Source organism: Sciurus vulgaris (assembly GCF_902686455.1).
Source record: "Sciurus vulgaris genome assembly, contig: HiC_scaffold_178_arrow_ctg1, whole genome shotgun sequence".
In the NCBI taxonomy this organism is placed as follows: domain Eukaryota; kingdom Metazoa; phylum Chordata; class Mammalia; order Rodentia; family Sciuridae; genus Sciurus; species Sciurus vulgaris.
The window spans coordinates 1,800,729-1,872,817 of NW_027632875.1; positions in this window are offsets into that span (position 1 = coordinate 1,800,729).

Sequence of the window (72,089 nt, forward strand, 5' to 3'; positions counted from 1 at the left end):
AAGTTGCCCAGGCTGGTCTCAAACTTGTGATCCTCCTGCCTCAGTCTCCTGAGGAATTCTAGGCATGTGTCACTGAGCCTAACTTTCTTCCAATTTTGTGGAAGATATTTTTTAAGCCTCTGGTGCTATGATTACTACGTTTCAGTACTTGCATAGAAAATAAGCTGGAAATTTTGTGAAATGTTGCTTCCAAACAGCATTACTAAAAATTCAGATAGAGTAGGCCTTGTACTATGCATTTATAAAAATTGCAGGTAAGCGTTGCAGGTTATATTTAAGGCCACACTTTGATAAAGATTGTCTCAGATTGTTTGGTGGGTTTATATTGCTGTTTCATTGTACAAACGTTGATGCATGCCTAATCAATGTAGTTTATAAAGAAATCTGCCATCTAGTTGCCTTTTCTCCAATATGTTTCCTCTGCCTCATACCTGTCCCCCCAAAAAGAAACTGTTTAATAATTTTACAAATGAAGACATGCTCACAAGGGAGGAACAGGAAAATTTTATCATAGAAAAGTTCCTATAATTTTCCTCTGAGGCTGTATCACTTTGCTTTTGAAAAAGGTTAAACTTTCTTTTCTGTTAGATAGAAGATTGGGCTGACCCTGGACATATATGCATCTTTACTATTCCTGTGTTTTTATCTCACGTACACTTTCTTCCACTCTACATTGATGGTGCCCTGTCTGCCAAGGTTTTCCCACCATTACACATCCCTTGGCCTGTCCTAAGTTGCATGGATCTGCACACCTCTCCTGATTACCTGTTCCCATCAAATGACTTTTTTCAGCAGCAGATAATCCAAAGGGCAAATCAATTTATCATAAGTCATAAATGGGAATTCACCAATGGTGGTGAACCCAAGCATTCATCCCAGAGTTTTGGCTTTATCAACTATAAGCTCAGGCTTCGTGTCAACTCAGTTGTAGGCTCTGCTGGCTCCAGGGTCAAGTTTCTCTTCCATGTGGGAAAAGAATCTGGTTTCTTTGAGTTCCAGGTTACTTGGTTGACTAACATTTAGAGAACATTTTGAAAAACATTTGCCTTTAAATTCTAGAACTACCTTGCGCTTGGGAAACTATAGTATAAGAAGTCCAGGGTAAACAGACCAGCCGAGAAAACTGATGAGAATATTTTTTTCCAGTACTGGGGATTGAACCCAGGACCTTGGGATTGCTAAGTAAGTTCCTTATCTCTCAGATTCTCCTGCCTCTGCCTCCTGAGTAGCTAGGATGGCAGATGAGTTTCACCATGCACAACTTGAAATACATTTTTTTTTTATAATTCAAACTCACATTTTTATTTAACAGACTCTGAAATATCACACTATAGCTCTGATTGAAACAGTACAGGAATCATAATGGTGTGTTACAAAATTACATTCAGCAGCAACATCATGTTCTCAAAGTTATTTCATAAAATTAAAGACTAGGACTTGAATAAATAAGAGAAAAATCTATCTAGAAAATAAACAACAACCCACACTGAAGCCATCTGTCATGACTATTAGAGAATTGTGTTTTCTGGTTTTTGAAGACATCAATACTTTATTAACAATCAAGAAGAGCTGCAAAATTCTGCCTTATAAATTCAGTGGGGAGCTATAAATATGCCTAGAAAATGCTCCCTTAGAAAGGGAAGGTCAAAGGAAGGTGCTGTTGATACCATGTGCCTGAACTGGCTTTAAAGACTCCATCCCCACCACCTCAAGTACTGGGAATAGAATCCAGGGACTTGTGCATGCCAGGGAAGTGCTCTACTACTGAGCTATATCCCCAGCCCTTTTTTATTTTGAGACATGATCTCGCTAAATTACCCAGGTGGGCTTTGAACTTAGGATCCTTCTGCCTTAGGCTCCCCAGTGGCTGGGATCACAGGTGTGCACCACCATGCCTGGCTAGAACTTTCATTTCAGAGGAGGGGTGAAATTCACTATTTTTTTTGCTAAAAAAATCACTAGAACGAGGGTTATGGTGGAGGAGAAATTGTATTAAATTCTATCGCTGCAGGTTCTAAAGGAAAAAGCTCAAAATCCTATCTGTTCAGGAAGATGACAGAAAGACCAAAGTCTTATTTACAGTTAACCCTTATAATTTCAGGGTCATTATCACAGTGGTCAATGACACAACCTCTCCCTAGCAAAAATTGTGTTTTGAGCCTTAATTTGAGCCAGTCTTTATGTTACCTACATTGACATTCCAGAACAGCAAATACCTTCCCTATCTACTGAACAGCAAAGTAATGTTACCATTAAGTAGGGACTTGTAGCAAGTTTATAATCATAGGAATTTTCTATTAAAGTGGGAGGAGGGGCTGGAGAGATAGCTCAGTTGGTAAAGTGCTTGCCTTGCAAGTGCAAGGTCCTGGGTTTGATCCCCAGCACCACAAAAAAAAAAAAAAAAAAAAAAAAAAAAAAGGGAGGAGGGTGGGGGAATCCCTCTGACTTCCATAATTATAGATCAATGACACCCCCAGTACTGGGGATTGAATCTAGGTCCTCACACATGCTAGGCAAGTGCTTTTCCACTAAGTTAATATCCAGCCCTTTTATTTTGAGACTTGCTAAGGGTCTAAGTTACATAGACTGGCCTCCCAACTTGTGATACTTCTGTCTCAGACTCCCCAGTAGCTGGGATTATAGGTGTATGCCACTACCTTTGGCCCAGTGACTCAAATTTTAACTTGAAAAAGAGATTCACAGATTGGTTGGTGCTTGTCTATAGAATTCAACATTAAACTCACTTTCCAGCTACTGATTTGGTATCTGCTCTGTAGATGAGACTGGATTTCTCAAATGTAATCCAAAACCATTGCTTGAGGCAAGCTTTCCTATGTCAGATGGTTTCCATCAACACATGTAATCATCAGCACTCTATCAAGGTCACAAGAGAGCATGACTGGGCTGTAATATGGCAAATATCAAAATGAGAATCACGGTTAGTGCACAGTTAGTCTTCTTGGTTGTCCTTGGCTCAGTGTTCCTGTGCTACCCCCACTGGGGCCTTTAGGTCTGCTGTACTCTTGTCCAGGGTAGGTTTCTTTGAGAAATCCCGTGCTCCAAAAATGGTGCTTCCTATCCGGACATTTGTAGATCCTACTTCAATTGCATGCTGGAAGTCCATGGACATGCCCATGTTCAGCTCAACTTGGTCGGTGGGGATGCTCAGCTTTCTACACAGCTCCTCTCGCAGGGACAGTAACACCTGGAAGTTGGGATTTGGTCCTTGATTAAGATCATGCCCAAAGCTTCCTATGGTCATCAGTCCCACAAATTCCAGGATGGGACACTTGGCATTTATGTGTTCCACCATGGCTATTGTCTCTGAGGGTGGAAGGCCATGTTTACCTTCACAAAAAGAAGCAGAAGACAAATAAACTGAAATGCCTTAAACAACCAGAAAAGGAAGGCTCCATTTTCTTTCCTTCCTTCTACCAGAGGAAGTAACTCTCAGATGAGGACCTTATGGAATATGTTATTGAGTCCTAAGGAGCAACTTTAGGTTTGGTGTTCTGTTGCTCCCCCTGGCCAGGTTCTGAATTTCTCAAGGAAAGAGCTATAAATTGGAGTCTCTTTATTCCATCTCAGGATTTTAAGTTATCTGCAATACATTTTTATTAGTTATACTTACCGTGTTGTACAACAAGTCCCCAGATCGTATGCATCATACAAATGCAGGTTTGTACCCTTGATACACATCTCTTCATTTGCCCTTCTCCTCCCCACCCTACCTCCTGGCACCCCTGGCAGCTACTGGAAATTACCCTTCTACTCTGTTTTTATATATTCAATAGATTTTAGATTTCACATTTAAGTGAGTTCATACAGTATTTGTCTTTCTGTGTCTGGCTTATTTCCCTTAGCACAATGTCCTCTGGATTTATCCATGTTTTGGCAAATGGCAGACTTTCCTACTTTTTTTTAAAGGCTGAATATTATTTCTCTCTGTATACACTCACCATATTTTCATATTTTATTTATCCATTCATCCATCCCCAGGCAGTTAGATTACTTCCATGACTTGGCTATTGTAAATAGTGCTGCAATGAATTTGGGATTGCAGATGTCTCTTTGAGATAGGGATTTATTTTATTTGCTTTGGATATATACCCAGAAGTGGGATGGCTGGATCATATAATAATTCTATTTTTGTTTTCTTGAGGAATCTTCAATGTCTAGTCCAATTTTGTGTTGCTATAACACAGATTGTGTAATTTATTTTTTTTAATTTATTTCTCACTATTTGCAGGCTGCGAAATATAAGATCAAAGGGTCAGCATGTGCCAAGGGACTTCTTGGTGCATCATCCCATCATGAAGGACAAAGAAAGGGTAAGGGGATGAATTCGCAACCTCAAGTCCTTTAAAAATCAGCATGAACCCATGCATGAGGGTAGAACCCTTGTGATCTAAATACCTCCCATTGGCCCTACTCCTTGAACTTACATTGGATGCTAAATTTCCAACACACTTTTTTTTTTTTTTTTTTTTTGGTACCAGGGATTGAATTCAGGGGCGCTTGAGCTCTGAACCACATCCCCAGTCCTATTTTATATATTTTTTAGAGACAGGATCTCAGAGTTGCTTAGTGCCTCACTTTTCTGAAGCTGGCTCCTTCTGTTTCACCCTCCTGAGCCACTGGGATTGCAGGCATGTGCCACCAAGCCAGGTTCCAACACACACTTTTTTGGGGAACATGTTTAAACTGTAGATGAATTTGAGATTCTGCTAAGTCATGCTTTACTGTGATTAAATCCTGCTCCTTTGCACATATTTCTTGCATCTCCCTTTGATAAATTCTTTGAGGTCATTTTGGTTCCACATTGGGCTCCTCTGACACCATGGGCTAGCAAAACAAATAAGTGCACTTGATCTTCCGTGAAATAGAAATTATGTAATTTTGTACACAGAGAATAATGTGGTTAAAATTAAAACAGACTTATTGGATGTATTTATCTGTACAAACTTTTTTATTAGACACAAACCGTTTTGAATTTGATAGGTGATTGTGTTATATAATGTCAAAGAAAATAACCATTTTGTTTGTAATTTCATGGATTATGAACAACACATCTTATTTTTTTTACCCTTGCCCAAAACAGGTACATTTCTAAATAGCTTCTTAATGCTAATTTTTTCACTCCTTTAGTAGCTACTATTATGTTGACTTACTTAAATATACTGAAAAGATAGGCAAGGTGGAAAATGGATTATACCCTTCCCAGTCTCTCCAAATGGCCCAAGAAATGTTAAAAAGAGTGGAATTTGATATCATAACTTCCTAACAATATCTGCAGTTGAAAACTGTAGTTTTATGAGGGAGTGAAACAGGTATGAGCTGATTGACTATAAAGTTCCTATATCATAGGAACCATTGAGTAGGCAACCTGCAAAGACTCGATCCTTTCAGAATCATGAGAACCTGGAAGTTCAAAATGCAAAATGTACAGGAGGTTGCCAAACTTACCATTCAAAAAATGCCCACTAGAGGGAGTAGAGCATCAAAAATGTTTCCTTCATTTGTTACTTTGCTTCTTGGTAAGATAGCAGGAAAGCAACATTCAAGTACAAATACCTAAATCTTATACTTTTTCTAATATTTTTCTCATTAAAATCTTGAATATTCTGATAAACAAAGAAAAATTGTGCTAAGAAAAATTAAAAATATCACCATATTTTTATGGTGATATTTAATAATTAATAATGTATAATTAATGTATTAATATTTGTATTTTTGTATGAGAAATGTTCAGAATTTAAATTCATTGTGTAGTAATAGAATACAGATTAATTATTTGAACCTAGTAGTGTAAAATGTCTTGGGATGTGAATATTTTGTTAGGCTTGTTGTTTTATTTCCTGGGGCTATAATGAATACATTTACCTCTTTTTCTTTCACTTTATATTACAGTTTTCCCAGACATGTAAGATAAGCTATTTCATTGGGCAAATGTTTTGGTTATTTACTTTTTATTCATGGCCTGCCTATATCCACAAAGGTTTTTACATGTCTATGTCTTACGTTGTTCGTGTCTCTGAAAGATGTATACTTTTGTCAACAAAATGTGTTGATTGCCAATAATCAGATTCCAAAACCAAAAGTGCTATTTGAGTCCCTCTATATTGGAAAGTGAAAGGGAATCATTCGTCTTGCTTACACAGGTGGAAAACTCTTATGTAAAAGACTGGGGGAAAAAATTCCTCACTAGATTACCAGAATTATTGTGACTTTAGATCAGTTTGATTAAATATAAGGTTAACTATTGGATATTGATATTTTCATTAATTAAATGTCAGACTCTGACTGGTTATGTAAAACTGTAATGGGCATAAACTGGATTATCCTGTAATAATTAAAAGCACCAAACTAGGTGTAGACAAAAATAACATGAATGTATTGTTGGAAAACTTTGTCGTGTGATTTAAAGTAATAAGCAGAATAAACCAAAACCTTTATAAGTCAGTCTTAGTTAATTATTTACAAACTAAAGTGCGGGGGTCCGGCCCTAGCAGGAGTTCATGGGTTCCACACTGGTAAACGGGATGCGGGAGACAGCGTCGGCCATGGATGGAGAATGAAAGACAGACTCTAGTTCTGGTGCAATCAATCTCACTTTATTCTGGGGAAAGCTGGATTTATATACACTTTTTCTTCAGGCTATGATGACAGGCTTATGATTAATAAAATCCAAGAAGTTTCCAAAGCATAGGCAGAAATTGTTTTTACCGAAAGACTATGAGAAAACAGTAACCGTACAGATTATTCATACTAAATCACAATTATTTTAAGAATATCTAACTATGTCAATGAGCTAATACAATGTTTATTTCCTTAATATCTAAACTCTATATGACCTAAGACAATTTTTATTATTTTTGCGGTAAAGCGATAGACAAATAATGTCATGTGACCATCTCTACTAGGTCCATCTGGTTAATATCTAAATTGCTGAATTAAGGGTTACAGGAGGGCAGCAGTCACAGTGGTTCTCGTGGCCAAGTTTTTTTTACTGAATAAATTACCTCATCTTATGTAGCTCTCTTTCCCAGAACAGGGCATTGTGTACCAATGTTTATTTTAAGGGTGATATATTCTTTGTAGGAAGGAAGGAATGTTGTGAAACCTTATACTTTTACCTTACCACCACACATAAATAAAACCATCATCTGAATTAAACCACAATGTAAGAGACAGGGGGAGATCTATATCTACCTTCTCTAAGGGCTTGCCTTTAGGGGGGTACCAGGGCTTGCCATTGATAAAATAAGCTAGTCCATATCTAGTAGCTACTGTGGGAGGTGCTTTGTGCTTAGAACTTGGGGAAACATTGTTATCTATAAGTTTCTGTGCCCCAGCAGGTTCTGGCTGTGCCAGTAAATGCAGTGTTTGATTTTTAACATAATAAAAACATTCTCCTGTAGTGAGGTTAACATTACAGGGTTTCAACATGTTTTTTGTCTCCGTGATGTTTTCCTGGAAATTTGTAGAATTATTCCCATCACCTCTAGCAAGATCCTCAGACTGAAGTGAGTAATATATTATTAGGAAAACTCCACAGAATAACATCCAAGCTAGGGAGGCATACATCTGGCTACAATCCTTTTAGGATGAGTCTCTGCAATCATCCTTGAGTGAACTCTGTCAAGCACTGCAAGGAGAGCCAGGTGCCCCCACACTAAAGCACTTTACATTAAAATGTACATAAAACACTATACATTATGCACAAATTTATAGAAATTCAAGAATACCAGCTACATCAGCACAGTCCCAGAGAAAAAAGTGGTTGGGATTGAGGACTACACATAAAAGACAGCAGAAATTAAAGAATAAGCATTTAGATGCAGCTCTCATGTATTTTGGGATACTGACATGTCTTTTTATAGATTTATGTCATTTATAGATTTATGTCATTTCCTAAAAATAATTTCTAAATTGTCTTGTTTTTGGAAATTGTTTCTAAATTTCAAATTTACATTTGTTAACGTGCAGAAAAAAACAAATTAAAGTTCCTCAAGTGTGTTGTTTGGAATTAGTATCTTTTTACACTTCTGTGACAATGAATGATATGTGTTTTAGAGACAACTACAGTTGGGAGTTTCTTATATTCAGGGTCCATCAGAACATGTTCAAATGGTGGTTTCTGGAAAGATGAGAGGTGTATGACAGTGTTTAGGCTTTCCTTTGACATGACCTCAAGGACACAAGAACAGCCCAGATAACTAAGTGTTTGAACCCTCCTTTCAGGTGAGTTCCAGGAACTGGGAGATGAGCCTGGGAGTGGGTAGAAATGAACTGGGCGAGGCCCAGAGCCAAGTGCGCTAAAGACTGCATCTGGAGTGAATGATTACAAACCAACAGGTAAATCTCACAGAGAACTTACTATGTCCAGGCATGGTTATGAGTACTTTTCACATGAAAAATCAATTCAATCTTCAAAATGAAGCTATGAGATTATAAGTGATTATAAGTGATTATAAGATTGTAAGTGAGGAAAACGAGCCACAGAGAAGTAATTTGCTAAAGATTATCATATTAGTAAATGTAGGAACTGGCATTGAAATACAGAAGGGCTTGCAGAAGAGTCTATGTTCTTAACCAGTAGGGCCTCCGTGAGGGGAATTGATGGTGGAGGATAGGGATGAATATAACCTGTTCAATATGTTGGGTTCCAGGACACTTGCAGAAGCACTGCAGGGTTGACTTTAATGCCCTGCGGGGAATGCCTGGAAGAATGTGAAGGGTAGGCCAGGGAGAATGAGTTGGGAGAAATCCCTGGAGGTGCCCTTTTCTGGAGTTCTGAGGGTCCTTTCCTCCTTTTATATAACCTGGAGGTTTCAGTCCACTTCACTGCCATAGCCATAGAGAGGATTCCAGAGCAAAAAGCTTGGCAGGAAAAGGCAGCATTCTTGAAACGTGATACTCTTTGTTTTGGTGAAGTTGGCAGCCCTTTCTGAATCTCTTTTCTGGATGAATAAAAACCCCAAACATCATGAGCCGGATGTTCAAATGTTTTTAAACTTGTAATTTTGTAAATTGTCTGTTCCTGGCCCCTTCCCCACACTTTCCCCTGGCTGACTGACATGATGTTCTTCAACTCTGTTGACTTTTGAATGAAGAAACTTTTTTTTTTCTCAGCAAGGTGATGGCAAAAGGATATTCATGGTGTTGAAGAATTTCAGTTTTCTCACAGACACATAGGATGTGCAGTATATTTGAAATCCTACTCTCCAGGATCTCTCTCTTCTGCTGAGATAATAAAATTGATCAGATGTTTTACGGTTAAATAAACTGCTGTAATAATCTGGCAGCTGCCTGCTGGTTGTGGTTTTTGAAAGCACTTACTCACTCTGGAGTCAACTTTGAACTCAACATTTTAATTGAAAAAGCTAATTGTGGGTTATTGCTCCTGATTTAACATTTGATTTTGTAGATTAGGAAGTACAAGGACTTGTGGAGGAGAGGGGAGAAGAAGAGAAAATATGCAGAAGTGTTGCTGAGCTCATATTCCTGTTTATGTGCGAGTGTTTTCACACACGGCGACATTGTACGCTCACTGTAGAAAATGCACTTGGAACAACAAACCTGTAGGCATCACTCAGAGGCTGGCCTGCAAACTCCTTATTTTTGGCTTATTTGCTTTCTCCGCATTCCACCCCATCTGTGTGTGTGTGTGTGTGTGTGTGTGTGTGAGAGAGAGAGAGAGAGAGAGAGAGAGAGAGAGAGAGAGAGAGAGAGAGAGAGAGAGATGTGATATGGATATTAGTTTCTTTAATTCAAGTCTGAAATTTCAGGTAAGAATTTTAAGGAATAATGAAAGACTACATTATATGTCTGTTTGGGGGTTTAATCCCTTAAATGTTGGAGATGCTAATGGTAGAGAGTCACTTTTATTAAAGCATATCTCACAGTTTTACTAAAATTCAGCAAGACATAGGGGTTGTTTATATGGTTATCCAAAAGAATAAATGAATTAATGATTCCTTTGGAATCATTAAAATTCTTAATAATGATTAAAAAACAATCCAAATTTTCCAAATTACACCCAAATTTTCCATCCAGAACAATTGGTAACATCCTTAAAATGGTCAGAAAATAATTGTTAGAATTGATTTGAGAAATGTAGGAATTTGTTTTTCTGCAGATTTGTCCCCATCTAAGAGCTAAGTTACTTTCAGGTTTACATGAGATACATGTTCTGTATGTTTAAAACATGCATAAGGGTTTGTATGTAGCTTCTCCAGATTTTATGCTCAAAGCTCAACTGGCAACCTATAGTGGGAATTTCCTGTGATTCAGATAAAATGTTGGTAATCTAAAGTAGAGATGAAATGAAAGGCATGAATATATGAATTCATTAATTTTACAAGACGTTTTAACATACTAGTTAACATCATTTGAAGCTTTATTTTTGGATTTTTTATGGAATGCAGATTTGGCTGATCACAGTTCTATTGATATTTTCATTGACCTCGTAAATATAATTTAATCTCTAAGCATCAGCTTTCTAATCTGTGAAAATAAGATAAATATCCTTCCCACACACCTTGTGCTCAAAACTCCTCTATTGAAACAATAAACAGGGTTGTAATATATGACTTTGAGTATTGCTTCAGAATCCAATGTTCTCTTTATCAACAACAAAGAGCAGCTGACATTTTTTTGGCATCTCAGTATCAAATTTGAAGATATTATAGTTAATGAAGAAAAGAAACATCTGTGTTGATATTATGAGAATTATTCTGAAATATGGGTATCAGTGAAAATGTCAGTTTCCTGCTACATGATTTCTAAAAGCCATTTTTGTGATCCCAAAATTCATACAAGTCCTCAAGTAAAAATGACTCATAAGCAAGGACAGGAAGAGATCTTATAGATGTGAAGACTTCGGTTAAAAATATTTAGTTCTTTTAAAATATTTCAACACAAAATGTATTTGTTTATACTTTTTTACTCATGGGTCTCTTTTTTTGGAAAACATATTGGTTTAGAAAATTAAAAAAAAAAAAAAGACCTCTGTGGTAAGATTAAAGAAACTCACTTGACTCCCATGGGAACAAAAAGGGATAAAGAAAAAAATCAGAATTTTAAAATAATATTAGTAGCAGATTGTAGAGACAATGGGCTAGCACTTCCCTGATAACAAATCTTCAGACTTGAAGAAAATAAGAATATTTGGTTACATAATGTTTTTTAAACTATGAAATAAGTGAGGTAAATAGGATTTTCTCCTTTCAATGTCTTAAAATATAGGAAAGATATATTTCAAATGGCAACTCTAGAGTCTGGATTTCAAAACCCAAAATACATTTCTAGCATACTAGCATAGTGGACACTTCAGAATACTGGCTCAAAAAACAGGATGGAATCTTATCTCAGGATACCTCTTACTTTTGACTTTGGGCAAAGTACAAAATTCTGATAAATCTCAATTTTCTAATTCATAAATATCAGGGGTAACAACAATACTTATCTTATTGAACTATAGTGAAGATTAAGTGTATTACTATTAACCAAGGTTAAGATAAAGATTGCCTATTGTATACTGCTATGATTCCATTATAAAACATTTGTGTTTTTATAAGTAATACTAACTTGAGAATCCTCAAAATTATTACAAAGAAATTATATAAATCAAAACAAAATCATATTTGACTTGAAAAATAAAACTTCCATTCTCAGGAAAGTTAAGAACAATAATTATATTAATGCACAACTTATGTTCAGTTTTATGGATAGACTTTTCTTCAGTTATCTAAGCTTCTAGGAAAACAAAGGGAAAATTGAGAAGAAACAAGTTTTAGGAATTCTTGTACCCCGTCATGATCGAATTCTTAGAATAGGAATACATAGGCAAGAATAACTTTTTGTCTTGGGGTAACTTCTCTTATTTCTATGTGAAATATTTTGATTTTAGACTGATTTTAGTGGAAAATTTGTACCCTTTCAAGAATGGTGAAAGGATCAGAATTATACTAATTTTATAATTACTAAAGGCAATAAGGGGTTTGTGGCGGTTAAAGCCCACAAACTAGTACTCTACACTAGTACTTTTTTTTCTTTCCTTTCTTTTTTTTTTTTTTTTTTTTTTTTTTTTTTTTTTTTTTTGGTGTACAGGCATCTCATCACCGGTTCTCTAATGCTACCTGAATTCCTTAGAACTAAGAAAGTCTGGCTTGTGCACACGCGTGTGTGCGTGCGTGCGTGTGTGTGTGTGTGTGTGTGTGTGTGTGTGTGTCTGTCCCTTGAAAAACCTCAAAGAATGGCTTGCAGGTCAAAAGCTACTACCTGAGGCAGGATCAGGTTCACTGAGAGTGCTAGCCAAAGCAGAGGCAGGACTCTTGCTGTCTCCAGTTATGGGTCCATCTGCTCTCAGCTCTGGTGGAGGTTTGGTTATGAAGACTGCGTTTTGCTTTGCAGACGTCCACTTGAGTCTTATTGAGATAATTTGCTGCACAGAAACTCTGGCTACTGCTCAGGTGAAACAGCTTTCTTTCCATAAGGTTTCACTTTACTGGAGGTGAGATCCAAGAATTGCTTTTTAATGGGAGAAGAAGGATTTCTCCAAGGCTACTTGCTAGGATTTCTTTGTTCAATCTACTTTCTTTCATTTTGAGTCAATTGAGGTACATCAGGTAGGATTCTTGTTTCACCCAGCATGCTTCTTGTCAGCCGTCTTGCCTTTCGCAGCCTGACTACACAGGGACATTTACAACCTTCGTTGGAGCCTGCCAGACCTAGGTGTTGTGCGCCATACCTCCAGGGATCATTACCATATGGTATTTTAGGAGAGAAAACAGTTCATTTCAATGCAATTCAAATGAGCAGATTTCTTTTCTTTATTACACCATTGCATTTGGCAGCAATCCACCAGAGGCAGAATCTAACTCTCAAAGGTATGCTCTGCCCACTCTGTCCATTTAACAGGACATTTGGCTCAAGAATCTAGTCGGTTGATCACACATGTGCAACAGATGTGTGAGCATGCATAGCAAAAATAAAAAAAATTAAAAATCCCAGCAGTGTACTGTAGGGAATGTAGCAGAACTACTGGAAAACAGGACACAAAAGAAGTCTTGTACTAAAACTGATTTTTGTCCTTGGAAGGCAATGTTTCTTATTAATCTTTTCTTCCTTTCGTAGGAGGGAAAGTTATGGCCTTCCATTATTATTTATTATGTTGCACTGGTGCTGAATCTTTGTTCATTTTTCATAGATCTCATTTTATAAAGATTTAATTCTAAATATTTGGACGAGATCTTCTTGGGCCCCTGGTTCTCAGGAAGTGGGTGTTGGCATAGTTCCATTGGAAAAAGCCACCCATTTACAAGAGAGGACATCAGAAATATACATCCTTTCATCCCTGCCCCATAGGCTTACATGGAAAGAGAGCACCAGCTGTTTTTCTCGTGGTGAATAAGGGTTACTTGGGGAAATCTCTTCCTGTTTTTATATGGACAACTAAATTGTTGCATAGCCAGTTAATTTTGGTTAGGTCAACAGCACAAGGTTAATTATTGGAACGTTCCTCTTTTGTCTGTGTAAGATTAATAGGAACCAAAAGGAGAAAATGAAATATGCTGACTTATTCTAGAAGTGCTATTTATTTGGGAAGTTTTTAAATTTGGTTTTATTATATTTGAAAAGATTTTACACTTACTCATCTTTGTCTTCTAGGAAATAGTGAAAGAACATTTTGAAAAATGAAGTGATGTGAACTTAATCAGATTCAGAAAGGATTTTATGTTAACAGTTTGAAAAAATATATCAAATTTATTTTATAATGGAAGCATTGTAAAAGCTGGAACATTGACTAACCATAACTTTGAATTTATGTTTTTCTGTTCTCTGATATACTTCAATTTGGCTAGAATATTTTTATACTTTTTAAAAAACTATATTATGATGCTACATTCTCTTTCTAATCTTGGATTTAACTAACACATCAAAAGGCACATAGATAGATGTCCATCAATGTACTGTAATATATTTTTTACCAGCTGCATGTTGTTATATAACCTCGGAAGAAAGCAACCATATTGCTGTTGATATAGTCCATTTCTGTCCTTTGGATTTGATCTGCATTACATATGGAAGTAGAAACCCACCCTGTATTGTTGTAAGGATGGTTTTTCATTCATATCCTTGTTGCTCTTAATAAATGTCCCAAAGAAAAATATTCTGAAGCAGCCACTCATAAAGAAGCAGAAAATGGCAAAACCACAGCACAGAAGGAAACCTATGTGAAAACAATGGTGGTGTCTTCCTGGATACAAAAAACAAATAGAGCTTTTGAAAGATCTTGCCCATACATGCCTCCCAAATAAAATATTGTTTTATGACGTCAGGAAAAAACTAATTCTAAAGGTTATTGTAGGTTATTTTTGTTCACTTCTGGTGTGCATACAGCATGATGTCATCCTGAACTCTTCTCTATTTATACTGCAGTCTTAGAGGGCTTTTGTCTAAGGCTCAATCTTAGCTACTAGAGACATCTAAAATACTCTTATTCAATACTCATAAAAATCTTGACTGAAAAAAATTAGAGTAGATGGAAAAAAGTCCTAGCCAAGTCCAGGCAAGAAATCATTCAGGCAGATCCATCTTCTGAAATCATACCTACACTGTAGACATCTTCTCGGGACACATTTGCAGGAGAACTTCTCAAATGACTGGAAAGCAGCCATGTGTCCAAATGGCTTTACTGGAAAATTATTGCCCTTTGAGTGAAGATAGATGGGATGCCTGCCAGAGACATCTCATCTGAGCAAGGGGAGCAAGAGATTCCTTGTGCAGTCCAATTTCTTTCTCCTTCTAAGTGAGCTGTGCATCCCAGTTATCTTTGGATTTACTTATGTGGTATCTCACAGCAATTCTCTTCATCATTGTACAAGAGCCAATTTTTTCTTCATGGAATTTTTTTGGGGGACCTTGGAAAACCCCTCATTTTCAAGTTAGTCCTAAGTGAAATAGAAAATGACAAATAATCCTTGGATCAATCAGACTAGAAGGCCAGTGAGGTGTAAACAATTACACAGTGAAAGTTGAGGTATTGCATGAACAGAAGAACAGCATAGCATTTGGCTATTAGAAAGAGCATGTAGTTTTACTGAAAGGTGAAAAATGCATGTTTATGGTGGGAAAATAATGTATTAAAAGTCACATTCAGATACCAAGCTGACATCATTTGCATCATCTTTAAATGTTGTCATTAAAAAATGTTTTATGAGCATCTCAGTGTGTCAGCCATATTGGTATTAAAGAACAGATAGAGTAAGTTATAGAACAGAGTGGAAGGCATCAGTGCTATGGAGAAAAATAAAGCGTAGAAGAAAATTATGGAGAGCTGGAGTGGTCAAGTTGTAATTTTTGATTCGATGATTTGGGGATACCTCACTAAGAAAGTGACATTTGAGCAATGCATGAAGTTGTGGGAAGAGTGAACCATATTGCTGTCTTCACTGAGCATTGTGGGCAGAAAAGTAAGTAAACAAAAAGAGTCCTGAGCCAAGAGGCCGTGCGGTTTATAGAAGGAATGGCATGTTGGCCAGTGACAGTAGTGTGTTTATGGGCAAATTAATATCATATACACATGTATGCTAGTATATGTCCATACAAGCAGGCTCTCCACAGTACCTGAAAGATTTGGAGCAAATACTACAATTTCTGAAAATCTGCTCTTTGCATGAGAATGGAGAGTTTCAACAAATCCAGTGAACTGAAAGATAATTTTTAAAATTTTTTCTTCTTAGGAATACCTGACAGTAGAGTGTATTTTGACATTATTATACATACAGGGAGTATAATTTATTCTAATCAGTATATCATTCTTGTGGTTGTGCATGATGTAGAGTTTCACTGTGAAAGATAATTTTGAAGTTACTACCCAAGTCAGCAACTGTCAGGTTATAGAACACACTGATGTGGTACTGGTTATTTGATCATCACAGGGATTACATTGTGTGAATGCTTTACAGGATATTAAGCACTCAAAGCCAATAAACAAACTTTATCATGAGATTGGCAATGATTCCTTACTGATTCTTTCTCTTTGGGAAACAGCCTGTAAGATTATTTCCTCATTTCTCTTTGCATAACTTTAAAATTGATGTGAAACACAAGATTCATTCAGCTCTTATAAAGTAAAACTGTAGAGAGTAAGGGGAAAGACAGGATATAGGAATATGTTTCAAGTTAATAAATGAGATAAAGGAAAATCAAAACTGGGATATTGGTCATCCCCTTACTACAGTTCTCTACTACACAGAATGCTTGTTCCTTGTCTCATTTTAGGAAGATGTGATTTGGGGTTCCCATGTTTCTGAGTTGCTATGTTTTTGTAGTCATCTCTTGAAAAGAAAGGAAAGACAATTAAAATTAGCTTTTGGAAAACAAGATTAGAACTCTCCATTTTTCCTCTTTTAATGGAAGAAGTAGAAGGATACATTTCAACCCCTCGGTGAGGTTATACAGTCTCCTTGACAGTATCTGGCATCTGGAGAGTTGTGTGGCAAACTGCCCAATGAACTGAGTCTGCATGAGATACATCAGAAGGGGACAGGTTTGCAATTTGTCAATCCTGCTTCTACAGGAGGAGAGGAAAAAGAGTGCTTTGTCTTCCAAGATTTTCTTCAGTCTTAAAATCTGAAAGGAAAGACAAACTAAGTACACTTCGTGCAAGGTTAGTAGGGACAGTGTGCGATTGATTCTCCAGCAAAGTCAGATCTTCTCTGGCTCCTCCTACCTCATTGCAAGGGTCACTGAATGAGCCTCAGACAACACTGCTGTGGTTCTTTGGGTGTTTTCAAATTAAGGGGAAGTGCTACTTACAGGCTGAACAGCCATCTGCTCAGTGTTGAGATTCTCTAAATTTCAGTTGGGCTCTGACTACAAATTAGCTTCAGTGATTCTAGGAACTGTTGGTTGCCTCTTTGTTCCTTCTGCATTACTGACACTGACAACACTGCTTGCTTAAAGTGATGAACATAAAATATTTTACAAACTACTTTAAAAGTTTTCTCTAATTCAAATCTGAGATGTATTTAGATTCTTTTCATGCAAAGGAAGATAGGTATCATTATATATCATGAAATGAGAGCATATCTTGAAAGAGGAGTAAAAAATAACATGAAGTAAAGGATGAAAAGCAAGTCTGTGGTATCCACCACTTACTTGAATGATAAGTTTGTACAAGGCATTTTATTTTGGTGTCATGTTGTTTAATTATCTCTTCCTTTACTTAGATGAAGGTGCTTCATACAAACAGGAAAAATATGACTTAGCATGGTCATATTTTGAAACACATTTTGAAACATATAATGAAACACAGTAGTTCATTGACCTCCTTGTTTTTCTATCTACATTTCTATTTCAAAGAGGCAACCACTTACAATTTTAAATTTTTTATTCTATTTTTCCCTACTCCAAATAATAGTATGATAATTTTTAAAATATGAAATATTAACTATGGAGTTTCCAGTCCAACAGGTGGTGCTATATATTATTCATACTGCCATGGACATTTTGTCCCCACTACTATTCTGAAAATCAGATAATTTACAGCATTATTTTTTCTTTCTTTCTTTCTTTCTTTCTTTCTTTCTTTCTTTCTTTCTTTCTTTCTTTCTTTCTTTTTGGTTATACTAATAATTTAAAAAGAAAACTCAATTAGATGCTTCTTTCTAATTTTATCAGATATGATTTCTCATCATTCTGAATTATAAAACATGAGACTCTTCAGGCCAGTTTCTCCCCTTCCTGTATTCCCTCCTTCCTTCTGTGTTTATTCATACCTTCACTTTTACATTTAAAAGATTGGTAAGATTTGCATTCTGTGCTAGAAACATAATTTTGTCCACGGACTTGATTGATAGTATAATCCTCAAAGTTTAAATAATTTCATGACAGGATTTTTGTAAGTAATAATTACACAAAGTCAAAAATTGTGCTGGTAGTATTCATGCAAGGTTAACTAGGAAGAAGGGTTTGACTCATTTAATTCTAAAAGGGTCAATTATTACAACCTCTGTGGCACTTGGAAAAAATAATTCTGCAACAGTGTCAAAAGGATTATCTTTTCTTCATTTTAACAGTAACTTTACATTTCATTTTTACTAGGCTATTATTTTTCTGTTTTATATATTTTCCAAGATTATGCTAATATCTTCTTTATTAAGATATATTTATGCCATATTATTGTTTCATCTACTCATTCATTTTTCTTTCCACTTACATGTTTATGTCTTTATTTTAGATGGACTTCTAGGAAAACAGAATTGGATTCATTATAATTCTTAGTTAATGACACCTGTTGTCATTGGGCCATACATTAATATATTTACTTATTGATATTATAATGAACCTTCACAACAATAACTAAAATTTATCACACTAATTTATTTTGAATTTTATAAATAGGTTATCATGCAGTATATTGTCTTTTGAGATTAGCAGTTTTTCTCAACATTCTGTCTCTATGTTGGCACATGTGATTAACTTATTTTTACTACAGTATGTTTCTCTCTTGCATAAATATACTATAATTTGTCATTTTGGTTATGTACATTTAATACTTATTAGTTCATGATAGAGAGTAATGAAAATAATATTATTATGCATGTTTTGTGGTTCATACATGTAAAAGTTAACTTGCATATGCTCATATGGTAGAGCTATTAAGTTATACAGTACATGATTACCCAATTTCAAAAGATAATGTATAAATACAGCCTAGCAGAACCAAAAGCTAGTTCGACTAATAATGCACAAAAGAGAAATTCTCCATTGCTTTGGTATTTGATCACTTCTTAATTTCTCTCATAGAATGGGTTTAAAAATGAGATAATAGTTTGACTTGCTCATGCTTTATTTATTTATTTTTTTGCTAGTGTTTTGACAATAGGGGTTTTGTTGAAATTATATAGAAAATTGTCACTATTAACTTTGTCTCAAGAAAACAAACTGATGAGTTTGTAAACATGGGTGTAGTCATGTAATCACCACTGTATCAAGGTATAGATAAGTCCAACTCTCCAAAAATTCTCTTCTCCAAAGTTGCTTTGTTATTGATTCTTGCCTCTATCCAGTCCCTGGGAAAACACTTATCTTCTATCACTGCAGTTTTATCTTCTAAAATATCAGGTGAATGGAATCATCATATAAGTAGACTTCTATATGCTTTTTTCACTTAGTTTGATGCTTTTGGAATTCAAACACATTCTTGCATACTTTAGCAGTTTGCTTTGTCTGGTTGCTGAGGAGCATTCCAGTGTATAAGTAAAACATAATTTATTATATATTGGGGGATCATTCGACACTTGGGTTAACTAAAATTGCTAAGGACATTTGTGTACAAATCTTTTTGGGGACATACATTTTTATTTCTTTTGAGTATGTTACAAGAAATGGAATTTCTGAGTAATTTGCTCATGCTTAACTTTAGCAGATAGTACCATGCTATTTTCCAAAGTGGTTGGACCATTTCACATTTTCACCAGAAATGTATGAGAGTCACAGCTGCTTCTTATCCTCACTAATCCTTTGTACGTTTAACCATTCTAGGGGGTATATATAGTGGTATTTTATTGCATGTGTTTGTGTGTGTGTGTGTGTGTGAAATATTTAAGTATTTTTCTTATTTTTAATCATGTTGCTAATTGTCTTTATATGTTTTGCATACATTTTACTAAATATACATTTTGCAAACATTTTCTCCAAATCTATGGCTTGACTTTTAATTTTGTTGGCAATGTATTTACTCAGCAAATAGGATTTCTTGCATAGATAGCTCTAGTACTTGTAAACAATGATAGCTTTACTTATTTCTTTTCAATGTGCCTACATTTTTCTAAGGATATGCATGTATATTTGCCTCATTGTACTGACTGGAATTTTCAGGACAATGTTAAATGAAATTTGTTTGAGAAGATAGCCCTGTCCTTTTTCTCAGTTGTAGTGGGTAGGCTTTAGTTTTTCATTATTAAGCATGATTTCACCTGTTGTTTTGATATAGCTGCTTTTTAAAAAAATCAGGGCAATGAAGTTCCCTTCTATTCTCAGCTAGCTGTTAGTCTTCTATTATGAACTGGTATTACATTTGTCAAATACTTTGCATCATTAATTGGTGATAAAAATCAATTGAGATAATCTCGTATTTTTTCCCTTCACTTTTATATTATATAAAGTTATACATGATCTTTATAAATAAATTTTTGGAGGTTCTCCCCTATGCCCCACATACTCTGAAGTCTTATTTCTCTAGCTATATGGTAGGCTATTCCCAGTTTTGTGTGAACTCTAGGAATTATTTGACCTCATGGTTTCTGATTATTCTTTCTGCCACCTGAGGTAGCTTTATCTCATACATGCAGAGATTAATATTTGAACAAGGAACTAATCTTTGGAGCTTATCTCTATACAGCCTCCTTCTTTGTCAGTATCCCATCCAATAAATGCTGGCTGCTGTGCCCTCTCCAAATCCCAATGTCTTTCTTTTCAACTCAGTGACATTACTGGGTTCTATGTGGGTATCCCCTACCATTTACCATTTGTCGATAATGTATTAGTTAGATTTTCTTTACTATAACAAAATACTTAGGAAAATAAACATAAAGAATAAAGGTTTATTTTAGGTCATAGGTTTGGAGGTTTCAGCCTATAACCAGTTGGCTCTGTTGCATTGGGTCTGTCGCAGCCCATACTGGGAATGCATGGCAGAGTAAAACCATTCACTTGGTGACCAGGAAAACAAAAAAAGGGAAGGATAGTCCAGACCTGCATAATCTCTCTCAAGTGTACACTCTCAATAGTAAAACTTACCAGTAACCCTACTTCTTAAAGGTCCCACTACCTCCCAATAAGTATCAAGCAGGGCCTAAGACTTCAACATATGGACCTTTTGAGGGAATTTAAGACCCAAACTACAGCACATAGTCACAAGTCTCCACTCATTGGTTCCCATTCTTTATAGGATCAAAGATCTGAATTAGCTCTGTATAATGCCTGAAAACTGTAGTTTCATGTATTTTATCAATATTCTCTTTATTTAAGGAGGAATAATAAAGCTGATTCCTGATAATCTAATATGGTCAGAAACAAGCATCATATTCTGAGTTTTTTATGTTTTAATTTAAAAAGTTAAATCCAATTATTTTCTAATCTATTTGTTGTTTTTAGAGTCTTTTCTCCTTTACTCATGTCATCCTTTCTTTCTCTGAATTTTACCTAGAAAAAGAAGAATTTTTAATGATTTATTTGACCACTGAGGGTGTGAGTCTAGTGTTTGTTAATTCTCCTGGTTCTTCTTCATGGTATTTGATTTTCTACATGTTTTGTGATTTTGAGTTCACATTTTTTGGAAGCTTGCCTGGTATTTCCTTAAAGCATTGGTTTAAGATTGGTGTCCTTCCAAAAGGATATCAGGTTGCTCCCTTTGCTTCTCTTCAGAACCTGTAGTTACTAATTAACTAGGAACTGTAAAACAAATTCATGGTTTAAAATATTTCATAAATTCCAGATAGTATGGACTCAGTTTGCAAAAATCATTGAGAATTTATTTGTATTTACAAATTCTTAGGAAAAAAAATTTTCCCCTTCACTAGCACTGAGTTATAAGATTTAAAAAATGTTCATTTTATCCCTAGCAGTAGAGGTAGTAGAGGTCTGAGTGTGGTTGGGTGGTGGAGAGTTGGAGTGAGGGTGGGAAAACAGGAGATGGTTGGGGATAGAGCTACCCAAGAATATGTGACCATATCCTCTCTAGTTTATGTGGGAAAATCATCTGTAAGACTTTCCACATTGACCAGGGTCTATGGCTTATCTCATATTTTCTATGACTTGTGAAACCTTGAACACTAGCTCTCAAGTTTATCTGGATTTGGCAAATATCTTTATGGTGAAAACAATGTAATTGATGATATTTTCATGCTTCTTTTTATATCTAGCCTTATCTTTTTATAACAGTCACAAATTTAATTGATGCTATGTACATTGGATCCTGAATTTTTAGTTATTTTCAGGACCACTTATATTAGGGTGTCTAGGCTGCCATACTGCTAGAGTTCTCATCTATTTTGTGGGTTTTTGTTTGTTATAGTTGTTGAATTTTCTATTATAATATATATCCTCTTCCATTTCATTCACTATTATGAATGTACTCTTTAAAATTATTATTGTTACTGTCAAGGAAAGAAAGGCAAATATGTGTGCTAAAATTCAATAAGATAAAAATAAGAAGTCATATTTTAATCATTTTAAAGTGTTAGTTTTCAAAATAGATGGCATTAGCAAATTCCAGAATATACTTTATTATTCAATATTTTGAAAGACTATAGATTAGTGAAAGGGGTTTTATATTAAATTAGATGTATAAAAGCTTATATAATCAGTTAATATTATGCTAATATGATTAGACATTCAAAAATTTTTTTTTATTTATTTTTTATAGACTGCATTTTGATTCATTATACACAAATGGGATACATCATTTCATTTCTGTGGTTGTACACAATGTAGATTCATACCATTCATGTAATCATACATGTACATAGGGTAATGATGTCTGTCTCGTTCCATGATTTTTCATACCCCCATCCCTATCATTTCCTTCTACATAATCTAAATTTCCTTCATTCTTCTCTCACTCCCAACCCCCAACCTCCATTATATATCATCATCCACTTATCAGGTAAAACATTCAGCCTTTGGTTTTTTGGGATTGGCTTATTTCACTTAGCATGATATTCTCCAATTCCAATTCTATCCATTTATCTGCAAATGCCATAATTTTATTCTTCTTTATGGCTGAATAATATTCCACTGTATGTGTGTGTGTGTGTGTGTATATATATATATATATACATATCACAGTTTCTTTATCCACTCATCTGTTGAAGGGCATCTTGATTGGTTCCACAATCTAGCTATTGTGAATTGAGTGGCAATAAACATTGATGTGGCTGTGTTACTGTAGTATGCTGATTTTAAGTCCTTTGGGTATAAACCGAGGAGTGGGATAACTGGGTCAAAAGGTGGGTCCATTCCAAGTTTTCTGAGGATTCTTCACCCTGCTTTCCAGAGTGGCTGCACCAATTTACAACTCCACCAGCAATGTAAAAGTGTGCCTTTTTCTCCACATCCACACCAACATCTATTATTGTTTGTGTTCTTGATAATAGCCATTTGAATTGGAGTAAGTTGAAATCTTAGAGTTGTTTTGATTTGCATTTCTCCAATTACTACAGATATTGAACACTTTTTCATATGTTTATTAATTGCCTGCATATCTTCTTCAGTAAAGTGTCTGTCCAGTTCCTTGGCCCATTTATTGATTGGGTTCTTTGTATTTTTGGTGCAAACTTTTATTAAGATCTTTATAAATTTTGGAGATAAGTGCTGTATCTGAAGTGCATGTGGGAAAGATTTTCTCTCATTCTGTAAGCTCTCTTTTCACATTATTGATTGTATCCTTTGCTAAGAAAAAGTTTTTTAGTTTGAGCCCATCCCATTTATTGACTCTTGCTTTGATATCTTGTGCTTTGGAGTCTTGTTAAGCAAGTGTGGGCCTAAGTCAGGATGATAAAGATTTGGGCCTACTTTGTCTTCTATTTGGTGCAGGGTCTCTGATCTAATTCCTAAGTCCTTGATCCATTTTGATTTGAGTTTTGTGCAGGGTGAGAGAGTGGTTTAATTTCATTTTACTACATATGGATTTCCAGTTTTGCCAGCACCATTTGTTGAACAGGCTATCTTTTCTTCATTGTGTGTTTTTGTTCCTTTGTCTAGTATGAGGTGACTGTAATTTCTTACCTAATTTGTTTTTTAATAATATCAGAAATAGTCATAAATAGTAAATTACTTAATATAACAATTAGGATATTTTCCTTTGAAATGTACTTAAGAAATAAGAATGTTCTGCTACTATTGAATATTATGGCTATTTTAAATATTATTTGTTACTAGTTACATAAATGTACATTTTTAAAATGCATTAAGTTGAAATATCTGGGTATAGTACAAATGATCTTATTTTGCTGTTCTTTTAAAATCACTGATATTATAGAACTTTCTGGTTCCCAGTCAGATCCCATATATTAACATTTTATGAAGAAAGGGAAATTTGGATCATATTTATTATATACCAAATAATAAATAAATAATAATAAAAATAATAAATAATAATAATAATAAAAATAATAAATAATAATAAAATAAATATACACTAGATAAGAATATTTCTCTGAGGTTTGGCCCACACAGATGCATTCCCTGGCCAGTTGACAGTACTCTCTTGGGAACTGTGAACACTGAAAAAAAAATCTGTTTTGGCACTATCTGCTCTAGAATAAGCTTAGTTATAGCACAGCTATAGCAGCTGCCAGTGTTGGTAGGTTTCTTGGAGATAAGAAGAGAGTAAAAACTAGATGGAATTTCTTTGGATACACATAAATCTGAGCTCGGTAAACATTTTCTCAGAGTCTGGGTTTGGGAGGCTCAGACTTGTGCCAATTTCACAGGAAACTAACCCATGTGAGTTCCATGGATCCTCGTAGATAAACTTACATCAACGATCAAGTAGATGTGCACTGTAGAAGAAATAAGTCTTCTTCAAAGTATACCTTTATTCAGTTAGTACAAAAACTACTCTGGAGTAACTCAAGCCTTAACTTCAGTAGTCTCGACTGTTATTATTGAAATTGGGAGGTATGGAAAACCTTGAAAATCTACCTGACTAATCTGTGCGTGCCTGCTATCATATGTCCCAATTGTTGATTCTTTTAATGATTATGATAAAGTTGCAACAGAAAGATATTGTATACTAGTTAATAGCAATATAGACCCGTCAATAGAAATAAACATTCCTGTTCAGTCCATATTATTGTTATTGTTTTTCAAATCAACACAAAGCTAAGATTTTCATGGTGGAGGTTTGATAATTCTGCCACAATCTAAAGTTCTTTCCTTGGTGTTGTTGGATCAATATCAAGTCTTGCAAAGGGTTTATTGGATATGCCTCAGAAACACTGTGTATTTGTAGAGTCATAAAGAGCAATCTCTAAAATGCTCTATTTCATTATTACTTTTGACTTTTAGAATCAGTTTGAGGCTATTACTCTTATAACTTTGTAATAAGGAATCGAGGACAACTATTTGAGAATGTAAGGCCTGTTGTCTTACCACACAAAAATAGCAACCACCTTATAAAAGAATATAATTTTCTCATTTTTAATATAGGTTTACATTAGTTGACCCCATTTCCTACTCATCAATTGATGGTGGTTGGCATTATTTCCTCATGAAGTTATACCCTTAAGTACAACTAATGTAAGACATGGGACATGGAAGGTAGAATCTCACTGTTACAAAAATTTGTTTTTAATATACCACCATTTTGTTTAATGACATACCAAAGTGATGCTCATATCAGCTATAGTTTATACAGGATTCCAAAAAGATATCAGCTTAAGCATAAAAAGTCAGTTTTCAATATTAACATCACACTGTTGACATCAAATATGGAGGTATCCATAAATTCTCCAGCCTACTCTTTCTCATCCTGTCAGCATGAATCAGCCAAGTACCAATTCCTACTCTTACTTCCTTAGACTGCTACCAAGGTATTTTGCCTACCTTTGATCTTGAACTTACAGCCAAAGAATAAGATTTAGAACAAAGATTGTAGAGGATGAGTATGCAATATAGTAAATCAGTCCACTTCAGAAAAAGAGTGAAGGTTCTAGTGTTGGACAGACCCAAGTGATAATCTTAGCTTTGCAAGTTAATTGCTGTGTTCAGTTTTCTATTGCTGCATAACAAATCACACAAACTTAGTATTTTGATTTTTCTTTAAACCCATGTTCAAAATAATGTCTTCAACTTAGAAAGATGACATCACATGGTGTTGTACTACACCATGAAAATTAATACAATCCAAACTTACTAACAAATTCAAGTTTAAGAATGAGCTACATGTTTCTCAGAAAGCAGGCTCAAGGTTATACTTATAATATCACCCTTATTTATTTTTATTACTAAATACTTCCTAAAAGTGGTGGAGAGAAACATTGAGAAAAATGTAAAACACATTGACTTACGTTTGATCTTGAATATGCCAATGGGAATATTGTGTCCTAAAATTCTCTCATGGAGTTTTAAATGTTAGCATTTATCATGTTTAATTTAACTTTAATTTTTGTACATGTATCATCAGACTATAAATTTCATGAAGGCAATAATTATATCTATCTGGTTCTTATAATATCTATAATATTTATCATAGTGTTTGTCTCAGAATAGTCTTTCAATAAGTATTCATTGAATGGAAATTGAATGAGCAAATTACTTTTTGATGTGAGAGAAAGTTTGACATTTTTGCTATGTTTAAACTCATAATATATAAAGTCACAAACATAATTAAGAAAAACAAAGAAAAATATGCAAGACAACATATATGCATATGTTTTTCAAGCTTGCAGTCACTTACACCTTCACCTGCTCAGTTTGTTTTTGTTTCTTTTGGTGGTAAGTGTGCTTATTCAACCTTATATTTGTGGTTAAGCTAGGTTGATTCTCATGGCTACAGAAGGAGCCTGCATCTCCAAGTCTTTACAAACTCTTCCTGCAAACCAGCTCCAAAGACTGAACCACATGGTCAGGTTAACCACAACAATGACCCTACTTCTCAGTACCAATTTCTGAACATGTTAGTTTTTTGTCACTATGAACAAAATACCTGACAAGGACAAGGACAATTTAGAGAAGAAAAAGTATATTTTGACTCAAGTTTCAGAGGTTCAGTCCATGGATAATCATATCCATTTCCCTGTGTTCAAGGTGAGGCACACCATGATGGTGGATAGGCATGGCAGAAGAAAGCTAGTCAATTCATGGTGGTTGGGAAGGATAGAGAGAGAAACTGAGCCACCAGGGAGAAACTAAAATCTCTAAAGCCATGCTCCCAGTGACCTATTTCCTTTAACCATGCCCTACCTGTCTACAGTTACCACCCAGTTATTCCACTCAAATTATTAATCCATCAAATGGATCAGTTACAGCTCTCATAATCTGATCATTTCACCTCCTTTGAAGCTTTTGGGAGACACCTCATATTCATACTATAATATTTATTTCAAATAGAAAGTTTTCTATACTCTAGTATCTTCTTAAATTTCCATCAAGAATAATAATTCAAGTTGGAGACATGCCTGATTTGAGAATACTCTCTTCCTTTAGTCATTTCAGTTATCTTTCCTATTTGCTGGGGTGAAAGTACCATTACATAGTAGAAGCTATCCTAGAAGGCAAGTTCAGGAGAATGAATGAAGAACTGAACTAGGAAACTGAAGACTGGCTTCTAGCTTTAGCTTCATCACTTACTATACTTACTATTGTGAATGATTTATAAATAGCTGATTGGATTCTCAGTCTAAAAATTTATATCAGTGATATTCCCAATCTAACTTGCCTCATCAAAAACAAGATAAAGAAACTTAAATCTCATTATAGTCAATAGGTCATACCCTTTTGAATACTTATATATAGTGTCAAAGAACTCAAGAATGTCAATGAATTTGATAATATTGCCATTTAACAGTATAACAGGAAAAACATTTAACAGGGGGGTTGAAGGGGAATATAAAGCACTTAAAATAGTAGCAGTGTAGGGTATAGAAGTCCTAAACTGAAAACACCCTGGGGCTCAGAAAGAGGAGAATGCTAGAACCACTTATAGAACCACTTAAGATATTTTTCCCCTTTGACCAAGAATTATTGTATATTTATTAAACAAAGTTTATTTTTGCTTAAGATGGCAAGTGAGGGACTTACGGACCTAGAAAGACCTATTCTAAAATGTTTCATTGGATGGAATCTTAATCGGTTAAAAATACTTTAAAACTTACAGTTTTTTGACAGCCAAATGGTGGCTTAGCAAGAAAGCAAACTATCTGAACTATCTTCTTGCTCATGGTATCAACCCCCACTCCCCAATGATTACACCTTCAAAGAAACAACAGCAAGTAATTCAAGTAGCTGAATTGAGTTAAAGCTTCTCAAATGAAGGAATGCTACTGGAAGGGGAAGTAGTTCAAAGAAGCACAGATTTTTAATAAGCTCTGTGAACTAGAAAAATGTGGGAGAAATCTCATCCCACTTTTTAATTTTTTTTTTTCCTGGTACCAGGGGCACTCTATCACTGAGTCACATCACCAGTGTCTTTAATTTTTTATTTTGAGACAAGGTTTCACTAAGTTACCCAGGCTGGCTCAAACTTGTGATTTTCCTCCCTTAGTCTCCCAAGTTGCTGGGATTATAGGGATGCACCACCACACCCAGCACTTTCTTTGTTTAAAATAGGAATTTTGTCTATATACTTTTAACTTTATAATGATAAAGATTATGTAAACTTAATCTTGAGTAATGTTTTCTCATTATAAAATGATTCAGATGATATCTTCCTTTTCAATTTCCTTTAATTTTTCTTTGAATAGAAAAAGGAAACAAATTATTAAGAGTAACTTATTTATTATGAAATATAGAGATATAAATTATTAATTTTTTGAGGAATTTTTCACATATCTGTTGATCTTTTGAGAAACATCTTCTTTTGAGAAATGTCTATCTAGGACTGCTGCCTATATGACTTTATTATTGTCATTGAATGAATGTATGAAGATAGGCATTTGTTGATATCTGTTTAGTAGCACAAAAGTGTCAGGGCAGAGATTCAGTTTTTCACTGACAATCTCCACGTGGCTGCTGGACCTGAAGACCTTAGAATGATGTGTGGGGAAAGAAAAAAGAAGGAAGAAGTGTCATCTCAATGAACTTTTTTAGAAGTTTTATTCAATTGTTTTGTACATATTGCTTACAAGATTTTCTACATTTTATTGACAATATTTTTGAGCAAGAAAGTCTTGGAAATGTATTTTTAGTCAGGTACATTGCCGCATCCTTTCCTTTTTTTTTTTTTTACAAAGAAGGAAACAAAAGTAGATTTTGTCCTGGGAGTAAAGATTTGCTCCTGTTGATGTGTTACATTTCAGTGACTTCTCAAATATCTCTTGGGAATTAATCACCCTTGTATAGGAAAGTAAACTTACAGCATTAATGGGTCAACAATTAGACTACATCATTCAGAAGGGGATTGGTAGAATCTTATCAGAAACTGTTTAGAACAGACTCTAGACATTCAACACTGATCAAGACCAAACATTAAGGTTCATGTATGTGATAACTAAATTTTACTGTCATATCAATTTTAGCCCTCTTTACACGAAAGCTGGAATATTAGTTTGCTAGAGCTGCATAGCAAAGTACCATGGAATAGGTGGAATAAACAGTAGAAATTTATTGTCTCACCGTTCTGGAGGTTAGAAGCCTAGGATCAAAGTATTGTCAGAACTGGTTGCTTCTGAGGGCTGTGGGAGGGAATCTCTTCCACGCCTCTTCCCTAGCATTTAGTGGTTGCTGGAAATCTTTTGTATTTCTTAGCTTGGAAGTGCCTCACCTTGATCACAGCTTTCATGGAATTCTGCTTTCATCTGCACCCAAGTTTGTGTACAAATTTCCCTATCTATGAGGACACTAGTCATGTTAGATTAGGGTCCACCCTAATGATCTCATCTTGACTACACTGCAAAGACCTGACTTCCAAGAGAGATCACATCCTGAGTTCATGGAGGCTAGTTAGACTGTATCCCCTTTGGGAAAGTCATACTTCTAATTCATAAGAGACAGAATGCAAATGGCTTCATTAGAAAATGCACCTGGAGAACCCCTTCCCTGTCCCTAGAGCATCAAAATTGCAACCCTCTTCCTTCTCTTCTTCCAGTGTGGGGAATTTTAAACTATGGAGGGATTTAAGTATTTGTAAGGGACTAGTTAGTAACATACATTTGAAATATTTCTTTCAGTATATTATCATGAAAATATATGTCTGTATCACAGTTGGATTGCCCTCAAACCTGAAGAAATAGATTTATTTCATGTTATAACAGTTTGGTTAACCACTTTTCACCATTACAGCTTACTTTTCTTCAAATAACACTTTTTTGAGGGGAATAACAACTGTTTTTCATTCTCAAAGCACATTAAATACTATATGCCATGTCAATATTATTTCAATAATATACTTTCAGAAAAAGACACACCCATTTATTTAAGACACAATAATTTTAATCAAAAAGATCACATGGAACAAATTGAAGTTGAAGATCAAAATCACTTTTGCTTTGTTAGTCTGTCAGTTAAGAAGAATGAACAGGTAGAAACTTTTAAGTCTTCGGTCCATTTTGGCTATGTGTTTTCATTGTGTTTTGAACTGCTTTCAGATATAACTTTTATTTGGTTATAGTGTCAGAAAAAGAAAATTCTTATTGAGTAAGTTGAAATGTATCCACCAAAAAGATTAGTTCAAGTACTAACCACTAGTCACTGTATGTAATGAAGTTATGATGTGGTCATAATGAAGACCTGTCCTCATAACGATTTGTGTTCTTATGAAAGGAGGAACATTTGAACCCAGAGACATAAACAGGGAAAGCCATGTGAACACAGATACAAAACTGGAGTGGTACATCTGTAAATCATGGAACAGCAAGGATGACCAGCAATCACCAGAAGCTAAGAGAGGCCTGGAGCGGATCTTTTGTCAGAACTTCCAGACAGCCTGTTGACACCTTGAATTTGTACTTTTGGCCTTCAGACCTATGAGAGAATAAATGTCTCTTGTTTTAAGCTACCTAGTTTATGATAATTTGTATGTCAACCCTTGGAAACCAAACACCCAGCATATCTACTTTGGATGTCAAATACTTGTCTGAAGATAAGCACCAACCACCACTCCTAATTCAATCTCATTGTTTCTTGATGATCATAAGAAACTTCATTTACATTTAGTGTGAACTGTATTTTACATTGTTTATTTTATATATAAATTTGTTTTCCTTGTTTACTTGATGTATTTTCCAATTTGTGAAAATCAGAAATTTTGGACTAAGATAATATGAATGATAATTTTCCTTTAAAATTAATGGATTTTAATACCCAGCAAAAAAAATTTAGGATTTTTCACTTCAAGGTAAGTGTTTCTGGAACAAAATTAAAATGACTGAATGAGACTTTTTATGATTCAGATGGTTACAGCATGAGTCAAGAAAAAGTATTCACAAACATAATAATGTAAGTGAGTATGATATTTCCAAGGGAAAATAGTATTGCATTATTGGAAACATTTCTATTTATTCATATAATTAAAAGTACATGCATTAAGGGAGAGGATAAATGTCAGTTTGGCAGGGAAAACTAGAAAAGCAGAGCAAGAAATGAGGAGGAAGTCAGTTATCAAAAAGCAGCACTTGGAAGGAACAAAATGAGAAGAACCACAATAATGAATAATAAATTTTAAAAAAGAGACAATGAATTTTACCATCGTTCTTGTTAGCTGACATTTTAAATGATCAGCTCTGTTGATCAGATTGTGTGTGATTTATCAGACTGATTTTTAGATGTTCATATTTAATTGATAATTTATTATTTAAAATATAACTGCCAATCTCCTTGCCTCCTTCACATGTTCGTCCAACTATTCCCTTGTCTATATTGACCACCCAAATTCTGCAGCCTGCACCCGTCAGCCTTCTCCAAACCCTATACTTTGAAGCTCCTTTGCCCTGCTCCACAGTTTATCTTTCCATTGCATTTGCCACCCTATAGCAAGCTTTATAATTTACTTCTTTCTTGTCTTTGGGTCGGCTCCCTGCTGTCTCAGAATGGAAGCTCCTTAAAGTGAGGAACCTTAGTCATTGATGAATTCCATGAATCTCAGGCAGTGTCCGGTATATTATAAGTGCCTACATAATTTTTACCCCAAAAATGAGTGAACGAATTTTCTTTATAATTCATAATCTGTTGTAGTATTTTTAGGACTTTAAAAAAAATTATTCACCCTATTTGTTATATATTTCTGTGATCATTGCATAGTGAGCTAGGAGTTTGGTAATATTTACGTTTTCATTTTATCACTTGTCGTGGAATTATGAATGTTTAATGGGGATTTATTGTTGCTTGACCTGGTGTTTACCTCCTGAAATTTCTCTGTAACATAATTTAGCAAGATGCTAACAAATCCCAATGAAACACATATGTTCTACTGTTGTCACCAACTCCTGGTCTCTTCAAACTTTTAAAACTGTCATAGATTACTGGAAACACGACTGTATTTGAAATTAATTCAATAAAACAGTAGTTGCAGATGCTCCATTTGGGGTTTAAAAACAAAATTGTCAACCAAAGAAAATGGCTCGTAAATGTCTAGCCATCACTTCAGTGATGCTGAAGTTAAGTCCTCTGGCCACGAGGGAAGTGGGACTCCTTTCTTGCTGACACATAAATGACTAAATTGGAGAGATTTCTTCATCCGTCTGCTAACCAGTGGTGTAGATGTGTAACCGGATGCTGATATTGCCATGCAGTTGTAGGTGGAAATCCAGGAGGTGATGAAAGACAATCTATGGTAATAGAATTGGAGGTGCTCAAGAGACTGGATCAACCAGGTACAGTCTTGCTGCTCCCTCTTTCTCATTTGTATAACAAGTTCCCCTAAAATCCAAAAAATATAAGGGCAATGTTTTCCACTTTTATTGATGGCCTAGTGTGGCATAAATGATTCCACATGGTGGTTGACAAGTGACTCTTTGGTTAACCTCTTCCTACTCAAAAAATAGATGTAGCAGGGTTTTCTTTTTTCTCAAAAAAAAAATCACTTGGGCCTCAATTTATCTGTCTTAGGTGAAATTCCAAGTATTCCATAAATCGAGGAAACCTCCTGTTCTTGATTTTGGGAAGGGAGGAGTATCACTAATAGAACTTTCTTACATTCTTTCTCATTGAGTTGATGAATGGTTGAAAGAAGAACAGCATCTTGGGTTTCTTAGAGGCATGTCTGCTTTAGGTCAGATTATATGATGACTTGTATTTTTTCTATGAAGTATCTCTTTACACCTGTACACAAGAAAAATTACTTTAAAATAACAATATCAATTTGGAGTTGTTAAAGGGATTTACTAGAAAGGCTTTGAATATGGCAGTGGTAATATTTTATTCCAAAGGTCAAAATTTCTCAGCTAGAGAAAAGTTCAGTGTACTCATTTATCATATTCTTCTCTTACTCATGTGAAACAAAAGTATAGGTTAAACTACCACACCCATACAATCAGATCTAAAAACAAAGTACTAAATTCCAACCTACTGTTGTCAATTCATGAAATTCACTCTCTGATACAATCTTTATGTTACAGATGTTTCTGATTGTGTTCCCTAAACTCATGGGAAGAAATAAGCTGAATGAAAATTACAATGCAAATATCTTTCATGTATGTAACATATTTTGCCTAAAAAATTGTAGTGTACTATATAGCTGGCTGGTAAATAAGTTTTTTAAAAATATAAAATCCTGAATAAAATACTCTGAACTTATCAAGAATCAGATAAAGACAATTAAGAGAAAACAAAGTTTAATGTATCTTCAGTCAATTTTGTAGGCTAGATTGGGAAGATGACTTTTGTAACATTCTTGGAAAGTTTGCCTTTTACAATTCACAAGTTATTATCGTCAGATGAGAACAGCTAATACTCACACATACCACTCAGGCCAAGTGGTGGGATGTTCACTGCATCCAAGCCAATTCTATGAGTGAATGGACTCTGGCCTTTCTGGCCAGGCCTCTCAATGCTGCAGAAGACATCACACATTCTTTGGAAATTGAATCCAAATCAAAACTCCACTAGATCTTCTGTCCTGCTCTGGGTGGTGTGGGTGAGCCAGTTTAGCTTGAAGGAGCCCTGGGAAATTTGATATGGCTACATTCAGTTTAAAGGTTACTCCTGGGTGGTCTTTAGCAATTAAAAGGGTTTGGTTCTGGAGTCAATGTAAGATTCAGAGAAGTTCAGGAATCTGACCCTGGACCAGATCCAGTGTATTAGGAGTGGTAATTTCTCCTAAGCATCTCAATATAATAAACTAGAAAGAGTAGGGTACTCCTGGGATGCCTAGGCAGTTTATGCCAAACACACCTCACCAACAATGTGCTGCCAACCTTGGTAAGCATCTTCCAAGGCCTAACTCAAGCCACCATGTTGTCAGTTTGAGAAACAACTGGGCTGGGTAAGGCAGAAGGTCAGAACTTTCCAGGAGTTATCTTACAGTTACAAAGATACAAAGAAATTTTCTTTTATTTACTTAAGTACTATGACTTTTCTAAATAATGTCAATCCTTAGTTGTACATACATTATAAGGGGAATTGAGGTGTGGTCAATATAAAAACCATTAAATTTTACCACAGAAAAGAGTATAGTGGAAACAACCTATACTTTGGAGCTAGCCATACCCACTTCTCTGTTTACTGATAGGAAGACGGACATAGAGATATGGTTCATTATACCAAGTGGTAGTACATGCAGAAACTATTTTAAAAATTGTTAGAATTTGTACGTATCAACCTGTTGAGATAAGTGATTATTTTTAAAGAGTTATTGGCATAGTGGTTATCTTTGCTATGCTCCATGCAATGGGGATCCTTCCTTAAGATTGATAATTAGTAAACTTGTTTTGTATCCCCAGTAAAGGTTTTTGGTTTTTATGACCCTCAAGGAGTTAAAAGAGAGCTAGACAAGTAAACTGAGTACAGAGACCTGGAAGAAGGCAGTCAGTTCATTTAATCACTAAGTTAATTCACTCAGAAGTTGGCCATTCACCGACTGCCTCTCTCATGGTCCAGAGCTCAAACCACCAAGCCTTTCACCATTCAGGATCCTGACCTTGCAAAGTAATCCCAAGGCTGCTTCTCAGCTCCAGTTTACAGAAAAAGGATAATGCCACTCTTCATGGTCCAGAAGGCAAAGAGGACTCAAAGCAGAGAATTCAGGACAGACTCCTTGTTAAATAGAACTTCTGAAGGATCAGGTTCTATGTGAATAGCATGTTAAGAAGAGGGGTGAAGGGCAGTGTTACATGCCTAAAACCAAGCTACCTGGGAGGCTGAGGCAGGAAGATGGCAAGTTTGAGGTCAGTGTGGGCAACTTAGTGAGATCCCGTCTAAAATAAAAATAGAAAGAGCTAGGTATGTGACTCAGTGTTAAAGTTCCCCTGGGTTTAATTCCCAATACTGCATTAAAAGAAAAAAAAGAACATTTTAGAAAATTTACATGCAGCATCTTTCCCCCATTAAGTTTCAATATTATAAATTTAAAAATCTGGAAATATGTTAAATATAAAGATCAAATAGGGATAGTAGGAACAAATCTCAACATTGTAAAGGCTATCTATGCTAAGCTCATGGCCACCATCATTCTAAATGGAGAAAAACTGAAAGCATTCCCTCTAAATACTGGAACAAGACAGGGATGCCCTCTTTATCACTTCGGTTCAACATCATCCTTGAAACACTACCTGGAGAAATTAGACAAGCCAAAGAAATTAAAGGGATATGAAGAGGATAAGAAGAACTCATACTATCACTACTTGTCAATTACATGATTCTATATTTAGGGGATCCAAACACTATCAGAAAATTTCGAGAACTAATAAATAAATTTAGCAAAGTAGCAGGATATAAAATCAATATGCATAAATCAAATGCATTTCTATTCATAAGTGATGAATCCTCTGAAAGAGAAATTAGGAAAATCACTCCATTCACAGTAGCCTCAAAAACAAAATAAAATAGTTGGGAACTAATCTAACAAAAGAGGTGAAAGACTTCTACAATGAAAACTACGGAACATTAAAGAAAGAAATTGAAGAAAACCTTCAAAGATGGAAAGATCTCCCATGTTCTTGGATAGGCAGAATTAATATTGTCAAAATGGCCATACTACCAAAGGCACTGTACAGAGTCAATGCAATTCCAATTAAAATCTCAATGATGTTCCTCATAGAAATAAAGAAAGCAATCACAAAATTCATCTGGAAGAATAAGAGACCTCGAATAGACAAAGCAATCTTGAGCAGAAAGAGGTAAGCAGGAGGAATCACAATACCAGACCTTCAACGATACTAAAGAGAAATAGTAACAAAGACAGCATGCTATTGGTACCAAAATAGGTAGATTGATGGTACAGAATAGAAGACAGAGAGACAAACCCACATAAATGCAGTTACCTCATATTACACAAAGGAGCCAAAAACATACAATGGAGAAAAGATAGCCTCTTCAATAAATGGTTCTGGGAAAACTGGAAATCCATATGTAGTAAAATGAAATTAAACTTCTATCTCTCACCCTCACAAAACTCAACTCAAAATGAATCAAGGGGGGTGATCCAAGATGTCGGACTAGAGGGTGACTGCATCGCTTGTCACTCCAGAACCCAGGATTCAAGAAGGGGAGGCATTGAGAGGCTCAGACTAACATAGAGCCACAGGGTGAGCCTCCCCACCAGGTGAAGCTCGGCCCAGGTGGCAGGCCCAGACAAGGGCATCTTCTCAGAGCAGGGCAGGGCAACTAGAGTCTTCCCCGGGCAGCCCTTCTCCCTCTGGTAGCGGGCTCATTCCACAGCCAGCTTCTTGGAGCAGGCCCCCCAGTGAGAGACTTTCTGCACAGAGCCAGCTCCAAGTCCTGGAGCCAGTGCTGAGATCCAGCCCACAGGCAGCTTCAGGGACCAGGGCAGGGCAGCGAGAGACTTCTCCAAGCAGCCCTGCTCCCTCTGATGGTAGGCTCCTTCCAAGGCCAGTTTCTTGGAGCAGACAGCCCAGTTAGAGCCTTTCCGCACAGAGCCAGCTCCAAGCCCTGGAACCAGTAGCGGGCTAGGAGCAGCTTTCCTCGGAAACACTGCTTTATCAAGTTCCTCCAAGACTTCAGGCTACTGAAGGCTGGGAGGTGATACACTGGAAATATACGGGGAAACTATAAGCCAATAGAGGAAATCTGCAATATCTCAGAGTCCCACTGATATCTAACCAATATGAGAAAACAAGGGAAGAAAATGTCCCAAACAAACCTAGATACTATATCAATAAAACCCAATGACAGCACAGCAGAAGAAATGTCAGAAAGGGAGATCAGAATGAACACAATTAAAACAATCAGGGAAGCAAACAAGGAGATGAAAGAGCAAATGCAGACACTGAAGGAGATGAAAGAGCGAATGCAGTCATTAAATGATCACACCAATCAACAGTTAAAAGAGCAAATACAGGAAGCAAGAGATCATTTCAATAAAGAGTTAGAGATACTGAAAAAAAATCCTTGAAATGAAGGAAACAATAAGCCAAGTTAAAAACTCCATAGAAAGCATAACCAATAGGATAGAACACCTGGAAGACAGAACCTCAGACATTGAAGACAAAATATTAAACCTTGAAAACAAAGTTGACCAAACAGAGAAGATGGTAAGAAATCATGAACAGAATCTACAAGAATTATGGGATATCATGAAAAGGCCAGATTTAAGAATTATTGGGATTGAGGAAGGCTTAGAGAAATAAACCAAAGGAATGAACAATCTATTCAATGAAATAATGTCAGAAAATTTCCCAAATCTGAAGAATGAAATGGAAAACCAAGTACAAGTGGCTTATAGGACTCCAAATATACAAAATTACAACAGACCCACACCAAGGCACATTATTATGAAAATACCAAACATACAAAATAAAGACAGAATTTTAAAGGCCACGAGAGAAAAGAATCAGATTACATTCAGGGGGAAACCAATAAGAATATTAGCAGATTTTTCAATCCAGACCCTAAAAGCTAGAAGGGCCTGGAACAATGTTTACCAAGGTCTGAAAGAAAATGGATGCCAACCAAGAATCTTATACCCAGCAAAACTTACTTTCAGATTTGACGATGAAATAAGATCCTTCCATGATAAACAAAAGCAAAAGAAATATACAAAAAGAAAGCTGGCATTAAAGAACATCCTCAGCAAAATACTCCATGAGGAAGAGATGAAAAACAATGATGCAAATCAGCAATGGGAGGAACTAGCCTAAAGGAATAGCCAAATAAAGGAGAAACCAAATCATGTCAAAAAAGAAAAATGAGTCAAATGACTGGAATTACAAATCATATCACAATAATAACCCTGAATGTTAATGGCCTGAACTCATCAATAAAAAGACATAGACTGGCAGAATGGATTAAAAAAAAAAAACCCAACAATATGATGCCGGCAAGAGACTCATCTCATAGAAAGAGATACCCATAGACTAAACGTGAAAGGATGGGGAAAAATATACCATGCACATGGAAAAAAAAAAAAAAAAAGCTGGAGTATCCATCCTCATTTCACATAATGTGGACTTCAATCCAAAACTAATCAGAAGGGATAAAGAAGGACATTACATACTGCTTAAGGGAAGCATAAATCAGCAAGACATAACAATCATGAATATCTATGCCCCAAACAATGGCTCATCCATGTATGTCAAACAAATCCTTCTTAATTCCAGAAAATAAATAGACCGCAACACAATAATACTAGGCGATTTTAACACACCTCTCTCACCACTGGATAGATCTTCCAAACAAAAAAATGAATAAAGAACCATAGATCTCAATAACACAATCAACAATTTAGACTTAATGGACATATATAGAATATACCATCCAACAAAGAACGAATACACTTTCTTCTCAGCAGCACATGAATCCTTCTCTAAAATAGACCATATTTTATGCCACAAAGCTACTGTTAGCAAATACAAGAAGATAGAGATACTACCTTGTATTCCAGCAGATCAGATCATAATGGATTGAAATTAGAAAAAAATTACCGAATAAAAAACAGAAAATTTTTCAATACCTGAAAATTAAATTATACACTATTATAAGATGAAAGGATAACAGAAGACATCATGAGGGAAATAAAAAATTTCTTAGAAGTAAATGAGAACAAAGACACATCATATCAAAATCTCTGGGACACTATGAAAGCAGTACTTAGAAGAAGATTTATTTCATGGGGCACATACAACAAAAGAAGTAGAAATCAACAAATAAATGACTTAACACTACAGCTCAAAGCCTTAGAAAAAGAAGAGCAGACCAACACCAAAAGTAGTAGAAGACAGGAAATAGTTAAAATCAGAGCTGAAATCAATGAAATTGAAACAGAACAAACAACTGGAAAAATTAACAAAATAAATAGTTGGTTCTTTGAAAAAATAAACAAAATTTATAAACCCTTAGCCACACTAACAAAGAGAAAGAGGGAGAAAACTCAAATTACTAAAATTCAGAATGAACAAGGATATATCACAACAGATACGAGTGAAATACAAAACATAATTAGAAGATATTTTGAAAATCTACACTCCAAAAACACAGAAAACCTCGAAGAGATCAACAAGTTTCTAGAGACATATGAATTACCTAAACTGAACGAGGAGGATATACACAACTTAAATAAATCAATTTCAAGCAATGAAATAGAAGAGGTCATCAAAAGCCTACCAACAAAGAAAAGTCCAGGACCAAATGGGTTCTCAGCCGAGTTCTACAAAACCTTTGAAGAAGAGCTCATTCCAATACTTCTCAAAGTATTCCATGAAATAGAAGAGGAGGAAACCGTCCCAAACTCATTCTATGAAGCCAATATCACCCTGATACCTAAATCAGACAGAGACACATCGAGGAAAGAAAATTTCGGACCAATATCCTTAACTAACATAGATGCAAAAATTCTCAACAATATTTTAGCAAATCGCATACAAATATATATTACAAAGATAGTGCACCGCGATCAAGTGGGTTTTATCCTAGGGATGCAAGGTTGTTTCAACATCAGGAAATCAATCAATGTCATTCACCATATCAACAGACTTAAAGTTACGAATCACATGATTATTTTGATAGATGCAGAAAAAGCATTTGATAAAATACAGCATCCCTTCATGCTCAAAACACTAGAAAAAATAGGGATAGTAGGAACATTCCTTAACATTTTAAAGGCCATCTATGCTAAGCCCATGGCCAATATCATTCTAAATGGTGAAAAACTGAAAGCATTCCCCCTAAAAACTGGAACAAGGTGGGGATGCCCTCTTTCACCACTTCTATTCAACATCGTCCTTGGAACTCTTGTCACAGCAATTAGACAAACCAAAGAAATTAAAGGGATACGAATAGGAAAAGAAAAACTGAAACTATCCCTGTTCGCTGATGACATGATTATATATTTAGAGGAACCTGGAAATTCCACCAGAAAACTTTTAGAACTCATAAGTGAATTCAGTAAAGTAGCAGGTTACAAAATCAATGTTCATAAATCCAATGCATTTTTATATATAACTAATGAATCTTCAGAAAGAGAAATTAGGAAAACTACCCCATTCCCAATAGCATAAAAAAAAAAAACACTTGGGAATCAATCTCACAAAAGAGGTGAAAGTCCTCTACGATGAGAACTACAGAATGCTAAAGAAAGAAATTAAAGAAAACCTTAGAAGATGGAAAGATCTCCCATGTTCTTGCATAGGTAGAATTAATATTGTCAAAATGGCCATACTAACTAAAGTGCTATACAGATTCAATGCAATTCCAATTTAAATCCCAATGATGTACCTTACAGAAATAGAGCAAGCAATTATGAAATTCATCTGGAAGAATAAGAATCCCAGAATAGCTAAAGCAATCCTCAGTAGAAAGAGCAAAGCAGGGGGTATTGCAATACCAGATATTCAACTCTACTACAAAACAATAGTAACAAAAACGGCATGGTATTGATACCAAAATAGACAGGTAGACCAATGGTACAGAATAGAGGACATGGACACAAACCCAAATAAATACAATTTTCTCATACTAGACAAAGGTGTCAAAAATATGCAATGGAGAAAAGATAGCTTCTTCAACAAAAGTTGCCTGGATAACTGGAAAACTATATGCAACAGAATGAAATTAAACCCTTATCTCTCACCCTGCACAAAACTCAACTCAAAATGGATCAAGGACCTCGGAATCAGACCAGAGACCCTGCATCTTATAGAAGAAAAAGTATGTCCAAACCTTCAACTTGTTGGCTTAGGATCAGACTTCCTTAACAGGATTCCCATAGCACAAGAAATAAAAGCTAGAATCAAAAACTGGGATAGATTCAAACTAAAAATCTTTCTCTCAGCAAAGGAAACTATCAGTAATGTGAAGAGAGAGCCTACAGAGTAGGAGAATATCATTGCCACTCATACTTCAGATAGAGCGCTAATTTCCAGAATCTATAAAGAACTCAAAAATCTCTACACCAAGAATACAAATAATCAATCAAGAAATGGGATAAGGAAATGAACAGACACTTCACAGAAGATGTACAAGCAATCAACAGATATGTGAAAAAATGTTCAACATCTCTAGTAATAAGAGAAATGCAAATCAAAACTACCCTAAGATTCCATCTCACCCCAATTAGAATGGCGATTATCAAGAACACAAGCAACAATAGGTGTTGGTGAGGATGTGGGGGAAAAGGTACACTCATACATTGCTGGTGGGGTTGCAAATTAGTGCAGTGTCTCTGGAAAGCAGTATGGAGATTCCTCAGAAATCTTGGAATGGAACCACCATTTGATCCAGCTATCCCACTCCTCAGCCTATACCCAAAGGACTTAAAATCAGCATACTACAGAGATGCAGCCACATCAATGTTCATAGCTGCTCAATTCACCATAGCCAGATCGTGGAACCAACCTAGATGCCCTTCAGTTGATGAATGGATAAAGAAACTGTGGCATATATATACAATGGAATATTACTCCACATAAGGAATGATAAAATTATGGCATTTGCAGGCAAATGGATGAAATTGGAGAATGTCATGCTAAGTGAGATAAGCCAATGTCAAAAAACTAAAGGAGGAGTGATCTTGCTGATAAGCGGATGATGCCATATAATGGGGGTAGGGAGGGGTTAGCGTTAGGGTTAGGGTTAGGTTTAGGGTTGGGGTTAAGGAGGGTGGCAAGAATGGAGGAAGGAAGGACTGTATAGAGGGAAAACGGGGGTGGAAGGGGTGGGGGGGGAGAATGAATCAAACAACATTACCCTATGTAAATTTGTGATTATACAAATAGTATACCTTGACTCCATGTACAGAGAAACAACATGTATCCCATTTTTTTATTGTATATGTTATATATATATTTATTTATTTCTCATAAATGCCTGAATGCCTTTGGGTATATTTGTTGAAAAGATGGCAGTCATTGGATGGAAATGGAGCCAGTGAGGTGAGGCCATAGTTTTGGTGGGCCTGTGTAGCCCCCAGGAATTCCCCTCGACTGTTAAGGCAATGGGACAGAGTTTCTTGCTTTGCTGCTTACCATGCCCAGGGCATGTTCTACCTCCCCATCCTTTTGTGAGGGAGTGGCAGCACCTCAGGTCCTGGGAGTGTTGAGTCTCCACAGGTCAGACACCTGATGGGAGGATTCACAGTTCTGCCTAAGTCCAGGCAACCAGGGCTGGACCTCGTTGCCCTCACAAGGGCCTTCTTTGACTTTCCTCTTTTGCCTCTTCAAGATCTGCAATGCCATCTCCAAGTGGGAACAAGCCCTGAAGGAACTGGACCCTGGAAAGTCTGAGGGTGGGACACGAGTCGTGAAGCTGATGTACAAGAACAGGTCCTGAGCACTGGAAGACAGGTACTACTTGGGATATCTTATGTGGTTCCACTGGATCCTTCAATAAAATGCAGAGGTAGTAAATCACCTTCTGCTGTAGTCTCAGCTATTCAGGAAGCTAAAGCAGGAGGATCACCTGAGCCTAGAAATCAGAGGCTATCCTGAACAATACAGCGCAATTTTCTCTTCCACCACATGTAAATAGCCTCGTTTATGACAACATCCTTGACATTGCCCATCTCTATGAAGGTGGTGCTTTCTTTGCCTGAAGCATAGGATGAAGTCATCTGGATGCCAAGGGAATCAATGATTAACAAAGTCTCTTGATCAATCTTCACAAAATGGAGGTATCCAAGCAAGCCTAAGAGGGTGATAAAGATGGCAGCAGAGAGGATCATGCTCCCAGAGAGCGAAGAGTCCGTAGGCCGCCAGCCACACGGTGCAGGTGACAGCAGTGAGCGAGCACAGCGAGAGCCCAGGGCAGGTAAGGCAAAACTCCCAGCAGAATGGCGAGTAGTAGCGACGCTGCAGGACCAGGCGGCCGCCACAGATGTCCGAGAAACTCCTCTCGTCTTCCATCGCCCGCTGGCTCCACGCCGCAGCGCCGCTCTAGCCCACCCGCGGTTCCGTGCACCCATTTTTTTACAATTAAAAAAAAAGAAGGAAAAAAAGTGAATCAAGGACTTTGGAATTGGACCAGGGACCCTGTACCAAATAGAAGACAAACTAGGCCCGAATCTTCATCATGTTGGTTTAGGATCAGACTTACTTAACGAGACTTCCAAAGTACAAGAAATCAAAGCAAGAATCAATCAATGGAATGGATTCAAACTAAAAAGTGTTTTCTTAACAAAGGATACAATCAATAATTTGAAAAGAGAGCCTGCAGAATGGGAGAGTGTCTTTTCCACATGCACTTCAAATAGAGCACTTATCTCCAAAATTTATAAAGATCTTACAAACTTTACACCAAAAATACAAAGAGCACAATCAATAAATGGACCAAGGAACTGGACAGACACTTAACAGAAGAAGATACACAGGTGATCAACAAGTATATGAAAAAGTGCTCATCATCCCTAGTAATTAGAGAAAGGCAAATTGAAACAACTCTAAGGTTTCATATTACTCCAATTAAAATGGCTATTATCAAGAACACAAGCAATAATAGATGTTGGTGTGGATTTGGGGAAAATGGCACACTTGTATATTTTGGTGGAGTTGTAAATTGGTGCAACCACTCTGGAAAGCAGTATGGAGATTCCTAGGAAAGGTGGAATGGGCTCACCTTTTGACTCAGTTATCCCACTCCTCAGTTTGTACCCAATGGGACTTAAAATCAGCATACTACAGTAACAGCCACATCAATGTTTATAGCAGCTCATTTCACAATAGCTAGATTGTGGAACCAATCAAGATGCCCTTCAACAGATGAATGGATAAAGAAACTGTGGTATACATACACAATGGAATATTATTCATCCATAAAGGGGAATAAAATGATGGCATTTGCAAGTAAATGGATGGAATTGGAGAATATCATGCTAAGTGAAAGCCAGTTCCCAAAAACCAAAGGCTGAATGTTTTCCCTGATAAGTGGATGATGATACACAGTGGTGTAGGGGGGTGTGAGGGGGAAGAGAAGAATGGAGGAAATTTAGATTACTGAGAGGGAAATGAGAGAGAGGAAGGAGGGTTGGGAGTATGCAAGATGGTGAAATGAGAGAGACATCATTACTCTGTGTCCATGTATGATTACAGGAATGGTATGAATCAATATCGTGCACAACCATGGACATGAAAAGTTATATCCTCATTTGTGTACAATGAATCAGAATGCAGTCTGTAAAAATTAAAAAAAATTAATTAAAATAATAATAGACCCAGAATAGCCAAAGCAATCCTTAGCAAGAGAAATGAAGCAGGAGGCATCACAATACCAGACCTCAAATTATACTACAGAACGACAGTAATAAAACAGCATGGTATTGGCACAGAAACAGGCATGAAGACCAATGAAATAGAATAGAAGACACAGAGACAAACCCACAAAAATACAGTTATCTCATACTAGACAAAGGTGCCAAAAACATACATTGGTGAAAAGATAGCTTCTTCAACAAATGGTGCTGGGAAAACTGGAAATCCATATGCAGTAGAATAAAACTTAACCCCTTTCTCTCACTCTGCACAAAACTCAAGTGGATCAAACTCCTAGTAATTGGACCAGAAACCTGCACATACTACAAGAATATGTAGGCCCAAATCTCCAACCTGTTGGCTGAGGAACTGAGATCCTTAACAAGACTCTTAAAATGCAAGAAGTAGAATCAAGAATCAATAAATGGAATGGTGTCAGTAAAAAGCTTCTTTGTATCAAAGGAAATAATCAAGAGCAGGAAGAGAGAGCCAACAGAATGGGAGAAGTTCTTTGCCACCTGCACCTCAGATGAGGTATTAATTTCCAGAATATGCAAAGAACTCAAAAAGCTTAATACCAAAAAACAAATAACCCAATCAATAAATGAGCAAAAGAATTAAAAGACACTTCTCAAAAGAAGAAATACAAATGGCCAAAAAAATATGAAAAATGTTCAACATCTCTAGCAACTAGAGAAATACGAATTAAAAATACACCATTTGTTTACAATAAAAATGAATTAAAAAAAAAACTACACTGAGATTTCATCTCACTCCAACCAGAATGGCAATTATCAAAAATACAAGCAATAATAAATGTTGGTGAGGATGTGGGAGAAAAGGTACACTTAAACTTTGCTGGTGGGTGCAACCACTATAGAAAAGCAGTATGGAGAGTCCTCAAAAAACTAGGAGAGGTACCATCATTTGACACAGTTATCCTCTCCTTAGTAAATACCAAAAAGAGTTAAAATCAGCATACCAGAGTGATGCAGCCACATCAGTGTTTATAGCAGCTCAATTCATAATAGCTAAGCTCTGGGACCAAACTAGATGCACATCAACAGATGAATGGATAAAGAAATTGTGATATACATACACAGTGGAATACTACCTAGTCATAAAGAATGATTTTATTACATTTGCCAGCAAATGGATAGATTTGGAGACTATCATGCTAGGGGAAATAAGCTAACCCTAAAAATCAAAGGTTGAATTATTTTTTCTGATATGTGGATGCTAACCCACCATAATGGGGAGAAGAGGAAGAAAAGAATTTCAGTGAATTAGAGGAATCAAGGGAAGGGAGGGGGGATAGAAATAGGAAAGACAGTAGAATGACTCTGACATTACTTTCCTATGTACATATATGAATACAACATAGTGAATCTCACCATTACATACACCCACAAGATTGGGATCCTAATTACAATAAGATAGAGACCATGCTTATATAAATATATCAAAATAGATCCTGTCATGTATAAGTAAAAAGAACCAATAAAAAAAGAATCCCTCCTTGAAAAAAAATATAGAGGTCACACTGATTTTACCACAATTTATAGATGATTGAGGGAGAAGAAACTGAGACTGAATTTCGACTTCAGAAGTTATCAAAGCAAAATGCACCTAGGTGATTCCACATACCTTTTATGGCCCATGTGTGAGAGAAAACCCGCATGGGATCATTAATTATCTATAATCTTAGGACTCTCTGAAGGATAAATGTTATCTCAAGGGATGTAAGATGTGATACATATATAAAAAAAGAAGTCTATTTAAGAGATTTTTAATATTCAGGAATCTATCAGTATAATTATTGACCTCAACTGCTAAAACTCAAAGCCATATGATAATATTTAATAATTCTGAAGAAATAATTATAAAATTAGTAAGCATTTCAAATAAAAATTCAAAATTAAGTAGGAATTAAAAAAACACAAAATGATAAAATGATTTATCCCACACTAAAATGAATTATCATTTTAAATCACAAATCTTTCCTTCTATTAGTGTGGAAAATTAGGTTGGAATTTCTACTTGTCTAATTGCTAATTGGTGTGCTAAAATAATTAAAGTCAGCATAAACACTGGCAAATAACATTTTTTGATGATAATACTAGTTGTCTAGAAATTCTAAATCTTTTTTTAAAATAAAAATATGTAAAAAAGATTTAAAAAGTTACTTGAAGTGCTGGCAATATAGCCCATCACATAGAGTACCTGCCTCGAAAGCTTGAGACCCAGGTTTTAGTCCCCAGCACTGTTAGATTGCAGAAATAACAAACAAACAAATGAAACCAAAAAAGTTACATGAAAAATGATAAATTTATAAAAATCAATTTTACAACTTCAAATGTTGGCTTTAACATTGGACACAATAATATTAAAATTCACTTGGAAAAATTTATGTCTAAGAACAGCCAAAAAAAAGTTTAATATAGGAGAATGAGAAGCAGGGAAACTTACTTTACACTTTTCATGAGACTATAAAGTCACTATAATTGGATCAATATGGTTTTCAGCCACATTAATATATGAAAAAATAGAAAATCAGAAAAAAGATATCTGTATATAAACATTTCACATATGCTAACATCAGTATTTCTATTAATTGAGAAAAATAAGACTTATTTAATAACTGGGACTAGACTGACAATTAGTGATTTATCTGGAAGGAAACAAATGTGGGACCCACTCTAACCATATCTGTGATGTCCAATATAGTCACTAGTCAAAAGTACTATTTAAATTTATCTTAAACTTTAAATTAAATAAAATTAAATATAATTTAAAGGTTCTCCTCTGTGGCATTAGCTATGCTTTAAAACAATCAATAACTACATTTGCATAATGTCTAATTTTTTGTGTAGTATACATTTTTTAAAAATGCTGAATAAAGAATTAGAAAGTTTATAGTGAAAATGGTAAATGAACCAAAAGAATATATAAGTAAAAACCAAAGAGAGAAAATACAGAAAGTGAAAGAACATTTCTGTAGAGACAGAAATTCTGAAAAAGAACCCAAAAAAAATTCTGGAAATGAAAGACTCAATAAATCTAATTAAAATTTAGTTGATAGCATTACCAGCAGATTAAACATCATAGAAAACAGATTTTAAGTGTTAAAGACAAGCTGTATAACCTAAAAAAACATAGTCAGAAATGATGAAAAGAAGCTAAGAAACCATGACCAGAATACTCAAGAAATCTGGAATAATATTACGAGATCCAACCTAAGAGTCATTGGCTTAAAAGAAGGCAGCAAGATACAAACTACATAAATGCACGTTTTCAGTGAAATGATACCAAAAATTTCCCAAACATTGGGAATGAGATGAAAATCCAAATACAGAATGCCTTTAGAACACTTAATAGATAATATCAAAAGATATCATCTCCAAAGTACATATAATTAAAATGCTTAATATACAGAACGAGGGTAAAATTTTAAATGTCACAAGAGAAAATAGCAGGTCACATGTGGAGGTAAGTCAAATAGATTTTTTGTGATATTTCAACCCAGACTCTAAAAGCTAGGAATGCTTGGAATAATATATACCAAGACTTGAAAGATAATGGTTGTCGACCAAGTTGATATATCCAGCAAAGTTATCCTTCAAAATTGAAGATGAAATAAAAACTTTCCAAGACAAACAGAAACAAAAAGAATTCATGAATGCTAAACCAACATTATAGAGAATAATTAATGAAATATTATATGCAGAAGAAATGAAGAACAAAAATCAGAGCCAGCAAATACTGAATCACACTAGAAGAGTGCAAAAAGGAAAAATCAAGTTTGAATTAAACATTAGAAATAAATCAAGATAGAAGGAAATAAAAATGATCTCTCTAGAATAACATGAATGTAAAAAGACCCAATCAAACATTCTTTATGAGGGGCTCACCTTGCAGACAAAGATATTCATGGACTGAATGTGAAAAAATGAGATGGCTATAGCATGCAAATGGAGACTGAAAAAAAGCATGAGTTGCTATTCTCATATCAGACAAAATAGACTGTAAACTATAATTAAACAGAAGGGACAAAGAAGGTCACTCCATACTGGTTAAGAAAGCTACTAATGACAAGATAATTATTGTAAATATCTGTGCCCCAAATTTTGGTGCACAAATGTTAGCTGACATTTTAAATGATCAGCTCTGTTGATCAGATTGTGTGTGATTTATCAGACTGATTTTTAGATGTTCATATTTAATTGATAATTTATTATTTAAAATATAACTGCCAATCTCCTTGCCTCCTTCACATGTTCATCCAACTATTCCCTTGTCTAAGAATATATTGACCACCCAAATTCTGCAGCCTGCCACCCGTCAGCCTTCTCCAAACCCTATACTTTGAAGCTCCTTTGCCCTGCTCCACAGTTTATCTTTCCATTGCAGTCCCACTATAATCTTATATGACCATGGCTGTAAATCAACCCCAAACATCTCTGGCTAATCATTGATGCCCCAGTGCAAGCCCTTCTTGAGCTTATGCTGGATGCTTAGGATAGAATAATATATGGTCACTGTTCTCAAGCAAGTGATAAACAAGGGACAAAGCTGGTAGGGAAACAAACACTGTGATATAGACTGTAACAGGACTGGCTACAAAATACTATGAATGTCTGCTGAGGTGGTAAGGCAGATCTTTGAGCACTGTTTTCCAGAATAAGTGGGAACCTCAAGGGACATCTTCAAGGACATACCAGAAGCCCAATGTGCTCTCAAGGTCAACAGAGGGCAGATCATAAAACTTTTTATGCTAACGAGTCTGAAGTCATTTCTATATTAGGAACCATAAAGGGTTTTTATGTAGGAATGAGACACCATTTACCCCAATATAACCCACACCCAGGCAGAATTTGATAGCCCAGAAAAATTCTTCCATACCCTCATTTTATTCTTCTCTTTGCAAAATCTTCCCAACACAGTTACAGAAAAACTGGTGTCAGGGATTCCAAGATCCCTTGGTTAACATAGGTCAGATCATAGCCCTAGGGATACTCTACTACTGAACTATTGAGTTACATCCCAGCCTTCTTCATTGTTTCATTTTGGGAGAGTCTTGCTAAGTTGCCAAGGATGACCTCAAACTTTTTGATTCTCCTGCCTCAGCCTCCCCATTTGCTGGGATCATAGGCATTTGTCACTACACCTGGATTATATGGCATTTTTTTAAATTCATTTACTTGCAGTCTATGGGAAGGTGGAGGCCTGAAGGGCCCAGGACCTTCCCTTTCTACCAGAGCAGCTTGCTTTGATTTGTTACACATATTGGTTTTCTGAGACAAGATTACTTCTGAAAAGCAAAGCATCTAGACTACTGAAACAGACATTTTTTCACACCACCTTCAGTTAGTTGTTAGGTCAAGCGCCCACTGAAGACCTGGCTTCTAGTTCTCACATCACTATTAATCCATAGTATGTCCCTTGCCAAGGGGTTGAAAGTTACATGGAGATCAATTTTATTTTATGATTCCATAGAATCCTAGAGCTGGGAGTAAATTCAGAGGCCCAGAGAAAGCAAGAGTCTTACCTGATGTCAGTGAGCAGCAGCACCAGAAGGGACTCTAGTTCTCTAGAGGTCATTCCACCACTGTCCGGCTCTGCTGCTATATCTGCCTGCAGCCACCAGCTGAGTCCCCCATCTCTCACCAGGACAACTGCAACAGCCTCCTAACTGGACCTTCTGATTCACCTTCTGACTTTAACCCTTAACAACAACAGCCAGAGTCAGCCTCTTCCAATTTCTGGGCCCGAGACCCACAGTAAATGAGTTCTGTGTTAACTACATCACTGGGTCTAAAGATCAGGAAAGCTGAGGTAACTGAATGGGGGAGAAAGCTGTTGATTTTGTATCTAACCCAAAGTTAAATAAAATAAAATAAACCTGCTTGAGAAACAAAGTGAGGACACTTGGCATTGCCAAGTGTTTCAAAGAGGCCTCTCATTACCCATCAGATCTTCGCTCATTTCCTCTTCCATGATCACTGGAAATGCAAAAGAGAATACAGCTTTACAAAAAAAAAATACTGAAGATCAAATATTTTTCTCTGATATGCAGAAGCTAATTCACAATAAGGGAGTGGGGGAGATAGGGAAGAATAGAATTACTTTATACTAGGTAGAGGGGAGTGAAGGAGGGAAAGGGACTTGGGGGAAAGAATGATAGTAGAGTAAAACACATTGTTACCTCACATACAATTGTGACTGCATGACCAATGTGATCCTGCAATATTTATAGTCAGAGAAATGAAAGATTACATTCTATTTATGTATGATCTATCAAAATGTATACAGGCATTCTATTGTCATGTACAAATAATTAGAACAAATGATTTTTTAAAAAGTGGGGGTGGGGGGTCAACTGGCCCAGGCCCTCCAACATGGAAAAGTACCAGTGGGAAACAAGACTGAATACTGCCATCTACTGGAAGAAAAAGGCACACTGTGGAAAAGAGGCAAATGAGGAAGAGAAGATTTTGAAGAGCTGAGCTGACAAGAGGAAACACTGGAGAGAGGAGAGGACAGAAAGGCTCAGGTGCCATGGTGGAAGCAGAAAAGTGTGATGCATAAACTTGAATGGTCGTTAGAGGAAACTGCCATCACTACTTTTTTTAAGAAAGAAAGTAGAAGCCAAAGTGATTGGAGAAATTTGCTTGCTGTTCCTGAGCTACTGAGTAACAGCACGGATACTAGACCTCTTGTTCAATGACAGGTGCACTGTTTTATATTATAGTCCCATCTAAGCAAACACGTGGCCAAACAGAGATCATTGTGCCTATTTTTGGTTACTTGGGAATCTATGCATCTATCCATTTATCTAGCTAGGAATATATGTGATCGCTCACATTCCAATTTGTTTCAGAGCTATGGAGAGTGGCTAACTGAGAAGGTGGCCACTGGCACCAGAGTCACTTATGAATGAAATGAATGGAGAGAAGCTGGGCAAGGAGAAAGCATGAGTCACAAGAGGTGAAGGGCAAGGACTGGAGGCGAAGTGAGGGATGAAGAATTGGGTCTCAGGCTAATCTCTAACCAATGACCTTCACTGAAAGAAGCTTGTTTCCACTGTCATTTGATCAGTAACTAGTGACTCAGACTAACCCCAGATTGGGGCTCACCAAATGAAGAAAATTAGAAAATTCCATTGAACTTATGTTCAATATATACATGACTCGGACCATTTCTTGCCTCCCAAAGTGAAACTGCTGGCCTGTGCCACTATCATATCCTGACTGGTCCATAGCAAGGTCCCTTACCTTGTCCTTCTGCTTCTAATCTTGGCTGTTCTCAATAGAGACAGACATAGTCATCATGTTACTACTTCTGGGCTCCAGACCTTCCAACACTCCCTTCTCCCATCTCACTCACCAGTGAGTGAAAGTTCTTAAACTTAAGATACTTTTAACCCTCGTGATCTTGGTACCATCTCGTCCCCTCTCCTTTTCCCATTGTTTACTTTGTTCCAGGAACATTTATCACAAAGCTCCTTGATTTCCAACCAGATGAGTACCCACCACGGGGCCCTCATTCTGACTGTTCCCTCTGTCTGCAAATTTCTTCCTCCAGAGAACCACCTGGACAACTTTCCTATTTCCCAGTGTTTGTCTAAATGTCATTTTCTCGTTAAGCCTACCCACATTTAAAATAGCAGAACTGTAAGCTCTGTTACTATTGCATTTACAAATTTTTCTGGTATTTATCACTTTAAATATATTCTATACTGACTGACCTTTTCTCACACAGTAGAACAAAATCAGGAAAGCGGAGCTGAGGACATTTCTGAAGAGGGCAGATGAACCCTCATTCACAGAAGATGCGGCAGCTCCATGGTTCATGGTACTTTTCTCCCTGGGTCCTCTTTTTTAAGATTCTGTTTGCTGGTAACAGAATGTTCAGGTAGAAAAAATAAAAAAGGTTTGGGAAGACAGGCTGGATTCCAATTGCAGATCACCCAGCATGAGAAGCCTAATTTACTTAAGAGGATGATAGAAGCCCTGAACAACTTCATCTCTTAAAAATAAGTTTTTATATTGACACTTAAGAATTGTACACATTCATGGGGTAAAGTATATTTTGACATGTGTAATGATTCAGTTAGAGTAATTAACCAATCTCTCACCTCAAATGTTTATCACTTCTTTGGTATTGGGAACATTCCAAATCTGAACATTTTAAAATATACAATAAAGTATTGTTAAGTGTAGTCACCCTACCATGTGATAAAATTGATTTGATCCAACATGTATGTTTTCAGTAGGAAGAAGGAACATGCTAGAAGTGGGGATGTAACCTTGTAGCCAGGTGGAGTTAGATGGTAACAAGCTCCTAGAGCAAGCAGTGGGTGCCTCTACCCCAGGTCCCCTTTTGGAGAGCTCAACGCTGGTCTTTCTGTGGCAAAGAATCTTCAAGACCCAATGACTAGGGCCCACTGCTTTCACCTAACCCACAGCCTGCACATCTGGGACCTCAGAATTCCCAGTGGTTCTGAGCCTTGTCTCAGAAGCTATGGGGGTCTCCTTCACGTTCTCCAGGCCCAAGGTGACAGGTGGCTGCTGCTTGGAATTGGGGAGTAGAAGAATGGGATGGGGAGTTATACAAACAGTGGCCTCCCATGTGGACAAAACCAAGAAGAGAAGAAGACAGACCATGAGAGAGGGACTCCATTATCCTCTTGTTCCAGCCCCCAAAACGTGAGGGGCAGACCTGACTGGCACAGCCACCTGATGGGAGGTAATGAGAGGCTGATACAGAATGACCACAGTGAAGGGCTATTGCAGAAAGAAAATCTTACTGCTTGGCCACATGTTGGGGGCTACCTTGCCCCCATGTGGTATCTCAGGCCACTTTTCAGGTCAGATAATTATAGCTCTGGCAAAGGGGAGCTGACCCTTAGGGAGATGACCTCATCTCTGCCTCCTATTTCATGTATTCAAAGTGGCTTTGGGAATCACAATCTTTTGCTTAGTAACTATTTTAATAATGTAATACTCAGAAGCAAACTCAGAGGACTGCAACCCACATTGCTGTGCACAAACAAATCTCACTCTGCCTTTGAGATAAGCATAAAATGCTTCACTCTCAGAAAATGCAACCTGGGACTACATGCATTTGAAGTCCCTTGCAAGGTGGTTCCACAAAGATATTCATTCTCAGGGCTTTCCCTATGCTGAGCTGACCATCTTCATGGGTGTTTAGTGCCAGATTAGTATTCTTAGAGAAAGGAAGTGGGGAGGACACCAGTGACCATTGTCTTGCTCCCATAAGGCACCCTGATAAACCCTGTGACCAGAGGTGTATGTCGATGCAATGTGATTTGTTTCATTGTTGTGGGTTCCAGATAGGGTGATAGGTAGAATGAGATCATTCTTTTTATTCTTGAATGCAGGTAATTGCTAGTTAGTGTTAAGATGCCACACAAGGAGAAAACAAGTTCTGAAAAAATCAGAGCACAGAAGATTCTTTCTTTTGTGGGAGATCATTGTAGATTTGATATAAAACCATGTATTGAAATATTTTATTACCTTCATAGGAGAATTCCTTCAGAATTATTTATTCCCACATATAGCCTGGGGTCCAGAGTGGAAAGGATAATTCTGTAGACCAAGACAGAGTTTCTGGTAAATAGGATCTACTAAAAATATGAGTGGGAAAGTCTAACTTTAGGAAAAGGAGTCTTTTTAAAAAAATTTTTTTTAGTTGTTTAGAAACCTTTATTTAATTTATTTATTTATATGCAGTGCTGAGAATCAAATCCAGTGCCTCACACTCTGCCTCTGAGAAACAACCCCAGCCCAGGAGAGATAATCATAACTACTAACACCATAGATTATCTCTGCATGATGTCAAACTTTATGCAAAAGGGATACATCATGTTATATTTGTGAGATTCATCCATGTTGTTGCATATAGTGATCATAAATTCATTCTTGATATCTCATGTGTGAATATACCTCAATTTATTCATCAGCTCTATTGTTCATGGATATTTTCGTAGTTTTTAGGTCAGAGATATTGCAAAAAATAAACAAAATTTCTCATGCATGTCTTTTGGGGCAATTGTGAAAGCAGTTCTGTTGGGTATCGTATATATGAAATTGCTAGTCAAACAGTGTGTTCACCTTCAGGGGAGACTTGGATGAAATTTGGACTTCTTTCAATGAGTTCTCCTTCCTTCCAAAATCTAACTGCTTAGACAGATTTATGAGGCCTTCAAGCCCTTGATTTCTGTATTTTATGCACCTTTTCTAGTTTTTCTCAACAGAAGGTCTACTGTAAGTTACTCTCACAAAAGAAGCAAATGTGTATTGTTCATACACGTTCCTGACTTCTATGCTTATTTAATTTCACTCCCCCTTTATTAATGTTAAGATAGCTATGCAGACCAAGTCTTCAAAGAAAGGACTATCTAAGTACATGTGGTATTGCTCTTCTTGTCATGCCATGACCAGTGTCTTTCCTGACTCTGGCTTGTTTTGTTCAGTGTGTATTTTCCACTGTTCTTAGAAGGGGTTTTTAGTCCATCCACTAATTTCAGATTCAGAAACAGATGCTTGTGGAAGCCCAGATATTAAACAACCTGATCAGTATCTTCCCATTGTTCCATTTGGGCCATTAAGTGCACGCTAATCATTCCCCTCTCTCTCAGCTGTCAGACTGATCTTTCAAGGTTCTTTCCTCTTGCTACTCTTTCCTGTAGTCCAGGTTGCATTTTTAGTCCCTTTTTGTGCACCAGAATTTTGGGAGATGGGGGCAAGGAGATCTGTCAAAACACAGATGTCCAGCTGTACCCTCACAATTTCTAAACCAGTAAGGATGGTAAGGCCAAAGAACTTGCATTTGAATGAGTTCCCAGGTGATGCTGCTCATCCACAGAGACCCTTTTATTCTCCCAAATAAGATGATTTTGTGGATTCTGTCTTGGAGGGGTCACCTTGGAGCTGCCAGAGTCTGCTCGAGCCCTTTTCCCTCACTGAGCATCCTACAGTATCCTCCTACTCGCTATGCCTGAGCTGGTGACTGGAGGCCCAGTGATCAGCACAGCTGGTGGCCCTGCCCTCGCACAGAGCAGTCTGGCTGGGGCGATGGTCAGGGGTGGGTAATTGGGTCCCGAGAAGGGACATGAAAGTGGCTGTAGATCCCAGAGGAAGGCCAGGGAGGGCTTCCTAGGCAACTTCTAAAGCAAATCCCAGTAGGTCAGTAGTGGCCAAACTGAGGGACAGTTTTGCCCAGGAGCAGCAGGAGTCCCCTGAGGTCCAGAGGCAGGAGAGCAGCAGTGTCCTGCTGCTGGGGACACTGCCTCCTGCCCCACACCCTGCCATGCAGGGACGCGCTTCCCCACATTGGAAAACCCCAGGAGGGAGTCCCTGTGACACATTCTGGTTCTCTGCACCTCCCCATGTGGTGCTCCGTCACCTCAACAGAGAACCTCACCCACCATCTGCCCAGAAAGGCACCTCTTGCTGTCCCTGACAGACTGGGGAGCCCATGTTTGCAATATCTGTTCTGCCTTCCCAAGAGGGGCTGCTTCCCACACCAGGGTGTTGTCATTGACTGAGGGCGAGGCGGCCTTCAGCCAGGACCATGAGAGCCCAGCGCTGGGCAGAGTCTGAGCTGCAGAATCCTAGCTTAATGTTTGAGGTTAAATGATCAGCGTGTCAACTCTATAAAAGTCTTGAACTCACTGAGCACTCAGTGGGCATGGAGCCTCCTTTTAGCTATCACTTCTAGTTAGGCAGCAAGAGACAGAAAGTTATTTATTTGCCCCCTGAGCAGGGACTGAGGTCTGGGTCCTGCATCTGAACCAGAGAAAACAGAGGAACCCCTCGTGGCAGTGGCCGTCCTTGTTACCGAGAGTTGCTTTGGGCCCTAGAAACCAGGTGACCCTCACAACTGTTGGAAGCCTTGCGTGGATGTCCCCATGTGACAGATGAGGAAGCAGGCTCAGAGAGATGATGACCATGCCCAGGGTCACAGAGCTATCAGTGGAAGGGGACAAGGGACTTCAATGTCCCACAATATAGGAACAGTCAAAGGTAAAGAGCAATGTTATTCAAACAGCCATCAGTGACTGCATTCATGGGAATTTGGAGGTGGGAAGTGTGTTGTTAAAATTGGAGACCAGGACTGGCACACGCCTGTGAACCTACTGCTTGGGAGGCTGAGGCAGGAGGATCATGAGTTCAAAGCCAGCCTCAGCAACCTAGCGAGGTCCTAAGAACTTAGCAAAACCCTGTCTGTTGGGGGCTTTGCCATGCGGACGGTTCCAGAACGGCACCTGATCACATCAGCAGCAAGGAGGTTAATTGACATAAGCACATACAGGTGATTTATCATCCACGCACACAATGCATGCGCATGTGTTCATAGCACTTCTAATTGTGCCTGCTCAGACATCTAGCGTCTTGCTTAATCTTTGCATAAGAGGCGTGGCCCTGCTCTCCGCCTCCTGGAGGTGATATAAGCAGGCCGTAGGAGAGTGTGAAAAAGAGAGCAGCAGCTAGCAGAAAGAAGCGAAGAGAAGCCACTAGCAGAAAGGAGTAAGGAGCAGCAGGCAGAGAAAAGCGGCAAGCAGATAGAAGCAGTGTAGGGGCAGTGGTGGAAGGCAGATCGCAGAGCAGAGAACTGAGAACACACCTTTGGGTTGCAGATCATAGACAGGCAGATTGCAGTACACGGGACACATCACTAAAGCACCTTAGATAGACGCACCCTTAGTTCACAGGATGCAGGATGCACCTTTAAGAAGAAAGCAGTTGAACTAAGAAGATATAGAGTCTTTCTCTCTTATGCAAAGCCTCTCTTTCTCTCTCCTTTCAAAGCAAGTAAGCCTCATTTCCTCTATCCTCTATAAGCAAGCAAGTAAGGAAGCAGCTCAGACATAGAAGTAGTTCAGTTTCCAGACCACCACCCATAAGACCTGTGCAAATTGTTGCTGCAGGCGGTGACAAATATCCATGGATTTGGTACCGCAAAGAGCCAGCGACACCTGTCTTCAAATAAAATGCAAAAAATGGCTGGAGATGTGGCTCAGTGGTAAGTACCCCTGGGTTCAATATCCGATACCAAAAAAGAAATAAAATGAATATATATACATATATATATATACACATATATATATACACACACACATATATACACACACACACACACACACATATATATCTGATACCAGGCTACATGTACCAACTGGATTAGTTTTGATGTAGTTGAGACATAAAATTCTGCATGGCACCAAGCATCCCATCCCCTGTCCCCAGACCTGCTATGTGTCTTTATCTGGTTTTGGATCCACATTTATGAAGCAAATATGTGTATGTTCTGCCTTAGGTTATCAAATACTTTGCTGTAAACCTTGAGTATACTTACTTTGAAATAGTCATTATAGACACATTTCTAGAACAGTACCCTATATAAAACCACCAAAGAAAACCTCAGTACATTCCCCAAAGTGGAAATACAGATACCATTCCATGACCACAAGCCATTAAAGTACAAATTTGTATCCAAACAGGTTAAAGAAAAGCTCTAATACCTTAAAATACTCTCCTCAAAATTTTTGAGTCAAAATGTAAAACCATAACAACACTTTCCCACTGATGTATAATTATAATGCACCAATTAAAAAATATAGGAAAATTAAAAATAGAAAAATGGTAACATGCAATAAGTAAACACTGACGTCAGGTGCAGAGATGCACATCTGTAATCCCAGCTATTCAGAAGGCTGAGGCAGGCAGCTTATGAGCTCAAGGTCAGTTTGTGTGACATAAATGAGACCACATCTCAGAAAATAAATAAGCACTGTAATGGCCAAATATCTAAAAGGAAAATTCAGAAACCACCCATGCTTCTGATAGCAGCTAAAGCTATGTCTAGAGGAAAATTCATAGCCCCTTAAAAATCTACTGCATTAACACTAAGACTTCCACTTCCATCTTCTCTTTGTTTTTTATTGCCACAGTAATTTGCTTAAAAATCATAACTCGGTGGTTTAAGACAATGTGTATTTAGTCAGGACCATGGAGGTGGGTGGAGGGTCTCAGCTTGGTCGTTCACACTTGTGCCTTCAGCTTCGGGTCTGGCACCACCAGGCTCCTCCTCGCTGAACTGTGACCTCTGTGGACTCTTACCCACTGTCAGCTCTTGGAGGGCAGCGGCTGTGTCTTATCTAGGCTGGCCTCCCCTGACCCCTTGAGATTGACAGTCAGAGGCTTTTCATCACCAAAACCAGGGAGATTCTGGTTGAGGGTGAGCGAGGCCTCCCCCATGGTTTGGCCTCTGACTGTGAGCATGCACACTGGGAGGTGACCCAGGTGGTCAAGTCCCTGGGGTGTGAGTGGACCCTGGCGATAATTCCCTCTAGCAGAAGGCTGTCTGGTCCACTCTGCTTGGTTACTGCAGATGGTGGCCCTGGAACTCCCTGAAGGTTCGAGTCCCGCTGGCAGGCAGGAAGCACCTCACCCATCCGAGAGGAAGGGGATCCAGGTCAGCCTGCCCAGGCCAGGTGGCGACCGCAGGCACCCATGTGCTCCTGCCCACTCACCTCCCGGGCCCCAGCCTGCTCAGGTTGGCTGCAGGCCTGACATGGTGCCCACCCCAGCTTGAGGGGTGCCCCTGGGTTCCGTGATGGCTGGATCTGGTTCATTCCAATCCCTTGGCCTCCCTCATTCCAAACCCCGTTTTCCCCGGGGAAACCTTTGAACTGAGAAATCTGATTTTTGGATTTAGCCTCATTTCTCTGTGTTCTGCTTCCTCTCCAATCCCCTGGGCCTAGCTCTCCTGGCTTTGGAGTGGTAAATCAGGGAAGGCTCCACCACCTTGCCCAGCCCCACAGCAGTGGCCGCCTGGCTGCCTCGTTTCTGGTTGGAGCTTGGAACACCAGCTCCTCCTCATTCCAGCTCCCAGAAGCCTGACTGAACCTCCAGGTGTCTGAAAAGCAGCCCCAATTCCACGGTCTCTCCTCTTGAATTGGGCAGTCTGCCCAGGGCCTGTGCCCACCCCTCCCACTGCCCACACTTCTGGATCACTGTTGTGTTCCCAGTGCAGGGGTCCTGAGATGGGGCACAGCCAGCGTTTGTAATTTCTGATTTGACCCCAGGTACTTTGGTCACATCTCCTTTGAGAATCTCAGCTTCTAGAGCCAAAGCCAGCAGCCCCTCAAGACAAGGTCACCCCTAAGCACCCCAAGTCCCCAGGGGTGAGAGATCAAGCTTCGCCCTTGCACCAGAAGCACAGGTCGAAGACCCCCCTGCCTGGATTCTGCTCTCTGGGTTCCTGTGAATCTGCACCTTCCTCCTGAGAGGAGCGAGACTGACCCTCCCAGGGCCACTACCAGACCCCAGGGACATGTGCTGAGGTTCGTGGGAGGCATTTGAACCCCTCATCCCTCAGACTTGCTAATTGCTGTCCAACACCAGGCTGGCGAGGCCGGGCTAAAGGTCAAGCCCCGTGGACTCCTCTGCAGAGCAGCCGTGACTCTGTGGTCAGGGCAGGGACAGAGCCGTGCACCAGGAAGGAGGGGCGAGGAAGTTGTGGAAGAACATTCTGATTGAAGGGGAGACACAGTCTCTGCAGTGGGCACTGCCAGGAACCAGTGGGAGCCTGTGCCAGCCGGTAGCTGTGGCCACTCCAGCCCCTTCTCTGTTGCCTACACCTGCTGGACCTGCAGGGGAGGAGAGCAGCCAGGTAGGGGCCACACCACACCCAGGGTACTGTGAGGCCCCTTCTGAGGTCCCATGCCGTGTACCAGGCCGCACAGTCCCAGTGTCCTCAGACCAGCCTCCTGAGGCAGGGACATGGTCATGTGGCTGCCTGGGGTTTCAGATGAATCCACTCCTGCATGTCAATCAGTGAGGGGACCCAGGTTGACTAATAAGCAAAGCTTTTACCCCAAACTGGGTCTGGGAAAGGAGAGTGGCAGCATCAGACAATGGCCAGGTGTGGGCATGACATGACCAGCATAGGAAGATGCGAGAGCTGCAGGCCCCAGGAGACCCGTGCCACACTGGCCTCGGGAGCAGGGTCCCCATGGGCAGCAGGCTGGAGCCCTGGCCACAGCACCATGGCCAAAGGGAAGCCTTCAAATTCACTTCCTGCCTCTGAGGAGGACAGAGGGCACAGGGCTTCCTGGGGGTGGAAAAAGGCAGCCACCATCCAGGGAGAGGCAGAAGGTGTGGCCTTTTGGGACACTTGGTGTCCAGCTGGCATGGACTGTGGGGGAACCCTGCAGGGCTTCCCATCACAGCTGAGAATGGGGTTCTCCTGTCTCCAAGCTCCTCCTGACCTTAGCTGTGCAGCCCAGGGCAGGTGAGCTGCTGCCCCAGGAGGGCCAGGACCCTGGGCACCCTCATCCTCCACACACCAGGACATTGGAGGCCTGAGCACTGCCCTCTGACAGCCTGACCCCAGTGCTACTGCTAACCAGCCCTCCAACTCCAGAGAGGCCCTAGCTGTCCCCTGCCTCAGTTTCCTCTTACCTAAAACAGGGAGGGGGACAGAGCCATCTCACCTCCCCCTCTCTGCTGAGCAGGTGACATCCTTGCCTACCACAGGTTAACCAGTCACACTCCACACCCTTCCGGTTGGGCTCCTCTGTTCCCATAATCACTTCCAGTGAGGCAGCAGAAACCCAGAGTGGTTAGAACACTTCTACAAGGCCACACAGCTTGTCCAACCAGAAATGGAGCCAGGCTGGGGGCGGCACCATCCGCCCTCGCTTCATAGCCCTCCGCTGGCAGTACTGGCCTGTGCCTCCTTGCAAAAGCACCGGGGAGGCCCCTGCAGCCCCCGGCCACGGACAGCCGGTGGCCAGGAGCCCTCCCTTTTCCAGGGGGAGCAGCGCTTGGGTTTTTCACAGGCGCTTATGAGGGATTTGCAGAGAAAAGATCAGCCTGGATGGTTGACCTGCCTGGTGCCTGCCAGGACACAGTCCCAGAAGCAGCGTGTGTCCTGCCTGACAGTGGGAGGGGTGGCCATGCAGCCTGGCCACCAGGGGAGATGGCGGCTCTGTCTCTGAAGGCCAGGCCAGCTTGTCCAGGATGGTGGTCACCCTGGAGTGGGGACCTGTGACAGCTACAGCAGGGACCTCAGGGCCAGGATGGCATGGGTGGCTCTGCCAACTGGCTGCTGATCAACAGCTTTAGGGGTGCTGCTTTCCCCCCATTTTACTGCTGAGGAAACAGGACGTCCCCAGGGTGACACGGCCAGGGAGGTGGGCCCGGCATCCTCCGACCTCAGCCCTCAACCTCAGCGCATCCCTTGGACCAGGGCCTGGCGGGAGCCCGGGCGCCGTTCATCCAGCAGGCTAGACATGCCCGGGGCCACACCAGCCCCTGCCTGGGAGCCCGCAGGGTCAGTGAACCATTCAGGTGACCACAGAGGTGGGGAGTGCTGAGCCTGTAGATGGGGGCGTGAGTGGGTGCCCGTGTGTGTGGGAGGGGCCGGGAGGCCGGGTCCACGTGTTCTGTGGTCACCCTGAGCTACAGTTGGGGGGCTCAGCCTGGGGCCCCTCCCCAGCAGCTCCAGGATAGAGGTAGTGTAGATGCCCGCAGCCTGGTCACCCAGGGAGGTGACGGGGTGTCCACCTTCATCCTGTATAAGCCCGTCCATCAGCTCCCTCAGCAAGGACATCGTGGGATCTTGGGGTGACTCACTGTGCAGAGAGGCCTCTGGGGACGAGGCCCCAGGCCACCACTGACAGACAGTCAGGAGTGGCCCCTGAGAAATGCTGCAGCTGTCTTTGGACTCAGGTGAGTCCAATGTCTGGGGTCCAGGTCAGGCTGGGGGGTCACTCGGGTGGCCCAGCCTGTTTCCCACCCTGCCATGGGGTGGCATCTCCCTCACCCTAGGAGGACACTGGGCACCCTGTGCTCCCTTCACAGGGAGGGACGAGATGGACCCAGTCCACCAGCACCACCACCTTGGGAAGCAGATAGTGGTGTTCTCCCTCGTCCCAGACAGGGAGCAGGGCACAGAGAGGTGCTGCAATGTGTCCAAGACCACACAGCTCCACAGCTGCAGGGTGGGGATCAGATCCTGAGAAGTCGCTCCAGAGCCCTCACCCTGGACCTCAGCACGGTGACACTGGAGTGGCATCACATGCCCACGAGTGCTCCCAGGGACCCTGGCAGGAGCCCCTGCCTGTCCCTCTGCTCATGGACATCAGAGCCCATCAAGAAATGTGACTCAGTTGGACACTGTGGCACAGGCCTGTAATCTCATCGATTCAAGAGGCCTAGGCAGGAGGATGGAAATTTTGAGGCCAGCCTCAGCACTTAGCAAGACCCTGTCTCAAAATAAAAAACAAAAGGGCCAAAGGCGTGACTCAGATCTAGGCACCCTGGAGCTTAGTCCCCGGTAAGAGAGCATGTTGCTCTCTGAAGCACCCAGTCAGCTCCCACAGGCAGAAGCCAGGCTCCAGGTTCTGGAAAGTGTGAGCTGGCCAGAGGGGCCAGGTCAGATTAGTGAGGAAGGACTTGGGTCCGTGTCCTCTTTCCTGACCAAATGTGAACACAGGAGCACCAGTCTTTGGGGGCTCCTCCCACCAAGTGCCCCAGGGAAGCCCAGCCACTCCCGCCTTGACCTGGGCCGGCCCTAGCCCCTGCCTCTGAGCACCCCTTCCCACTGCCCATCTTCTGAAGAGTAGCCATGGATGACTTGGTCAGTGAACATTGAAAGCCCTCAGGCGTGGGGTGCAGCGGGTCCCTGTCCCCTCCCAGTGCAGGAGGAGGACATCCAGCAAGCAAGGTCTATGTCATGTCGGGCTGAGGTGCTGGAAGCTGGAGCAAGACCCAGGACAGCCTTGCTGACATGGAGACAGCAGGGACACCCATGTCATTGTGTTCTGTGAGGGCAAAGGGAGCCGTCTGCACGGTGTCTGCACACAGTAGGTGCTTGATAAACGCAGTCTCCGCGATGGGGCTGTTGTCGCTATTCTTTGTTCTCCAGCCCAGCGATGCTGGAGCAGGAGCAGGGCCACCTGGGAAGCACCAGTCTAGACCGCAAAGGTGGCTGCTCTGAGGCCCCTGGGAGCCCTCCAGGCCCCTGCCGCTCACTCCTGCTCATTTCTCTTTGCCTCTCAAGAGGGGCTGGTGGCCTCTTGCCTGGGGCCAGCTGTCTGTTTCCCTCCATGTCCCTCATCAGGTGATGCAGCAGCAGAGAAGGTTTGCCTGCGAGCTCGGTGCCCAGCCAGCAACCCGGGGAACCCTGGGCAGTTTCTCATTTTCCCCTTGAGTGGTTTCATGGCCCAGTTCACCGGCCACAGAGGCACTGAGGATGGAGGCCAGGCCCTGAGGAGGTGGGAGAGGGGACCAAGACCCCACCCGCCCTGCCCCCACCAGGAAAAGCAGTAAACACCCAGGAAGAGCTGGGGCGGGGACTGGCTGTGGCATGCTGGCCTGGCCCTGGCGGGGAAGCAGGGGGGAGATGTCACCAAACAGGAACACGCAGCCCACAGCCCACAGCCCACTGCCCACAGGGGACATTCATCTTGGAAATCGAGCAGTGAACTGCATGGACACCCTGCTCCGCTCTGTGTCTTTTAAAGCAGAAATCTGTCCCGGGCTCGGTTCCCGAAAATGTAGGCACCTTGTCCTGCCCTGGGGCTCCTTTGTCCCTGTGGGATACTCCCAGTTCCCTGCAGGTGTCTGGTCACCTTCCACTCGGGGCTGTGGGAGACCCAGAGCCTCCCTTGCCTGGATTCTCCAGGACAATGCCTGCCTGTAATGTGGGGGGGCTCTTGTGACCATTTTCCAGGTGTTGAAACTGAGGTTCAGAGAGGTCAGATTCGGGTTCCCGGCTGCCATACTGTCAGATCACAAAACCGAGGCCCTTTCCGGAAGGTTCTCTAATGGGCTGTGGCAGCTATGACATCACAGGCTGACTTCTGGTCTCTCCAGCCCCCTTGCTGTCTGTCACTCAGCACCAGGGGCCAGGAGAAGTCCTGCCAGGCCTGCCTGACCCAGCCTGCAGGGACCCCTGGGTGCTGCCCTCTTCTCCCAGGGCCCCTGGGCCTGACGAGGGCCTTCCAGCCTGGGCTTCACCAAGCCTGGCCTCTCGGAGCCTGGAGATGTCAAAGGGGCTGAGACTCTGCAGAACCCGCCTTTCTCCATCTGCCCCCGCTGGTGACAATCCTCAGAACCAGTAGCACTACAGTCACTTCTGTATGTTTGGTGCTGGGATTGATCCCAGGGTCTCACATGAGCCCTCCCACTGAGCCGCACCCCCACCTGATTCTCAGGACAGTCCTGCTGTCCACTCTGCTCCAGCCACTGGGGCCACCTGGCTGTCCATCCCACAATGAGCTGGTTGCAGCCTCAGGAGTGGCCTCGCTAGTCCCTTTACTGAGGATCTCTGCCCCTTGGCTTCTCCCAGCCTGACTGGAGGCAGGGTCAGCTGGCGCCGCCCCTGTACCCTGGGCACAGCAATGTCCCCACTGTCCCGGGTCCCTGGCCCCCATCTTCCTAGCATACACCAGGGACCTCCAACATGCTTTGTGCTTCTTTGTTTGTTGTCCATTCCTCCCTCCCCAGCTGGAATGCTCCATGGGGGTGGGTGTGCTGGCCAAGGTGTAGACTCTGAGTGGACAGAGCCTGTGCTCCCACCCTGGGCCTCAGGAGCCCCGTGAGGGGACCCTTCTCACCCCACTTCACAGAGGAGAGAGGAGGCTCATGGGCCCTGTGCCCCAAGTGTCTGTGACAGTGGCCCCCAGGGTCACCAGCATGACAGGACCATCCTCCAGGAAGGAGGGACAAATGGAGCTTGGCAGGATGAGAGGGAAAAAGTCCAGGCAGAAGTCGGGCACTTGGCTGGGCCGCTGGCCGGGTCCCAGTGAGCAGTGGACTTTGTTAGAATGTGTCCGAGAGTGCCTGCCTTCTCTCTGATGGCTGAGTGATCAGCACTCACAAATTACCCAGCCCAAAGTGTCGAGGAGTCTTTGACCCCTGAGTAACATCGTTGGCAAGCCTGAGATTTGCCAGCATTTTGTCACCTAATTACTACACATCCCCTGAAAATTCACTGGCTGGTGAATTTTAATGTGGGGCAATTTCAATGTGATGCATGGCCCAGATGGTTCCTGTGTTCCTCACCTCTCTCCCTCTCTCCCTCTCTCTCCCTCTCTCCCTCTCTCCCTCTCTCCCTCTCTCCATCTCTTTGCACTTCTCTCTCTCTCTCTTTTTTAATCTCACAAACTTTGGAGTGAACTGTAGCAGAGCCAGGAAGAACCACGGCCAAGTCACTGCCCTCAGTCTGACCCTTGCTGGGCAGTGTTCTTCGTGTCACTACCCGACCCTGCATGATGTCCCCAACCAGCATCACAATCAGAGCAGCCACCGTCTGCAGAACCCAACTGGTGGGGGGTCCCTGTCCCTGGGCAGGCGGGCTGGTGACTATCTGCAAGGCCAGAGACACCACCAGCCTCTTGGGAGCAGCGAATGCCTGACTCCTTGGTAGCCCAGGCCCTCGAGGGTGCCCCAGCCTCTGGTGCCCAGAGCTGAGATGACCCTGTGACCTGTCCCCTCTGACCCAAGGAGGACACTGGTTTTCCCCAGCCACGTGCCACATGGACCTGGCTGCAGAATCACCTCGGCCTTCAACCCAGAGCGAGGCAGATGTCTCGGGGTCTGCAATTTCCTAGGGGTACAGAATGATCGCCAAGCCACAAGTGGGAAGGGGCCCAGGATCCAGAAATGCAGGTCCCCATCTCCTCACAGCCCCCCAGGCCACGTGGGGTGAGACAGTTTCCTAGTCTTCATTTTTCACCCATTGTGTGTAACTGAATTCTTATTTCTAAATACAAAATATATAAATATATATAGACATACGGCCTTTTAAACTGTGTACCGGAACCACTCTCCAGAGGGCCTTTCCTCCTGGACAGGAGGGACCCTGGTGTTCCCGCAAATGACCTGGGAGAGGGACAGCCCTGCCTCTCCGCCTGCCCCCCCCATGCAGGGAACCAGGTCAGCCTTTCAGCCCATCTCTGCTTACACGTGTACACAGCTGATGAAATATTCCACTTGACCCTTCTCCCCTGGGATCCACCGTATTTTAGGAAACAGGTTTGTATGACAGCAACCGCCATGGAGTGCGGGTGGGGACGGTGCTGTCTCCTCATTCCCTTTATTCTGATCCCCTTGCTGGTTTTGATGGCAGCATAGTTGCAGAGAAAGGGCTCAGGCTTCCCCGGGATCTGGCCAAGACCTGGTGGTCCCCGGAGGCCTTGAGAGGGAGGGTTCTACCCGGGTCCGGGCCCGTGCTCCCTGGCAACACCCCTGGGGCTGCTAGATCTGCACAGAGGCCCATTCCGCTCTTCTGCAGAGCAGGCTCTGTCTGCACCCAGAGACCCCCCAGGGCTGGGGGTGATTGCGTCCTCTGTCCTGGATGCTCAGAGGTGGGGCTGGACAGAACCTGGATGAGGACTGGGCAAAGGCTTCAGGGAAATGAACCTCTGCCCAGGCTGAGCCTGCACGGCTGGGTCCCTCTGTGCAGTGGCCCTAGTCCACACAAGCTGACAGCAGCACCGCCCTAGGGGACAGCATCTGCCAGTGCTCTGGTGCCAGGGCACAACCTTCCTCACTTGAGGTCACTCATTCTGATGTGGACCGAGAGCCTGGCACCTGTGACCAGGACAGGATGCCCTGTCCCCACTGGGTCTCATGGGGAATGGGATCCATACAGCAGGCAGGGAGCAGGGCCAGCGGGAGGGCCGAGCCTGAGCAGGCAGTACCCCCAGGGGGTGACAGGAGGCCAAGACTTGAGGACTAGGAAGGTCCCACCCACAGCTGTGGTGGATGGAGCAGGGACAAGGCATTCCAAGTTCCAGAGCAGGGTCTGTGGCCCTCGAGTTGGCCAGGGTTCCCAGAACTCCCGGCTCGCTGTCATGAGTGGACTGCAGAGGCGTTAGCTGCACAGAGGCAATGAGGAAGGGCTCGCCATCCCTTCAAACAGGAAACAAAACCAGACCACAGCATCGTGTGGGGGCGGGGTGGACAGGGTGAGATAGCTGGTTGTTTCCATTTCCTGAGCTGGGTTACCTACCATTTGCTTTCCCAGGCCCCTGCACCTGCCCCCAGTCTAAGCAGAAATCTGTGAGGAGTCTTCCAGGAAAGTGTTTGTTCTTTTAATCGAAAAAGAGAAGGAAGCTGCAGGTCCTCTCCACTTCCCCTTTCTTTTTCCATTAACTTGGATGTGATGTCAAGAGCTTCAGCAGCCATTTTTCTACCTTGAGGGAAAGTTCAAGAGAATCATAAAGACATAGGAGTTGCTGAATCCACCTCCCTCCAGATCTTCATTATATAAGAACCATGACCCCATTTGTTTAAGACATGTCGGCTTTTCTGTTACTTGTTCTCAAAAGCATTTCTTGAACTGCTACGGGGAGTAAGGTTTGGGGTCTGAGAACAACTAAATATCAATATGGGTGACTGAATTCAAAACAGAAGCCTTAAGATTCCAGGATGAAAGTGGTCCTTTGATAGTCAATTGAACATGGACATATAAGCCATAAATGGCCTGAGACCCCATCTGTCCTAGAATTAAGGCCTGAAATGCATGCTGGGTAAAGCATTCCAGGGCCATGACTTGGGACTCTGGCTCCAAGAGTCTAGTGTCCGGGCAGCCCCCATCTTGCCTGTTGATCTAATGCCACTGGGCTCGTGGGAAGCCTGATGCCCGCACAGGGGCCGCCCCAAACCCATCCACCACTGTGGCTGCGTCAAGGCTGAACCCAGCTCCCTGCCTGCGCCCAAGCCAGGAAGACATGCTGTCAGTGAACGTTTGCTGGGTGGACAGCTGTGTGCAGTCCCGCTGCTCATGGACAGCAAGGCAGCAGCTTCGGGAAGCAGCTAGTACCTCCTGGCTGCCGTCTCCTCTGCTGCTGCCCAGCCAGGTCATTCTGCCCCTGGAAGATTCCAGATGTAGTGTGAGTGTTCAAGATCAAACCCAAGTCAGTGGTAGAAGCTGTGAGAGTCCCGGGTGTTGACTCAGTTGGCTTCCTGGCCTGGCCTGGAGCATCCTGGGCCCCAGCCCTGTGGGATTCACCTCCCCTCCTAAGGCAAAGGGAGAGCTGGCGTCCACATGTTCACCTCTGAGAACTGGATTCGGGTGTAAGGGAAAGAGAGAAGTAAAGGAAGTATCTCATGAGTAGGAACTCAGGCACGAAGGATCCCCAGCCAGATGTCCCCCGCATCGCTGCCAGCAGTTTCGAGGCTGGGAATAGCCACACCATCCACGAAGACTGGAGAAACAGAGCATTTACCGGACTCCTGACACCGCTCGGCCATGGAGGGAAGCCCCTGCCAACCATGAGGCAGGAACAGACACGCTGTGGGCACCCACAGAGATAAAGATCCAGGGCCAAAATCACTGAGTGCCCCTCCCAGGGGAGATCGAGAGGAGAGGTGGTCAGCTGGGGGTGGAGCGTTCCCTGGTGGTCTGAGTGACTGGCTCCAGGGTGCTCGTGGGTAGGAATTCATCCCAATGTGCACCTTAGCCAAGTGCTACCTCTGCCTAAAACCAGAAGGACATGACACATGCTTGGGGGCGAATCTGCTTTTGAAACCTGTCATCATTCCTCCTGAGCCTGGCTGCTCCTGAGGTCCCCCAGGACGTGCTTAAAACAGCCCCGGCTGGACCCCACCCCCAAGAGGCTCTGGAAGCCCAGCCTGGGATGTGGACCTTATGAGGGCCACCAGGGCTGGGGCTGCTGTTCCAGTGAGCAAGCCACAGCTCTCTGTGGGCCACAGCCAAGACCTGGCCTTCACCTCTCCCAACACCAGGCCTTCACTCTTCTTTGTTCAGGGAGACAAGACTCCAGAAATGGTTCAGTGTTGGAATCATCTCTAGCTCTAAGAAATGTCAAGAAAAAAGTTGGTGTAGACCTCGTTCAGGGAAGAAAAGACTTTCTGGAGAAGCGGGACCTCAAGCTTAAGCAAGTGGAGAGGGGAAGGAAAAGCAATCTGGCATGGAAGGGCATGAACGGAGGCTCACAGGCAATCAGGCTCAGGGGTGCGAAGGGTGCTTGCAATCTTTCAGGGCCCAGCCCAGCTCAGCCCAGCCAGGACCCCCTCCTGGACAGTCCACTGCCTCCTCCCCACCTCACACAACCTCTTTATGTCACTCAGCTGACCAGTTATCCCTCTGCATGTCTGCCTACAGGCCTCTCCATTTTTTCTCTGTAATCAGCCCCAGTAATGGGCACCCCTGAAGCCAAAGGTCCACTCACAGAATTTTCTGGGGCCGGCAAGTGGCTGGGAGCTTCCTGGGGGGGTGGCAGGAGAGGGCACCCCCTGAAAGCCACGCTCAGCCTCGCCCCCGGGATGCAGCAATTCACTGACCCAGCCTTGCACACCCTCCCCAGCCAGGGCTGGCCTTGCAGATAGTTATGGGTGCACGGCTTTAGCAGGGGCGCCCTGCATCTCAATTACTTGAGAAAACCCTTGGCCAGCCCATCCCTGTCTTAGTGACCAGACCCATGCAAGACTCCCCTGAGAGAAGTTCCACAAAGCAACTTTTTTTTCATATTTGTCCATGTCCCCTGCTAATCTTATGACCCTGAGGGGTGGACATGCCTCAGCTACTGCCCAGCAGCTGACCCATCCCTTTTGCCTGCCCAGTGGCTGTGCTGATCTCGTCCCACAAGCAACCCTGCCACGCTCTGGATGGGGCTGGGTGCTCCAGCCCCCACAATCCTACCAGGGAGTCACAGCCCAGCCAGTCGGTGACTCTTGGGACCCTTGAGGTTCTTAAAATACTGAGGGTCTTACAGAATTTTCACCTATGTGGGTCATACCCCAGTACGTGCTGGTTTAGAAATTAAAACAGATGTTGGAGAATATTATATTTATCTTAAAGCAACAATTAAAAACTCATAACATAATGACATATTTTATGGAAAGCTAATAACATCTTTCCTAAAATAAAAAAAATCAAAATTCAATGAGAAGGATGGTGTTACTTTACATTTCTGTGCGTCGCCATAATATCTGGCTTAGTAGAAAACACCTTGTTCTCAGATGCACTTCCACATGCCGTTGGATGCAGTCGGTCGCTCTGGTTGAGGGAAATCTGGAAATGCAATAATCATAGGACAGGGCAGGGGAGGACCCTGCAGATCCCCAAAAGGATCTGAGGACTCCAGGGGTCTGGGGATCATGGTCTCTGAGAGAAGCAGAGAATAGGGACCTCACCTGTTCTCGTTATTGACTGCTCTGGTTGGCAGGAAAGCCAGTGTCCACCTGGGAAGAGAGCCATCCTCAGACACAGGGGTGTGTATGGACATCTCACCAACCCTGCAAACCTCACCTTTGCTAGATCCAGAACTGCATCTAGCAAGAGCTGATCCCATAGATGCAAAGTCACACTGGAGCTAATTAATAAGGAGAGTAGCAGCCACGATTTGGGGGCAGACTGCAGTCTGCTTCACACCATTATCTAGGACCCTCCTCTGAGGAGTCCACCATGCTGTCATCGTCTCTATTTTACAGACAGTGAAACTGGGACCCAGAGAGCCAGAGTCACTCTTTACTAATTCACATAATTTTCCTTACAGCCTGTAATATATTGACTGTGCCCATTTTACAGAAGAGGGAATCCCAGCGACTCCAGAGGCTGAGGCAGGAGGATCTGGAGTTCAACGATAGCCACTTAACAAGGCCCTAAGCTACTGAGCAAGACCCTGTCTCAAAATTTAGAGAGAGAGAGGTTAAGGAACGTACCTAAGGCAATGCCATACATGCAGTACTGGGTGAGGATCAAAAAGCTGTCTGTGCACACTTTTTAAATCATGATATCTGCATAGAAAAGTCTGGAAATATGGATACCAAACCCCATTAACAGTGGTTACTTGCTGAGTCTAGAAGACAACTGGAGCTGGCCTTGGTGACGTGTTTCTTATAAGGTTTGAAATTTTAAATCAGAAAAAGAAAATAATTAAAAAAAAAAAAATCTTTCCTTGCCAACCTATGGAACAGGTCCTGGGCATGTATGTGTGAAGTGGGAGAGGAAAGAAACTTCCAGAAAGCCAGAGGCAGCGTGGGGGGCAAGCACTCCCTGGGCACAGTAGGCTGGAGAGCCAGGTGGTGCTGGGTTGGCAGGTAACTGCCTCTGTCCTGGGATCCTCCAGGTGAGCACCGACAGGTGGGGTCTTTTGGGGCACCTCCCCAAAATGCCCTGCAGGTGCCTCCAGCCCTGGAGCCACTGGGGCCCCTGCTTGGCCCTCCTGGTGCTACCCAGCAAATGTGAACACCCGCCCCGGTCCCCTGAGTTCACAGGACGGGAGTCTCATTTTCACCTGGGAGTCAGCCTGTCGGTGGCTGGGAATCTCCTTCTATTTTTTTCTTCAATGACAATTCTCCACCCACTTTTTTTTTTTTTTTTTTTTTTTTGTAGCTAAAAATCACCCAGGCTTCTCTGGATAAGAGGGCAGAAAATTATGCAGTGAAAAGGAAGGGAAGATAATTTCCCTGGATTGTGATATTCTCACTTGTCATCCATCAGCAGGAGAAGCAGAGAGGTGGCGTGAGGTGGGGGTTTGGGGAGAGTGGGCCC